At 45.0% G+C, this 72,089-nt stretch overlaps 1 protein-coding gene across 1 annotated transcript; it reads left to right on the forward strand.

Moving 5' to 3' along the window:
- Positions 1-5,645: 5,645 nt before the first annotated feature.
- Positions 5,646-53,604, forward strand: cep126 (centrosomal protein 126). The gene is made up of 12 exons (XM_031791307.1): positions 5,646-6,015; positions 7,099-7,212; positions 15,504-15,649; positions 17,378-17,477; positions 17,904-18,360; positions 20,234-22,520; positions 28,910-29,038; positions 33,808-33,917; positions 36,940-36,997; positions 52,051-52,344; positions 52,486-52,550; positions 52,678-53,604. The coding sequence occupies exons 1-12, from the start codon at positions 5,984-5,986 to the stop codon at positions 52,759-52,761; spliced, it is 3,876 nt and encodes a 1,291-aa protein (XP_031647167.1). The 5' UTR covers positions 5,646-5,983; the 3' UTR covers positions 52,762-53,604.
- Positions 53,605-72,089: the final 18,485 nt, after the last annotated feature.

Below are 72,089 nucleotides of genomic sequence, written 5' to 3' on the forward strand. Positions count from 1 at the left end.
CCATCCTGTACCTGTCCCGCAGGTGTGATGTTCGGATGTACCGATCCTGTGTTGTTACATGTGGTCTGCCACTGCGAGGACGATCAGCTGTCCGTCCTGTCTCCCTGTAGCGCCATCTTAGACGTCTCACAGTACAGACATTGTAATTTATTGCCCTGGACACATCTACAGTCCTCATGCCTCCTTGCAGCATGCCTAAGGCACGTTCACGCAGATGAGCAGGGACCATGGGCATCTTTCTTTTGGTGTTTTTCAGAGTCAGTAGAAAGGCCTTTTTAGTGTCCTAAGTTTTCATAACTGTGACCTTAATTGCCTACCGTCTGTAAGCTGTTAGTGTCTTATTGACCATTCCACAGGTGCATGTTCATTAATTGTTTATGGTTCATTGAACAAGCATGGGAAACAGTGTTTAAACATTTTACAATGAAGATCTGTGATATTATTTGGATTTTTACGAATTATCTTTGAAAGACAGGGTTCTGAAAAAGGGACGTTTCTTTTGTTGCTGAGTTTACATGATTCACTATGTGTTATTTCAGAGTTTTGATGTCTTCACTATTATTCTACTGTCACGACTTCCGCCGAAGTTGGCTCCCCTGCCTGTTCGGGCGGTGCTCGGCGGTCGTCGTCACCGTCCTACTAGCCGCCACCGATCCCTTTTTCGTTTGTCTGTTAGTTTTGTCTTATTAGCTTCACCTGTGTTTTTGTTGTTCGGTTTAATGAGCTTCCCTATTTTTAGTAGGTAGACCCGCCCTTGTTTTGTGCAGGATTGTCTTTATGTTACGTGTGTGTGTTTTAGGTAGAGGTGGATTTATTTTCTGAACTTGGCACCCTGTGTTTTTGGGTTGTCATGTTGTTGTCCGCGCCCTGTACTGTTGGGCTTATCATTTTGTGTGCTGAAGTAAAGAGCACTTTTCCCCAGTGGAACTCTCTGCGTCTTATTCCTTCATCCACCTAGTCCAGTGGAACTCTCTGCGTCTGATTCCTTCACCCACCTAGTCCAGTGGAACTCTCTGCGTCTGATTCCTTCACCCACCTAGTCCAGTGGAACTCTCTGTGTCTGATTCCTTCACCCACCTAGTCCAGTGGAACTCTCTGCGTCTGATTCCTTCACCCACCTAGTCCAGTGGAACTCTGCGTCTGATTCCTTCACCCACCTAGTCCAGTGGAACTCTCTGTGTCTGATTCCTTCACCCACCTAGTCCAGTGGAACTCTCTGCGTCTGATTCCTTCACCCACCTAGTCCAGTGGAACTCTCTGCGTCTGATTCCTTCACCCACCTAGTCCAGTGGAACTCTGCGTCTGATTCCTTCACCCACCTAGTCCAGTGGAACTCTCTGTGTCTGATTCCTTCACCCACCTAGTCCAGTGGAACTCTCTGCGTCTGATTCCTTCACCCACCTAGTCCAGTGGAACTCTCTGCGTCTGATTCCTTCACCCACCTAGTCCAGTGGAACTCTCTGCGTCTGACTCCTTCACCCACCTAGTCTAGTGGAACTCTCTGCGTCTGATTCCTTCACCCACCTAGTCCAGTGGAACTTTCTGCGTCTGATTCCTTCACCCACCTAGTCCAGTGGAACTCTCTGCGTCTGACTCCTTCACCCACCTAGTCCAGTGGAACTCTCTGCGTCTGATTCCTTCACCCACCTAGTCCAGTGGAACTCTCTGCGTCTGATTCCTTCACCCACCTAGTCCAGTGGAACTCTCTGCGTCTGATTCCTTCACCTACCTAGTCCAGTGGAACTCTGCGTCTGATTCCTTCACCCACCTAGTCCAGTGGAACTCTCTGCGTCTGATTCCTTCACCTACCTAGTCCAGTGGAACTCTGCGTCTGATTCCTTCACCCACCTAGTCCAGTGGAACTCTCTGCGTCTGATTCCTTCACCTACCTAGTCCAGTGGAACTCTGCGTCTGATTCGTTCACCCACCTAGTCCAGTGGAACTCTGCGTCTGACTCCTTCACCCACCTAGTCCAGTGGAACTCTGCGTCTGACTCCTTCACCCACCTAGTCCAGTGGAACTCTCTGCGTCTGATTCCTTCACCTACCTAGTCCAGTGGAACTCTGCGTCTGACTCCTTCACCCACCTAGTCCAGTGGAACTCTGCGTCTGATTCGTTCACCCACCTAGTCCAGTGGAACTCTGCGTCTGACTCCTTCACCCACCTAGTCCAGTGGAACTCTGCGTCTGACTCCTTCACCCACCTAGTCCAGTGGAACTCTCTGCGTCTGATTCCTTCACCTACCTAGTCCAGTGGAACTCTGCGTCTGACTCCTTCACCCACCTAGTCCAGTGGAACTCTGCGTCTGACTCCTTCACCCACCTAGTCCAGTGGAACTCTCTGCGTCTGATTCCTTCACCTACCTAGTCCAGTGGAACTCTGCGTCTGACTCCTTCACCCACCTAGTCCAGTGGAACTCTGCGTCTGATTCGTTCACCCACCTAGTCCAGTGGAACTCTGCGTCTGACTCCTTCACCCACCTAGTCCAGTGGAACTCTGCGTCTGACTCCTTCACCCACCTAGTCCAGTGGAACTCTCTGCGTCTGATTCCTTCACCTACCTAGTCCAGTGGAACTCTGCGTCTGACTCCTTCACCTACCTAGTCCAGTGGAACTCTCTGCGTCTGACTCCTTCACCCACCTAGTCCAGTGGAACTCTCTGCGTCTGATTCCTTCACCTACCTAGTCCAGTGGAACTCTGCGTCTGACTCCTTCACCTACCTAGTCCAGTGGAACTCTGCGTCTGACTCCTTCACCCACCTAGTCCAGTGGAACTCTGCGTCTGACTCCTTCACCCACCTAGTCCAGTGGAACTCTGCGTCTGACTCCTTCACCCACCTAGTCCAGTGGAACTCTGCGTCTGACTCCTTCACCCACCTAGTCCAGTGGAACTCTGCGTCTGACTCCTTCACCTACCTAGTCCAGTGTGACATCAGCAATGTAGAAAATAGTCCAAATCAAGAAAAACCCTTCAATGAGTAGGTTGTGTCCAAACTTTTGACTGGTACTGTATACATGAAAACATTTTATTAACATTTTAATTTAATTAATTTCCACAATTGACTAATAATATGCGTAATAAACTAGGCACTTCCTCAAAAGGATTGTATAACCAGGACTGGCAGGATGACATCTACATTTTTGTCAAGCAATTATTATTTTGGCAAACAATTATTGTGATTCATCCTGTACTTAACATCATTACTCCATAGCAACAGATGTAGAATACATTCTATACTGTCACTAACATCATTACCCCATAGCAACAGATGTAGAATACATTCTATACCTAACATCATTACTCCATAGCAACAGATGTAGAATACATTCTATACTGTCCCTAACATCATTACCCCATAGCAACAGATGTAGAATACATTCTATACTGTCACTAACATCATTACCCCATAGCAACAGATGTAGAATACATTCTATACCTAACATCATTACTCCATAGCAACAGATGTAGAATACATTCTATACTGTCCCTAACATCATTACCCCATAGCAACAGATGTAGGATACATCCAATACATCCCATAACATCATTACCCCATAGCAACAGATTTGGAATACATTCTATACTGTCCCTAACATCATTACCCCATAGCAACAGATGTAGAATACATTCTTTACTGTCCCTAACATCATTACCCCATAGCAACAGATGTAGGATACATCCAATACATCCCATAACATCATTACCCCATAGCAACAGATGTGGGATGCATAAATGCTCTCTCTCCAGCCTCCCCCACAAACACATCTACACCTCTCTCTCCAGCCTCCCCCACAAACACATCTACCCCTCTCTCCCTTTCCACCCCCGGCCTGACCTACACCCCCCCCACCCACAAACACATCTACCCCTCTTTCCCCTTCCACCCCTGGCCTGACCTACACCCCCCTCCCCCCACCCACAAACACATCTACCCCTCTCTCCCCTACCACCCCTGACCTGACCTACACCCCCCTCCCTCCACCCCCCTCCCCCCTCCCCCCACCCATAAACACATCTACCCCTCTCTCCCCTTCCCCCCCTGGCCTGACCTACACCCCCTCCCCCCACCCACAAACACATCTACCCCTCTCTCCCCTACCACCCCTGACCTGACCTACACCCCCCCCACCCACAAACACATCTACCCCTCTCTCCCCTTCCACCCCTGGCCTGACCTACACCCCCCCCCCCCCCACCCCCACCCACAAACACATCTACCCCTCTCTCCCCTTCCACCCCTGGCCTGACCTACACCCCCCCCCCCCCACCCCCACCCACAAACACATCTACCCCTCTCTCCCCTTCCACCCCTGGCCTGACCTACACCCCCCCCCCACCCACCCACAAACACATCTACCCCTCTCTCCCCTTCCACCCCCAGCCTGACCTACACCCCCCCTCTCCTCCCCCCACCCACAAACACATCTACCCCTCTCTCCCCTTCCACCCCCAGCCTGACCTACACCCCCCCCCCCTCCCCCCACCCACAAACACATCTACCCCTCTCTCCTCTTCCACCCCTGGCCTGACCTACACCCCGATCCCCCGATCCCCCCACAAACACATCTACCCCTCTCTCCCCTTCCACCCCCAGCCTGACCTACACCCCCCTCTCCCCACCCACAAACACATCTACCCCTCTCTCCATAACACATAGAACAGATCTACAGCTTCTTAGACTGGCGTTCAATGAGAATGATAGATCTATAACACATAGAACAGATCTACAGCTTCTTAGACTGGCTTTCAATGAGAATTATAGATCTATAACACATAGAACAGATCTACAGCTTCTTAGACTGGCTTTCAATGAGAATTATAGATCTATAACACATAGAACAGATCTACAGCTTCTTAGACTGGCTTTCAATGAGAATGACAGATCTATAACACATAGAACAGATCTACAGCTTCTTAGACTGGCTTTCAATGAGAATGACAGATCTATAACACATAGAACAGATCTACAGCATCTTAGACTGGCGTTCAATGAGAATGATAGATCTATAACACATAGAACAGATCTACAGCTTCTTAGACTGGCGTTCAATGAGAATGATAGATCTATAACACATAGAACAGATCTACAGCTTCTTAGACTGGCTTTCAATGAGAATGACAGATCTACATCTCACATGTCTATGTGAATTTGGTCAGGTCGCCCATAAAGTGACATATTGCAGCTTTAAGATCAGAGCAACAAAAAAAAACACACAAAGTAGAATGACTGATCAGGAGCCCATAAAATGGCTGCTATACACGCCAGCTCCATTCTAGCTGATGGGAGGATGGCAATAAAAAAACCAACTTTAGTATTAGCAAACTGCTTTCAATAGCAATATGCATTTGACTATTATGTACACAAAAACTTTAGGTGCCGTTTAGTTGATTAGGTCCACAGGCTAGGTTGGATCAACCATTATATGGGTTCAAACATATCGTGTATCATGTTCATTGGAATATCAGGTTTAGACTGGACTCCTGGAGGCTGCACAGTAAATGTGCAGCAGGTAGCCTGACCACATCTGAAAGGTGTTGAAGAGGGGCCACCTGCTGGCCAGTTCCGGTACTGTGCAGAAACTACAACCTTTTATATTATTCTCCGTTGTCAAGGAAGCGCGTCCTCGGGTTGCCAACATGGCGTGTGTCTGTTGTACACAGACAACTGTAGAAATGGATTTAGCTAGAAAACGCTAACTTGTTTTGTTTTTTTACTTGCTTATTAATAAAGTTTAGCTTTGGATCCTTTTTCCCCCGTGGTGTGTGGCAATGGTTGCCATTGACGATGTGATATTACATGCGACGAAATGAACGGGAAAGCAGTGAGTGTTTAACGTTTCGTTAGCTGGGTCACTGCCCGTTTTCTATCTAGCATTTCTGTCTGGGTTTAGTTTTTTTGTCCTGGGTCTAATCCTGAACTGGGTCGAATGAAGACTGTGGGTGGTATTGGTAACCCTGTCGAGCCCGTCAGCTGTTTCCTAGAATGAAAGCTCTGAAGGACAACTTCTTCTACTCGTATCCTTGCACTACATTGGCATTGCTAATATAGCCTGGCTAACGTTGGCTCAGTGGGAAACATAACCTTAGGTAGTAGTCTGTTTTGTGTCTATTACCTATAGAGAATTATCCAGCTATAGATGGCTAGTTTAGGTCCTAATGTTTATATTTTTGCCTGCCAGACAGACTGGCAGACAGACAGACTGGCAGGCAGACAGACAGGCAGACAGACTGGCAGGCAGACAGACTGGCAGGCAGACAGACAGACTGGCAGGCAGACAGACTGGCAGGCAGGCAGGCAGACAGACAGACTGGCAGGCAGACAGACAGACAGACAGACAGACAGACAGACAGACAGACAGACAGACAGACAGACAGACAGACAGACAGACAGACAGACAGACAGACAGACAGACAGACAGACAGACAGACAGACAGACAGACAGACTGGCAGGCAGGCAGGCAGGCAGACAGACTGGCAGGCAGGCAGACTGGCAGGCAGGCAGGCAGACTGGCAGGCAGGCAGGCAGGCAGGCAGGCAGGCAGACAGACAGACAGACAGACAGACAGACAGACAGACAGACTGACTGACTGACTGACTGACTGACTGACTGACTGACTGACTGACTGACTGGCAGACAGGCAGAACACCGGAATAATTATTATCACAGTGAATTATTGTAATGTTTGTTTATGTGTCAATTAATCCCATAAGGGATGGGGGTTTTGCCAACTAGCAGTTTGACATGAAAAATGAAATGGCATTCATTCTTTCATTCAGTAGATTGATACTGTGTTGTGTTATTATTTGTACTCTATCTAAATAGGCCTAATTGGGTTGGAATTCATTCACATGGTTCTGACTATAAACATTCTACTTTGACATGTATATTCTGCAACTAGGCCCATTGAGTTTAGGCTGAAGCTAGGCTTAACAGAAGAGTTGTAGTAGGTGCTGCAGTTGTTGCCTGCCAAAAAGTAGGGTCGTTAATTTTTTACATATGAAAGTGGGCATGTATATCTTTGTTCTATTGTATGAATTGTACCTACTAATGACACAATCGGCATAAACACCTTAACCGGGCCTGATGTCAAAACCAGCAGGATAGGAGCTGACGGGGTGTTTGAAGATGACCGGCATGTTCTGGTGGAGGAACAGAAGTCATGCAGGGCCCGAGCTCGCTGCTTCTCCCTGGAAACCAACCGAAGAAGGAAGTACGTTTCTTTACCTTTAGCTCAAAGCATAGCCTGGTCCCAGATCTGTTTGTGCTGTCTAACCAACTCCTATGGTCAATGGTGTCAATAAGACTAGCCTGGTCCCAGATCTGTTTGTGCTGTCTAACCAACTCCGATGGTCAATGGTGTCAATAAGACTAGCCTGGTCCCAGATCTGTTTGTGCTGTCTAGCCAACTCCTATGGTCAATGGTGTCAATAAGACTAGCCTGGTCCCAGATCTGTTTGTGCTATCTAGCCAACTCCTATGGTCAATGGTGTCAATAAGACTAGCCCGGTCCCAGATCTGTTTGTGCTGTCTAGCCAACTCCGATGGTCAATGGTGTCAATAAGACTAGCCTGGTCCCAGATCTGTTTGTGCTGTCAAACCACTATGGTCATTGTGATGTGGCAGGTTGCTACCGTGTCTGAAAGCATAGCTTTCTACACTCTAACCACTAGGCTACCCTGCCTCCTCTACACTCTAACCACTAGGCTACCCTGCCACCTCTACACTCTAACCACTAGGCTACATGCCTCCTCTACACTCTAACCACTAGGCTACCCTGCCGCCCCTACACTCTAACCACTAGGCTACCCTGCCGCCTCTACACTCTAACCACTAGGCTACCCTGCCACCTCTACACTCTAACCACTAGGCTACCCTGCCGCCTCTACACTCTAACCACTAGGCTACCCTGCCGCCTCTACACTCTAACCACTAGGCTACCCTGCCACCTCTACACTCTAACCACTAGGCTACCCTGCCGCCTCTACACTCTAACCACTAGGCTACATGCCTCCTCTACACTCTAACCACTAGGCTACATGCCTCCTCTACACTCTAACCACTAGGCTACCCTGCCACCTCTACACTCTAACCACTAGGCTACCCTGCCACCTCTACACTCTAACCACTAGGCTACCCTGCCACCTCTACACTCTAACCACTAGGCTACCCTGCCGCCCCTACACTCTAACCACTACGCTACCCTGCCGCCCCTACACTCTAACCACTAGGCTACCCTGCCGCCTCTACACTCTAACCACTAGGCTACCCTGCCACCTCTACACTCTAACCACTAGGCTACCCTGCCACCTCTACACTCTAACCACTACGCTACCCTGCCGCCCCTACACTCTAACCACTAGGCTACCCTGCCGCCTCTACACTCTAACCACTAGGCTACCCTGCCACCTCTACACTCTAACCACTAGGCTACCCTGCCACCTCCACACTCTAACCACTAGGCTACCCTGCCACCTCTACACTCTAACCACTACGCTACCCTGCCGCCCCTACACTCTAACCACTAGGCTACCCTGCCGCCTCTACACTCTAACCACTAGGCTACCCTGCCACCTCTACACTCTAACCACTAGGCTACCCTGCCACCTCTACACTCTAACCACTAGGCTACCCTGCCGCCTCTACACTCTAATCTCTAACCACTAGGCTACCCTGCCACCTCTACACTCTAACCACTAGGCTACCCTGCCACCTCTACACTCTAACCAATAGGCTACCCTGCCACCTCTACACTCTAACCACTAGGCTACATGCCTCCTCTACACTCTAACCACTAGGCTACCCTGCCACCTCTACACTCTAACCACTAGGCTACCCTGCCGCCTCTACACTCTAACCACTAGGCTACCCTGCCGCCTCTACACTCTAACCACTAGGCTACCCTGCCGCCTCTACACTCTAACCACTAGGCTACCCTGCCACCTCTACACTCTAACCACTAGGCTACCCTGCCGCCCCTACACTCTAACCACTACGCTACCCTGCCGCCCCTACACTCTAACCACTAGGCTACCCTGCCGCCTCTACACTCTAACCACTAGGCTACCCTGCCACCTCTACACTCTAACCACTAGGCTACCCTGCCACCTCTACACTCTAACCACTACGCTACCCTGCCGCCCCTACACTCTAACCACTAGGCTACCCTGCCGCCTCTACACTCTAACCACTAGGCTACCCTGCCACCTCTACACTCTAACCACTAGGCTACCCTGCCACCTCTACACTCTAACCACTAGGCTACCCTGCCGCCTCTACACTCTAACCTCTAACCACTAGGCTACCCTGCCACCTCTACACTCTAACCACTAGGCTACCCTGCCACCTCTACACTCTAACCACTAGGCTACCCTGCCGCCTCTACACTCTAACCTCTAACCACTAGGCTACCCTGCCACCTCTACACTCTAACCAATAGGCTACCCTGCCACCTCTACACTCTAACCACTAGGCTACCCTGCCACCTCTACACTCTAACCACTAGGCTACCCTGCCGCCTCTACACTCTAACCTCTAACCACTAGGCTACCCTGCCACCTCTACACTCTAACCAATAGGCTACCCTGCCACCTCTACACTCTAACCACTAGGCTACATGCCTCCTCTACACTCTAACCACTAGGCTACATGCCTCCTCTACACTCTAACCACTAGGCTACCCTGCCGCCTCTACACTCTAACCACTAGGCTACCCTGCCGCCTCTACACTCTAACCACTAGGCTACCCTGCCGCCTCTACACTCTAACCACTAGGCTACCCTACCTCCTCTACACTCTAACCACTAGGCTACCCTACCTCCTCTACACTCTAACCACTAGGCTACCCTGCCACCTCTACACTCTAACCACTAGGCTACCCTGCCGCCTCTACACTCTAACCACTAGGCTACCCTGCCGCCTCTACACTCTAACCACTAGGCTACCCTGCCGCCTCTACACTCTAACCACTAGGCTACCCTGCCGCCTCTACACTCTAACCACTAGGCTACCCTACCTCCTCTACACTCTAACCACTAGGCTACCCTACCTCCTCTACACTCTAACCACTAGGCTACCCTGCCACCTCTACACTCTAACCACTAGGCTACCCTGCCTCCTCTACACTCTAACCACTAGGCTACCATGCCGCCTCTACACTCTAACCACTAGGCTACCCTGCCTCCTCTACACTCTAACCACTAGGCTACCCTGCCTCCTCTACACTCTAACCACTAGGCTACCCTGCCACCTCTACACTCTAACCACTAGGCTACCCTGCCACCTCTACACTCTAACCACTAGGCTACCCTGCCTCCTCTACACTCTAACCACTAGGCTACCCTGCCGCCTCTACACTCTAACCACTAGGCTACCCTGCCGCCTCTACACTCTAACCACTAGGCTACCCTGCCGCCTCTACACTCTAACCACTAGGCTACCCTGCCACCTCTACACTCTAACCACTAGGCTACCCTGCCACCTCTACACTCTAACCACTAGGCTACCCTGCCGCCTCTACACTCTAACCACTAGGCTACCCTGCCACCTCTACACTCTAACCACTAGGCTACCCTGCCACCTCTACACTCTAACCACTACGCTACCCTGCCGCCTCTACACTCTAACCACTAGGCTACCCTGCCGCCTCTACACTCTAACCACTAGGCTACCCTGCCACCTCTACACTCTAACCACTAGGCTACCCTACCGCCTCTACACTCTAACCACTAGGCTACCCTGCCGCCTCTACACTCTAACCACTAGGCTACCCTGCCACCTCTACACTCTAACCACTAGGCTACCCTGCCGCCTCTACACTCTAACCACTAGGCTACCCTGCCACCTCTACACTCTAACCACTAGGCTACCCTGCCACCTCTACACTCTAACCACTAGGCTACCTGCCTCCTCTACACTCTAACCACTAGGCTACCTGCCACCTCTACACTCTAACCACTAGGCTACCTGCCTCCTCTACACTCTAACCACTAGGCTACCTGCCATCCCTACACTCTAACCACTAGGCTACCCTGCCACCTCTACACTCTAACCACTAGGCTACCCTGCCGCCTCTACACTCTAACCACTAGGCTACCCTGCCACCTCTACACTCTAACCACTAGGCTACCCTGCCACCTCTACACTCTAACCACTAGGCTACCTGCCTCCTCTACACTCTAACCACTAGGCTACCTGCCGCCTCTACACTCTAACCACTAGGCTACCCTGCCACCTCTACACTCTAACCACTAGGCTACCTGCCGCCTCTACACTCTAACCACTAGGCTACCCTGCCGCCTCTACACTCTAACCAATAGGCTACCCTGCTGCCTCCACACTCTAACCACTAGGCTACCTGCACTGTGACTGTAAAGCTATCTAGAGGACACAGCCACTGTGACTGTAAAGCTTTCTAGAGGAGGACACAGCCACTGTGACTGTAAAGCTATCTAGAGGAGGACACAGCCACTGTGACTGTAAAGCTATCTAGAGGAGGACACAGCCACTGTGACTGTAGAGCTATCTAGAGGAGGACACAGCCACTGTGACTGTAAAGCTATCTAGAGGAGGACACAGCCACTGTGACTGTAAAGCTATCTAGAGGAGGACACAGCCACTGTGACTGTAAAGCTATCTAGAGGAGGACACAGCCACTGTGACTGTAAAGCTATCTAGAGGAGGACACAGCCACTGTGACTGTAAAGCTATCTAGAGGAGGACACAGCCACTGTGACTGTAAAGCTATCTAGAGGAGGACACAGCCACTGTGACTGTAAAGCTATCTAGAGGAGGACACAGCCACTGTGACTGTAAAGCTATCTAGAGGAGGACACAGCCACTGTGACTGTAGAGCTATCTAGAGGAGGACACAGCCACTGTGACTGTAAAGCTATCTAGAGGACACAGCCACTGTGACTGTAAAGCTTTCTAGAGGAGGACACAGCCACTGTGACTGTAAAGCTATCTAGAGGAGGACACAGCCACTGTGACTGTAAAGCTATCTAGAGGAGGACACAGCCACTGTGACTGTAGAGCTATCTAGAGGAGGACACAGCCACTGTGACTGTAAAGCTATCTAGAGGAGGACACAGCCACTGTGACTGTAAAGCTATCTAGAGGAGGACACAGCCACTGTGACTGTAAAGCTATCTCGAGGAGGACACAGCCACTGTGACTGTAAAGCTATCTAGAGGAGGACACAGCCACTGTGACTGTAAAGCTATCTAGAGGAGGACACAGCCACTGTGACTGTAAAGCTATCTAGAGGAGGACATATCCACTGTGACTGTAAAGCTATCTAGAGGACTGTCGTCATCGATGTGAAATGGCTAGCTAGTTAGCGGTGGTGCGTTTCAATCGGGTGATGTCACTCGCTCTGAGACCTGAAGTAGTGGTTCCCCTTGCTCTGCAAGGGCTGTGGCTTTTGATGTGTGCAGAAGGTCCCTGGTTCGAACCCGGGTCGGGGCGAGGAGACGGATTAAAGTTCTATTGTTACATCAGCAGGATTTTATCCTGTTATCTTGAAATAGACCTCCTGGTAATGAGCCAACTGCAGGCCAGGGCTAGTCTGACTAGACTACTGGAGGGGAGACCCTGTCAGGTCTGACTAGACTACTGGAGGGGAGACCCTGTCAGGTCTGACTAGACTACTGGAGGGGAGACCCTGTCAGGTCTGACTAGACTACTGGAGGGGAGACCCTGTCAGGTCTGACTAGACTACTGGAGGGGAGACCCTGTCAGGTCTGACTAGACTACTGGAGGGGAGACCCTGTCAGGTCTGACTAGGCTACTGGAGGGGCGACCCTGTCAGGTCTGACTAGACTACTGGAGGGGAGACCCTGTCAGGTCTGACTAGACTACTGGAGGGGAGACCCTGTCAGGTCTGACTAGACTACTGGAGGGGAGACCCTGTCAGGTCTGACTAGACTACTGGAGGGGAGACCCTGTCAGGTCTGACTAGACTACTGGAGGGGAGACCCTGTCAGGTCTGACTAGGCTACTGGAGGGGAGACCCTGTCAGGTCTGACTAGGCTACTGGAGGGGAGACCCTGTCAGGTCTGACTAGGCTACTGGAGGGGTGACCCTGTCAGGTCTGACTAGACTACTGGAGGGGTGACCCTGTCAGGTCTGACTAGACTACTGGAGGGGTGACCCTGTCAGGTCTGACTAGACTACTGGAGGGGTGACCCTGTCAGGTCTGACTAGACTACTGGAGGGGAGACCCTGTCAGGTCTGACTAGGCTACTGGAGGGGTGACCCTGTCAGGTCTGACTAGACTACTGGAGGGGTGATTTATTGTCGAATAAATGTGGAGAGCTCCAGAGACCGCTGACAGGACAGAAGTAGGATTAAGTCAGCGTTAGGGTTTCTAAGGACAACACTACCTAATGAGGTGTGTGTGTGTGTTCATTGTTTGTGTGTGTGTGTGTTCATTGTTTGTGTGTGTGTGTGTGTGTGTGTGTGTGTGTGTGTGTGTGTGTGTGTGTGTGTGTGTGTGTGTGTGTGTGTGTGTGTGTGTGTGTGTGTGTGTGTGTGTGTGTGTGTGTGTGTGTGTGTGTGTGTGTGTGTGTGAGATTAATGAACAGTAGCCAACCTCTTTAATCGTTTCCTTCTATGGAAGGAGCATTTACAGGCCAGCCAAGAGAAGTCTTCCTGGGAGAAATCATCATATTGTTTTTGAAGCCATTTACCAAGGTGTCCTGTGTGGCTCAGTCGGTAGAGCATGGCGCTTGCATTGCCCAAAGGTTATAGGTTCGATTCTCGCTCGTGCCACCCACACATGTGTATCCACACATGACTGTCAGTCACTTTAGATAAAAGTGTCTGTTAAATGGCACATATTCTATAATATTGTGAGTTTTTGATCATAAAAGCCTGATATGTAATTTTCCCTCTCTAAACCAACCAGTTGTCATAGCAGTGCTTCCTTCAACTATTTAATGACTGCTGTGATGCACCTCAAGGAATGGACTCCGTTTCCTGTGGGCTTAAACAAAAGATCACTTCAATCAATCTTGATGGAACTGGGACCAGGTTAAAACCTATGTGAAAATGCTAGTCTGATGGCTAAGGTACAATCTGGGACCAGTCTATATATTCTCGTTGTGACTATGATAATAAGAGAGGAGTCTGGGACCAGTCTGTAATGTGTTCTCTGTGTTCTCCATGCAGGGTTCTGGAGGAGAGGAGTTGGTTAAACAGGTCTGGGACCAGTCTGTAATGTGTTCTCTGTGTTCTCCATGCAGGGTTCTGGAGGAGAGGAGTTGGTTAAACAGGTCTGGGACCAGTCTGTAATGTGTTCTCTGTGTTCTCCATGCAGGGTTCTGGAGGAGAGGAGTTGGTTAAACAGGTCTGGGACCAGTCTGTAATGTGTTCTCTGTGTTCTCCATGCAGGGTTCTGGAGGAGAGGAGTTGGTTAAACAGGTCTGGGACCAGTCTGTAATGTGTTCTCTGTGTTCTCCATGCAGGGTTCTGGAGGAGAGGAGTTGGTTAAACAGGTCTGGGACCAGTCTGTAATGTGTTCTCTGTGTTCTCCATGCAGGGTTCTGGAGGAGAGGAGTTGGTTAAACAGGTCTGGGACCAGTCTGTAATGTGTTCTCTGTGTTCTCCATGCAGGGTTCTGGAGGAGAGGAGTTGGTTAAACAGGTCTGGGACCAGTCTGTAATGTGTTCTCTGTGTTCTCCATGCAGGGTTCTGGAGGAGAGGAGTTGGTTAAACAGGTCTGGGACCAGTCTGTAATGTGTTCTCTGTGTTCTCCATGCAGGGTTCTGGAGGAGAGGAGTTGGTTAAACAGGTCTGGGACCAGTCTGTAATGTGTTCTCTGTGTTCTCCATGCAGGGTTCTGGAGGAGAGGAGTTGGTTAAACAGGTCTGGGACCAGTCTGTAATGTGTTCTCTGTGTTCTCCATGCAGGGTTCTGGAGGAGAGGAGTTGGTTAAACAGGTCTGGGACCAGTCTGTAATGTGTTCTCTGTGTTCTCCATGCAGGGTTCTGGAGGAGAGGAGTTGGTTAAACAGGTCTGGGACCAGTCTGTAATGTGTTCTCTGTGTTCTCCATGCAGGGTTCTGGAGGAGAGGAGTTGGTTAAACAGGTCTGGGACCAGTCTGTAATGTGTTCTCTGTGTTCTCCATGCAGGGTTCTGGAGGAGAGGAGTTGGTTAAACAGGTCTGGGACCAGTCTGTAATGTGTTCTCTGTGTTCTCCATGCAGGGTTCTGGAGGAGAGGAGTTGGTTAAACAGGTCTGGGACCAGTCTGTAATGTGTTCTCTGTGTTCTCCATGCAGGGTTCTGGAGGAGAGGAGTTGGTTAAACAGGTCTGGGACCAGTCTGTAATGTGTTCTCTGTGTTCTCCATGCAGGGTTCTGGAGGAGAGGAGTTGGTTAAACAGGTCTGGGACCAGTCTGTAATGTGTTCTCTGTGTTCTCCATGCAGGGTTCTGGAGGAGAGGAGTTGGTTAAACAGGTCTGGGACCAGTCTGTAATGTGTTCTCTGTGTTCTCCATGCAGGGTTCTGGAGGAGAGGAGGAAGCTGTGGGACGTCCAGGAACAGAGGCTGAGGGAGAACATCCTGCAGCAACGTAAACAGAGAGTCCAGGATGCTACCGAACGCTTCCAGAGGGCACATCTGCCCCCCTCACAGAGACGCAGACAATGTCAGTCGCACAACCCAAAGCTGTGTTTCACACAGAAAAACACAATTACTGGTCTCTACTTTACTCTTTGTGGTTTGTAACTGTAATGTGTTCTTGAGAAAATACGTGAATAGAATGAGTCACACACTGCAAGGCGTTGGGAAAGTATTCAGACCCCTTGACTTTTTACACATTTCGTTAGGTTGCAGCCTTATTTTAAAAATGATATAAATATCTTTTTTACCTCATCAATACCACATAATGACAAAGCGAAAACAGGTTTTTAGAAATGTTTGCTAATTTTTTTTTAAATAATTAAAATTAAAAATAAAAACCTTATTTCCATCAGTATTCACACCCTTTGCTATGAGACTCTAAATTGAGCTCCGGTGCATCCTGTTTCCATTGATCATCATCCATGTTTCTACAACTTGATTGGAGTCCACCTGTGGTCAATTCAGTTGATTTGACATTTGGAAAGGCACACACCTGTCTAAATAAGGTCCCACAGTTGACAGTGTATGTCAGAGCAACAACCAAACCATGAGGTTGAAGGAATTGTCCGTAGAGCACAGAGACAGGATTGTGTCGAGGCACAGATCTGGGGAAGGGGACCAAAATGTCTGCAGCATTGAAGGTCCCCAAGAACACAGTGGCCTCCATCATTCTTAATTGGAAGAAGATTTGAACCACCAAGACCCTTCCTAGAGCTGGCCGCCCGGCCAAACTGCACAATCGGGGGAGAAGGGCCTTGGTCGGGGTGGTGAGCAAGAACCAGATGGTCACTCTGACAGAGCTCCAGAGTTCCTCTGTGGAGAAGGGAGAACCTTCCAGAAGGGCAAATATCTCTGCAGCACTCCACCAATCAGGCCTTCATGGTAGTGTCCCACAGAAGCCACTCCTCAGTAAAAGGCACATGACAGCCCGCTTGGAGTTTGCCAAAAGGCACCTAAAGGACTCTCAGACCATGAGAAACAAGATTCTCTGGTCTGATGAAACCAAGATTGAACTCTTTGGTCTGAATGGCAAACGTCACATCTGGAGGAAACCTGGCACCATCCCTACAGTGAAGCATGGTGGTGGCAGCATCATGCTGTGAGGATGTTTTTCAGCGGGAGGGACTGGGAGACTAGTCAGGATTGAGGGAAAGATGAACAGAGCAATGTACAGAGAGATCCTTCATGAAAACCTACTCCAGAGCACCCATGATCTCAAACTGGGGCAAAGGTTCACCTTCCAACAGGACAACGACTCTAAGCACACAGCCAAGACAATGCAGGAGTGGCTTCAGGACAAGTCTCTTAATATCCTTGAGTGGCCCAGCAAGAGCCCGGACTTGAACCTGATCTAACATCTCTGGAGAGACCTGAAAATAACTTGAGAGGATCTGCAGAGAAGAATGGTAGAAGCTCACCAAATACAGGTGTGCCAAGCTTGTAGCATCATACCCAAGAAGACTCGAGTCTGTAATCGCTGCCAAAGGTGCTTCAACAAAATACTGAGTAAATGGTGTGAATACTTATGTCAATGTGATATTTGCAAACATTTCTACAAACCTGTTTTTACTTTGTCATTGTGGAGTAGTGTGTGTAGATTGCTGAGTATTTTTTTAAATATTTTTGAAATCCATTTTAGAATAAGTAACATAACAAAATGTGGAAAAAGTCAAGGGGTCTGAATACTTTCTGAAGGCACTGTAATTATACCAACAAGTTACATTAACAGACTTTTCTCTCGGTTGTATTGCAGCTTTCAGGAAGAGCACCCTTAATATCGAGGAGGCACTTAATCACATACAAGGCACCTTGACCTTGAGTTCCTATACCAGACAATCTCCCACCCCCGACAGGTCAGAAGGTCTGCTAAACTGTTTACTAGTACTATGTGTACTAGTAAGAAGTGAATATTCCAACATGTGTATATATATACACATGTACGTATAACCGTTACCCTATGAACACACAAACTATTATAATGACTTTATAAACATTTATAATGGCTTATTCATTAACATTATTACACCATCTGCATATTTCTCCAGGCTTTTCATTCATGTAATTTTCTAGCCTGAGTCCCAGTCTGTTTGTGCTATCATACCACAGACTCTTTGTCACTCATTGTCATGTTTGGCTTGACATTGGCAGCAATGGATCTGGCAAGAGTACAAACTGATCTGGGATCAGGTTAGCAACCCTATAGTTTCCTGGCATTTATAATGAACATTATTATACCAACCACATATCACCATCAGCATGTTTTTCTGGTTTAAACACAGGAGCTGCACTACATCCCCTAAGCCTCCCCCGACACCCAGCCCGTCTCTCCACCAGGGGACCCTGTCTGCCCTGGAGGCCTACAGCAAACTGATGCAGGACAGAACCTTCAGCAGCTTCAAGAACAGGCTACTATTCCTCAGCCAGCTCCAGGAGACACAGCTGAGGGACAGGGACGAACTGCAGGACACACAGCTGAGGGAGAGGGACAAGGACAGGGACGAACTGCAGGACACACAGCTGAGGGAGAGGGACGAACTGCAGGAGACACAGCTGAGGGAGAGGGACGAACTGCAGGGGACACAGCCGAGGGACAGGGACGAACTGCAGGAGACACAGCTGAGGGACAGGGACGAACTGCAGGGGACACAGCTGAGGGACAGGGATCGGGACATGGTGTTCCTCAATGAGCTACAGGACACACAGCTGTGGGACAAGGAGACCTGTAGCAGTCCACAGGTAGGCATTGTGGGTCAACTATCTCTAATAAATCATGCAAACTACCCGTATGTCTTCTGAAGCTTTACAGTTCATATCTCTATTACATTTATAGTCTATATCAGTGAGTTGTTTCAATTCGAAAATCCTTGTTGAATTAAACTCTGGAAAAGCTAACCGTTACGTCTCTGTGGATGTGTTGCTGTGGAGGTGAAAGTTAAAAGGTCCCTGTAGTGTAATGTTAGCCTGTAGCTACTACTGCCTGGACCTGCATCAACAGACAGAGGCCCCTCTGCGCACACACAGGAATGTTACCTATGTCTGTGCATGGGCCCAGGGGCACTAGATACTTGACATACACTACATGACCAAAAGTATGTGGACACCTGGTTGTCGAACATCTCCTTCCAAATATCCACTCTTCTGGGAAGGCTTTCCACAAGATGTTGGAACATTGCTGCTATAACAGCCTCCACTCTTCTGGGAAGGCTTTCCACTAGATGTTGGAACATTGCTGCTATAACAGCCTCCACTCTTCTGGGAAGGCTTTCCACTAGATGTTGGAACATTGCTGCTATAACAGCCTCCACTCTTCTGGGAAGGCTTTCCACTAGATGTTGGAACATTGCTGCTATAACAGCCTCCACTCTTCTGGGAAGGCTTTCCACTAGATGTTGGAACATTGCTGCAGGGACTTGTTTCCATTCAACCACAAGAGCATTAATGAGGTCGGGCAGTGATGTTGGGCGATTAGGCCTGGCTCGCAGTCGGCATTCCAATTCATCAATGTTCAAAGGTCTTCGATGGGGTTGAGGTCAGGGCTCTGTGCAGGCCAGTTCAGTTCTTCCACACCAATCTCCGCAAACCATTTCTGTATGGACCTCGCTTTGTGCACGGGGGCATTGTCATGCTGAAACAGGAAAGGGCCTTCCCCAAACTGTTGCCACAAAGTTGGAATCTGTAGCTTTACGATGTCCCTTCACTGGAACTAAGGGGCCTAGCCCCACCATGAAAAACAGCCCCAGACCATTATTCCTCCTCCACCAAACTTTACAGTTGACACTATGCATTCGGACAGGTAGCGTTCTCCTGGCTTCTGCCAAACTCAGATTTGTTCCTTCGGACTGTCGGATGGTGAAGTGTGATTCATCACTCCAGAGAACGCATTTCCACAGCTCCAGAGTCCATTGGCGGCGAGCTTTACACCACTCCAGCCGACACTTTGGCATTGTGCATGGTGATCTTAGGCTTGTGTGCAGCTGCTCGGCCATGGAAACCCATTTCATGAAGCTCCAGACGAACAGTTGTTGTACTAACGTTTCTTCCAGAGTCCATTTGGAACTCGGGGACAGATGATTTTCACACGCTTCAGCACACAGCGGTCCCGCACTTTGAGCTTGTGTGGTCTACCACTTTCCGGCTGAGCCATTGTTGCTCCTAGACATTTCCACTTCACAATAACAGCACTTACAGTTGACCGGGGCAGCTCTAGCAGGGCAGACATTAGACGAACTGACTTGTTGAAAAGGTAGCATCCTAGATTGCATGGCTGTGTGCTCGATTTTATACACCTGTCAGCCATGGGTGTAGCTGAAATAGCCAAATCCACTAGTTTGAAGGGGTGTCCACATACCTTTGTGTATATATAGTGTAGCTATGCACATTATTAAGGATATCTATCATACCGTCATGACATCACTTGTTGAATAATACATCTCTTCTGTTGTTGAATTAATACATCTCAGAGGAACTCATTGAAAATGAGTGTTTTCATGCTTTCATCCTCTGGGGTTCTTGGTACTTTTTTAAATAGTTATATCGTTTTTATCTGCATGCAATGTTTTACCCAAATATCAATGAATCAACCAACACAACGATCTCTTCTGTATTCCAGCATCATAATGTGACTCAGTCAGAGAGCCTGTCCAGTCTGGATAGCTTGGAGATGGAGGACGGCTTAAACCACAACAACACAGTACAGAGAGTCCACAGCTCTTGGTTAGATCACCAGAGACACCCCAATGGTCCATCCTCTGACTTGTCCTTTTGTCCACCAACAAAGAGTTTCCTAAGTGGTAATCTCCTAATCCAACAGGGCAAAGTTGATGCTAGCCCTCAGCCACCCAGACCAAGGCAGACAGAGGAGTCTGTCGGAGATTGTAACAGCAGACTGCACCAGCTCTCTCAGGCCACTGGGTGGCAGAGTTGTACAGACCAATCATCATCACAGAGTAACACTATAACCCAGCCCCCACTCCTCAGTGTCAGTCACCACAGCCTGCTAACTCTGAGTGGGATTATAGATACATCCTCAATACGTTCAGATAACGGTGACCAACACTCTCAGGAGGGGGAAAGTCATCTGAGGGGGGACCACAGAGTCTCGGGGGTCATAGCGTGCTCCAAGGCTTCTACCCCAGACAGAACGCTGCTAGAGTTCACCTCTTGTCTGATCCCAGAGGGAAAGTTAGAATTTAGGCAGCAGGTGAGAGACCCGGAGGACAAGTATTCCAAACAACCGTCGGCGACACAGGTCCTTCTGCCTGGGAAAACTTGCAGCCACAAAGACCTTCTGTGTGAAGCCCCCTCCTCAAACCCTGATCATATCCTCAGTTATAACACTAAAAGTAGCTCAGGGGTCCGAGAGGACACGGCCAACATTCAGCCAACAAAAAGCACACAACACCAGTCACACGGGAGCAAACCCAGTGTAGAAGATGCCATGAACAACCTCAACAAAGGGACCAACTCTGAGCCCAAAACAGGGTCCAACTCTGAGCCCAAAGCAGGGTCCAACTCTGAGCCCAAAGCAAGGCCCAACTCTAAACCCAAAGCAGGGTCCAACTCTGAGCCCAAAGCAAGGACCAACTCTGAGCCCAAAGCAAGGCCCAACTCTGAGCCCAAAGCCGAGAGGTCTAAGAACACAGACCCTCTCAGTCAGACATTGGGTCATTGTAATATCAGGTCTGACTTCCCTAAAGGCCTAAAGAGCCTGCAGGTGGAAATAACACCAACACACCTCCCAGATACACCTCCATCTCCTCCACCTGTAGCTGCTGTCAGCACAACCACGGATCATAAAGGCACTGAAGTCCGATGCATAAAGGGAATTCTTAAAAAACAATCCAAATACGGCGTGTCGGGAGGAAACGCCTGTTCTGGTATGTATAACGCCAGGCATTTAATATTCACCAAACAATTCACCATGTCCATCAGAGATAGTGTGGAACTGACCAGAAGGAAAGGCAAGGATGCAGACAAGATGATCAAAAAGAAGATACGCTGGTTTGACGAGGTAAATCTGGAGGAAGAGGAGGAGATGGAACGGAGTCCTATAACAAACAACAAGTGTGTTTCTGAGTATCCACTACCTCCACATAAACACTCAGCATCATCAGACCACCAACAGGGTCAGGGCCAGACGGTGGCCACCAACACCCCTCTGGCCTCCACCGGCTATCATTTTACCAAGCAGGCCTGGGCAGATGTCAGGGTCCAGGAGAGCAGGCTGCAGGGGCACCAGGGGATCCAGGAGGCCAGGGAGACAAGAGTGGAAGCCAGGGAGGTCAAGGTCCAGCGGGGGAGCAGTGGGAGAACCGTGTGCCCCAGAGTCCCCAGGAGAGTGAGATCTGCCAGGGCAGGGATGGATCCTGTTTCGTCCCGCTCCAGAAAAGGCACGGTCATCAGACCCCAATCTGCTACGGAGGCCAGCAGCCACGTGCCCTGGGTGACCCACGGGAAGGTCATGGTGCCTCGTCCCCCGCCCCGCACTGAAACCATGGAACCAAAAACACACACAAGAGAGACGGATGCTGTAATACGGACTCCTTACAACATGGATCCCACTAATCACACCACCAAGACTCCTTACAACATGGATCAGTCTAACTCTGCTGCTACTAAAACAGGGATTCCTGTAGATGAGGCTTTGTGTAATAATAACACCCTGGACAGCCTCGCCCCGTCCCAGACCCGTACACATGTCATTAGGGCAGATAGCAGCGTTATTTCCAACCCATCCAAGGCCACCCCCATGTCAGGCCAGCAGGACGCCCAGGGAGAGGCTGCCAGATGGGGTCTTCTGTACCATGAGAATGGCCTCTGTCTGGACCGTACTCCCACAGACGAGGAGATCTCTCAGCTCTGGCATGGAGTCCGTAGTGCCTTAGCCACCAAGGACGGTAATGTAATGTACTGTACTGTAGATTGATCAGACTCTCCGGTCCTCACGTCTCTAATACATGTGTTGTTGTCACCAGTTGAGAAGGACGTGTCGTGGAAATGACCACCAGGGACACCTGAAGTCAATATTAAATTAATCATTCTTTATTATCAGCAAGCTGGAGAGGTTCCAAAAACCGTAACGGTCCGGGGCGGCAGGGTAGCCTAGTGGTTAGAGTGTAGAGGCGGCAGTGTAGCCTAGTGGTTAGAGTGTAGAGGAGGTAGGGTAGCCTAGTGGTTAGAGTGTAGAGGAGGCAGGGTAGCCTAGTGGTTAGAGCGTAGAGGTGGCAGGGTAGCCTAGTGGTTAGAGCGTAGAGGTGGCAGGGTAGCCTAGTGGTTAGAGCGTTGGACTAGTAACCGGAAGGTAGCCTAGTGGTTAGAGCGTTGGACTAGTAACCGGAAGGTAGCCTAGTGGTTAGAGCGTTGGACTAGTAACCGGAAGGTAGCCTAGTGGTTAGAGCGTTGGACTAGTAACCGGAAGGTAGCCTAGTGGTTAGAGCGTTGGGACTAGTAACCGGAAGTAACCGGAAGGTAGCCTAGTGGTTAGAGCGTTGGACTAGTAACCGGAAGGTAGCCTAGTGGTTAGAGCGTTGGACTAGTAACCGGAAGTAACCGGAAGGTAGCCTAGTGGTTAGAGCGTTGGACTAGTAACCGGAAGTAACCGGAAGGTAGCCTAGTGGTTAGAGCGTTGGACTAGTAACCGGAAGTAACCGGAAGGTAGCCTAGTGGTTAGAGCGTTGGACGAGTAACCGGAAGTAACCGGAAGGTAGCCTAGTGGTTAGAGCGTTGGACTAGTAACCGGAAGTAACCGGAAGGTAGCCTAGTGGTTAGTGCGTTGGACTAGTAACCGGATGTAACCGGAAGGTAGCCTAGTGGTTAGAGCGTTGGACCAGTAACCGGAAGGTAGCCTAGTGGTTAGAGCGTTGGACCAGTAACCGGAAGTAACCGGAAGGTAGCCTAGTGGTTAGAGCGTTGGACTAGTAACCGGAAGTAACCGGAAGATAGCCTAGTGGTTAGTGCGTTGGACTAGTAACCGGAAGTAACCGGAAGGTAGCCTAGTGGTTAGAGCGTTGGACTAGTAACCGGAAGGTAGCCTAGTGGTTAGAGCGTTGGACTAGTAACCGGAAGTAACCGGAAGGTAGCCTAGTGGTTAGAGCGTTGGACTAGTAACCGGAAGTAACCGGAAGGTAGCCTAGTGGTTAGAGCGTTGGACTAGTAACCGGAAGTAACCGGAAGGTAGCCTAGTGGTTAGAGCGTTGGACTAGTAACCGGAAGTAACCGGAAGGTAGCCTAGTGGTTAGAGTGTTGGACTAGTAACCGGAAGTAACCGGAAGGTAGCCTACTGGTTAGAGCGTTGGACTAGTAACCGGAAGGTAGCCTAGTGGTTAGAGCGTTGGACTAGTAACCGGAAGTAACCGGAAGGTAGCCTAGTGGTTAGAGCGTTGGACTAGTAACCGGAAGTAACCGGAAGGTAGCCTAGTGGTTAGAGCGTTGGACTAGTAACCGGAAGTAACCGGAAGGTAGCCTAGTGGTTAGAGCGTTGGACTAGTAACCGGAAGTAACCGGAAGGTAGCCTAGTGGTTAGAGCATTGGACTAGTAACCGGAAGTAACCGGAAGGTAGCCTAGTGGTTAGAGCGTTGGACTAGTAACCGGAAGTAACCGGAAGGTAGCCTAGTGGTTAGAGCGTTGGACTAGTAACCGGAAGGTAGCCTAGTGGTTAGAGCGTTGGACTAGTAACCGGAAGTAACCGGAAGGTATCCTAGTGGTTAGAGCGTTGGACTAGTAACCGGAAGGTAGCCTAGTGGTTAGAGCATTGGACTAGTAACCGGAAGGTAGCCTAGTGGTTAGAGCGTTGGACTAGTAACCGGAAGGTAGCCTAGTGGTTAGAGCGTTGGACTAGTAACCGGAAGTAACCGGAAGGTAGCCTAGTGGTTAGAGCGTTGGACTAGTAACCGGAAGTAACCGGAAGGTTGCAAGTGGTTAGAGCGTTGGACCAGTAACCGGAAGTAACCGGAAGGTTGCAAGTGGTTAGAGCGTTGGACTAGTAACCGGAAGTAACCAGAATGTTGCAAGTGGTTAGAGCGTTGGACCAGTAACCGGAAGGTTGCAAGTGGTTAGAGCGTTGGACTAGTAACCGGAAGGTTGCAAGTGGTTAGAGCGTTGGACTAGTAACCGGAAGTAACCGGAAGGTAGCCTAGTGGTTAGAGCGTTGGACTAGTAACCGGAAGTAACCGGAAGGTTGCAAGTGGTTAGAGCGTTGGACCAGTAACCGGAAGGTTGCAAGTGGTTAGAGCGTTGGACTAGTAACCGGAAGGTTGCAAGTGGTTAGAGCGTTGGACTAGTAACCGGAAGGTTGCAAGCCGGAACGTTGCAAGTGGTTAGAGAGTTGGACTAGTAAGCGTTGGACTAGTAACCGGAAGTAACCGGAAGGTTGCAAGTGGTTAGAGCGTTGGACTAGTAACCGGAAGTAACCGGAAGGTTGCAAGTGGTTAGAGCATTGGACCAGTAACCGGAAGGTTGCAAGTGGTTAGAGCGTTGGACTAGTAACCGGAAGTAACCGGAAGGTTGCAAGCCGGAAGGTTGCAAGTGGTTAGAGAGTTGGACTAGTAAGAGTTGGACTAGTAACCGGTTACTAGAGTGTTGGACTAGTAACCGGAAGGTTGCAAATTCAAACCCCCGAGCTGACAAGGTACAAATCTGTCGTTCTGCCCCTGAACAGGCAGTTAACCCACTGTTGTTCCTAGGCCGTCATTGAAAATAAGAATTTGTTCTTAACGGACTTGCCTAGTTAAATAAAGGTAAAATAAAAAATGAATAAAATAGTACACGTCGGTCGGGAGCTCTGCCGAGGCAGTCCCGTTAGATCGCTTACACAGACAGGTTATATTTGCATGCTTTAGCTTAATCATTATTCATAATTAATTCATCATTAACATTTGGTTCATGCATGTGACAGACCAATACCTCACAAGGCTTCTTCTCTCCAAGCTGAGACCTTGTTACTGAGACACCCCTTTCGGTTCTCAAAACAATGTTCTGGGCATACTGCCAAATTGCTTCTACTGATTGTGAGGATTCCTCCCAGGCATGATAAATCAGTCACTTGCGTGAACCCAGTGGAATTGGTTATTAGAAAAGCACAAACATTAAATGTTCCTTCACAGACATTAATGTGCATATCAGTCAAATTAGATTAACTTTATCACATTTAGCTGGTTGTGTAGTTTGAGATTTCATGTTTTACGGCATAGTTAGTAGGGATGTGCATCTTTCCTTTCATGAGCAATTCGATACGCGTCTGGTACGATACAGGAACCACACAGCCCAGTTCCAGCCAAGGCAGCAGCTACTCTTCCTGGGGTTTATTATGGATCCCTATTAGTTCCTACCAAGACAGCAGCTACTCTTCTTGGGGTCCAGCTAAATTAAGGCAGTAATACAATTTAAAAACATTACAACAAATTCAGGCCCCTATTCTGCTACCACATATCTACAACATGAAATCCATGTGTACGCGTGAGTATGGTGCGTATGTTATCATATGAATGCATGTGTCAGTGCCTGTGTTTGTGCTGCTTCACCCCGCAGTAGCATAACGTGTATTTTTGTATCTGTTTTTTAAAAATCAAATGTTACTGTTAGCAAAAATTACTTGATGTGGAATAGAGTTCCATGTAGTCATGGCTCTATGCAGTACTGTGCACCTCCCATAGTCTGTTCTGGACTTGGGGACTGTGAAGAGACCCCTGGTGGCATGTCTTATGGGGTATGCATGGGTGTCTGAGCTGTGTGCCAGTAGTTTAGACAGACAGCTCGGTGCATTCAACATGTCAATACCTCTCATAAATACAAGTAGTGATGAAGTCAATCTCTCCTCCACTTTCAGCAAGTAGATATTGACATGCATATTATTAATATTAGCTCTCTGTGTTCATCCAAGGACCAGCCGTGCTGCCCTGTTCTGAGGCAATTGCAATTTTCCTCTTTGTGGCACCTGACCACACCACTGAACAGTAGTCCAGGTGTGACAAAACTAGGGCCTGTAGGACCTGCCTTGTTGATAGCGTTGTTAAGAAGGTAGAGCATCGCTTTATTATAGACAGACTTCTCCCAATGTTAGCTACTGTTGTATCAGTATGTTTTGACCATGACAGTTTACCATCCAGAGTTACTCCAAGCAGTTTAGTCACCTCAACTTGCTCAATTTCCACATCATTCATTACATGATTTAGTTGAGGTTTAGTGAATGATTTGTCATTCATTCATTCATAGCATAGTTTCTTCTTTTTATTCAGTTTAATCACATGATTTCTCAATTTGCAGTACTTTTGCTAATTGGTTCTGCAGCCAGTAACTGGAATAAGCAATTTCATAAATCAAGTGTCAAGTGCAGCGTCAGGTTGCTCCTCATTACACACCACAGACCAGCAGCGTCTGGTTGCTCCTCATTACACACCACAGACCAGCAGCGTCTGGTTGCTCCTCATTACACACCACAGACCAGCAGCGTCTGGTTGCTCCTCATTACACACCACAGACCAGCAGCGTCTGGTTGCTCCTCATTACACACCACAGACCAGCAGCGTCTGGTTGCTCCTCATTACACACCACAGACCAGCAGCGTCTGGTTGCTCCTCATTACACACCACAGACCAGCAGCGTCTGGTTGCTCCTCATTACACACCACAGACCAGCAGCGTCTGGTTGCTCCTCATTACTCACCACAGACCAGCAAATATTCTTTACATCAACAACATAGGAATTACTACAAAACGTATTGTATGACCTCTTATACACTATATTAGGCCCAGCCTGACCTCTTATACACTATATTAGGCCCAGCCTGACCTCTTATACACTATATTAGGCCCAGCCTGACCTCTTATACACTATATTAGGCCCAGCCTGTCCTCTTATACACTATATTAGGCCCAGCCTGACCTCTTATACACTATATTAGGCCCAGCCTGACCTCTTATACACTATATTAGGCCCAGCCTGACCTCTTATACACTATATTAGGCCCAGCCTGACCTCTTATACACTATATTAGGCCCAGCCTGACCTCTTATACACTATATTAGGCCCAGCCTGACCTCTTATACACTATATCAGGCCCAGCCTGACCTCTTATACACTATATTAGGCCCAGCCTGACCTCTTATACACTATATTAGGCCCAGCCTGACCTCTTATACACTATATCAGGCCCAGCCTGACCTCTTATACACTATATTAGGCCCAGCCTGACCTCTTATACACTATATTAGGCCCAGCCTGACCTCTTATACACTATATCAGGCCCAGCCTGACCTCTTATACACTATATCAGGCCCAGCCTGACCTCTTATACACTATATCAGGCCCAGCCTGACCTCTTATACACTATATCAGGCCCAGCCTGACCTCTTATACACTATATCAGGCCCAGCCTGACCTCTTATACACTATATCAGGCCCAGCCTGACCTCTTATACACTATATCAGGCCCAGCCTGACCTCTTATACACTATATCAGGCCCAGCCTGACCTCTTATACACTATATCAGGCCCAGCCTGACCTCTTATACACTATATCAGGCCCAGCCTTTGGAACGTTGGTAGATATGGCTACTATATTGTGATGGCTACATCTGATGGTTCTGGATACTGCTTTTCAAACACATTTCTGCAGCATTAGTAAAGATGTGTTCAATTCAGATGAGGTATAACAAAATGAGTTAAAAACAACAGTGAACCATTGATTCCATTTGAATTCGTTTTCTGACCAATGCATGCTTCATTTGGATCGGTTTAGGCTCTGATGCACTCGCAGTTCATCCATTTGAACCGGGGGCCGATATGTAATGTTGAATCGTTCCATGCATAGTAGTTAGTTATTTTTATTGTATGTAATTTATGACTGATGTCATCCGCTTTTGGAAATATATTTTAAACTGTTCTTTTTTTTTTTTACATGGAAAGTACTGAGGACCCAGTGACCTAAAGCCTCCCCACTGAACTCACTGCACCTTGTGCTGTTGGCTAGTCCAACAGAAACCCTTTTGACGGGACAGTACTCTCTTTGTGTGGCTGCCAGTTTGTAACTTTGTTTGAGATTCTTTAGGTATGAAAACATTTCTTGGGAAAGCTTCTTCTTCAGTTGTATCGATACACTGTGTTTTCATTGGCCCCCCCTGTACCACTCACCACCACATATGGGATCACTACACCGGTGAAAATGTCCTTATTTTTGGGTCATGTTTTTGTTTTTGGGATAGTTTGGAGAGAAACTACAGGTTTTTCATAACAGAATCTGGAGCAGGGAGGGAAACTAGGAACCTCTGACTTGCTGTTTTGTCTCTTTAGGTGACCCTATAACTGTCCTGCCTCAAGCACGTGCCAACCTGTCTCGCGTTACTATCAACGGGGACAGCCTGATCAACGGAGTTAAAGCCATCACCACGATGGGAGACTTCTTCCTCTCCCCAACCAATGGTAAGAAAGGTCAAATAAGATTTGGCCTAGGTTGCGTCCCAAATTGCACCATATTCCCTATTTTGTGCACTACGTTACAGATTTATTCTGAAATGGATTAAATTCATGTTTTTCCTCATCAATCTACACACAATACCTCATAATGACATCACAATACACCGTAATGACATCACAATAACCCTTAATGACATCACAATACCCCATAATGATATCACAATACACCATCATGACAAAGTGAAACCAGGTTTTTAGATATTTTTGCAAATGTATATAAAATAAAGAAACTGAAATACCTTATTCAGGCCCTTCACTATGAGACTTGAAATTGAGGTCAGATTCATCCTGTTTCCATTGATCATCCTTGATGTTTCTACAACTTGATTGGGGGGGATACCTAGTCAGTTGTACAACTGAATGCATTGAACTCAAAATGGGTCTTCCACATTTAACCCAAGCCCTCTGAATCAGAGAGGTGTGAGGAGCTGCCATATTCAACATCCACGTCTTCGGCGCCCGTGGAACAGTGGGTTGATCAGGGGCAGAATGACAGATTTTTACCTTGTCAGCTCGGGGATTCGATCCAGCAACCTTTTGGTTACTGGCCCAACGCTCTAACCACTAGGCTACCTGCCACACGGATTCCACCTGTGGTTAATTCAAATGATTGGACATGATTTGGAAAGGCACACACCTGTCTATAGAAGGCCACACAGTTGATAGTGCATGTCAGAGCAAAAACCAAGCCATGAGGTCGAAGGAATTGTCCGTAGAGCTCCGAGCCAGGATTGTATCGAGGCACAGATCTGGGGAAGGTACCAAAAAATGTCCGTAGCATTGAAGGTCCCCAAGAACACAGTGGCCTCCATCATTCTTAAATGGAAGAAGTTTGGAACCACCGAGACTCTTCCTAGAACTGGCCGCCCGGACAAACTGAGCAATTGGGGGAGAAGAGTCTTGGTCAGGGAGGTGACCAAGAACCTGATGGTCACTCTGACAGCGCTCTAGAGTTTCTCTGTGGAGATGGGAGAAGGACAACCATCTCTGCAGCACTCCAGAAATCAGGCCTTTATGGTAGAGTGACCAGACGGAAGCCACTCCTCAGTAAAAGGCACATGACAGCCTGCTTGGAGTTTGCCAAAAGGCACCTTAAGACTCTCAGACCATGAGAAACAAGATTCTCTGGTCTGATGAAACCAAGATTGAACTCTTTGGCCTGAATACCAAGTGTCAAATCAAATCAAATCAAATGTATTTATATAGCCCTTCTTACATCAGCCGATGGCTCAAAGTGCTGTACAGAAACCCAGCCTAAAACCCCAAACAGCAAGCAATGCAGGCGTAGAAGCACGGTGGCTGGGAAAAACTCCCTAGAAAGGCCAAAACCTAGGAAGAAACCTAGAGAGGAACCAGGCTATGTGGGGTGGCCAGTCCTCTTCTGTCTGTGCTGGGTGGAGATTATAACAGAACATGGCCAAGATGTTCAAATGTTCATAAATGACCAGCAGGGTCAAATAATAATAATCATCATCATCACAGTGGTTTTCGAGGATGCAACAGATGTGACACCAATCAGTCCCCTGAGGACTGGAGGTGCCCCTGATGTAGGGAATAGGGTACCATCTGGCGTGACACCAATTAGTCCCCTAAGGACTGGAGGTGCCCCTGATGTAGGGAATAGGGTACCATCTGGCGTGACACCAATCAGTCCCCTGAGGACTGGAGGTGCCCCTGATGTAGGGAATAGGGTACCATCTGGCGTGACACCAATCAGTCCCCTGAGGACTGGAGGTGCCCCTGGTGTAGGGAATAGGGTACCATCTGGCGTGACACCAACCAGTCCCCTGAGGACTGGAGGCGCCCCTGATGTAGGGAATAGGTACCATCTGGCGTGACACCAACCAGTCCCCTGAGGACTGGAGGTGCCCCTGATGTAGGGAATAGGGTACCATCTGGCGTGACACCAATCAGTCCCCTGAGGACTGGAGGTGCCCCTGATGTGCGGACTGCAATAGCATCGAATAGTCCCCGCGATATGCAACTGTTCAGGGAAGTCAGGAACCAATACACGCAGTCAGTCAGGAAAGCTAAGGCCAGCTTCTTCAGGCAGAAATTTGCATCCTGTAGCTCCAACTTCAAAAAGTTCTGGGACACTGTGAAGTCCATGAAGAACAAGAGCACCTCCTCCCAGCTGCCCACTGCACTGAGGCTAGGTAACACGGTCACCACCGATAAATCCATGATTATCGAAAACTTCAACAAGCATTTCTCAAGGCTGGCCATACCTTCCGCCTGGCTACTCCAACCTCGGCCAACAGCTCCGCCCCCCCGCAGCTACTCGCCCAAGCCTCTCCAGGTTCTCCTTTACCCAAATCCAGATAGCAGATGTTCTGAAAGAGCTGCAAAACCTGGACCCGTACAAATCAGCTGGGCTTGACAATCTGGACCCTCTATTTTCTGAAACTATCCGCCGCCATTGTCGCAACCCCTATTACCAGCCTGTTCAACCTCTCTTTCATATCGTCTGATGATCCCCAAGGATTGGAAAGCTGCCGCAGTCATCCCCCTCTTCAAAGGGGGAGACACCCTGGACCCAAACTGTTACAGACCTATATCCATCCTACCCTGCCTATCTAAAGTCTTTGAAAGCCAAGTCAACAAACAGGTCACTGACCATCTCGAATCCCACCGTACCTTCTCCGCTGTGCAATCTGGTTTCCGAGCCGGTCACAGGTGCACCTCAGCCACGCTCAAGGTACTAAACGATATCATAACCGATAAGAGACAGTACTGTGCAGCCGTCTTCATCGACCTTGCCAAGGCTTTCGACTCTGTCAATCACCATATTCTTATCGGCAGACTCAGTAGCCTCGGTTTTTCTGATGACTGCCGTGCCTGGTTCACCAACTACTTTGCAGACAGAGTTCAGTGTGTCAAATCGGAGGGCATGCTGTCCGGTCCTCTGGCAGTCTCTATGGGGGTGCCACAGGGTTCAATTCTCGGGCCGACTCTTTTCTCTGTATATTTCAATGATGTTGCTCTTGCTGCGGGCGATTCCCTGATCCACCTCTACGCAGACGACACCATTCTATATACTTCCTGCCCGTCCTTGGACACTGTGCTATCTAACCTCCAAACGAGCTTCAATGCCATACAACACTCCTTCCGTGGCCTCCAACTGCTCTTAAACGCTAGTAAAACCAAATGCATGCTTTTCAACCGCTCGCTGCCAGTGACTGGAACGAACTGCAAAAATCGCTGAAGATGGAGAATTATAACTCCCTCACTAACTTTAAACAGCAGCTATCTGAGCAGCTAACCGATCACTGCAGCTGTACATAGTCCATCTGTAATGTTAAAAAAGTTTGAAATATCCAATAAATGTCGTTCCACTTCATGATTGTGTCCCACTTGTTGTTGATTCTTCACAAAAAAATACAGTTTTATATCTTTATGTTTGTGGCCTGAAATGTGGCAAAAGGTCGCAAAGTACAAGGGGGCCGAATACTTTCGCAAGGCACTGTATATATATAAAATGACAATTACAGCAATACTGAATTAATACTTTTATTTAAACTTAATATAATACATCAATAAAATCAAGTTAGTCTCAAATAAATAATGAAACATGTTAAATTTGGTTTAAATAATGTAAAAACAAAGTGTTGGAGAAGAAAGTAAAAGTGCAATATGTGCTATGTAAGAAAGCTAACGTTTAAGTTCCTTGCTCAGAACATGAGAACATATGAAAGCTGGTGGTTCCTTTTAACATGAGTCTTCAATATTCCCAGGTAAGAAGTTTTAGGTTGTAGTTATTATAGGACTATTTCTCTCTATACCATTAGTATTTCATATACCTTTGACTATTGGATGTTCTAATGGGTACTTTAGTGTTGCCAGCCTAATCTCGGGAGTTGATAGGCTTGAAGTCATAAACAGCTCAATGCTTGAAGCATTGTGAAGAGCTCCTGGCAGAACGCATGAAAGTGCTGTTTGAATGAACGCTTACGAGCCTGCTGGTGCCTACCACTGCTCAGTCAGTCAGCTCTATCAAATCATAGACTTAATTATAATATAATAACACACAGAAATACGAGCCTTTGGTCATTAATATGCTCAAATCCGGAAACGATCATTTCGAAAACAAAACGTTTATTCTTTCAGTGAAATACGGAACCGTTCTGTATTTTATCTAACGGGTGGCAACCCTAAGTCTAGATATTGCTGTTACATTGCACAACCTTCAATGTTATCTCATAATTCAATGTTCTCATAATTACGTAAAATTCGGGCAAATTAGTTCACAACGCGCCAGGTGGCCCAAACTGTTGCATATACCCTGACTCTGCGTGCAACGAACGCAAGAGAAGTGACACAATTGACCGAGTTTAATATTGCCTGCTGACATGAATTTCTTTTAACTAAATATGCATGTTTAAAAATATATACTTCTGTGTATTGATTTTAAGAAAGGCATTGATGTTTATGGTTAGGTACACATTGCATTGGTGCAACGATTGTGCTTTTTTCACGATTGTGCCGTTTGGAGAAGTAGGCTGTGATTCAATGATAAATTAACAGGCACCGCATCGATTATATTATTGTACACATTTGACACTGATAACTCAAATTCTATTAAGGTTTTCATCCATTTGATTTGTTTCTCTGACGATGCAATTTCCTTTAAAAAAAACATAATTATGGAACATTTGATTACCTCATTGGTAATAAATGCACATTTATTTAGCATTATTCTATATTATTGTGATCAGCCAGGAGCGTGGTGAGGAGACGACCCCAGGAGAGTCGTGGTAGTGGGGCCAGGAGGAGAGGAACAACTGGCTCAGGGAACAGAAGGCTGCCTCTACCCTCCCAGTCTCAGGTACAGGCTTCCCTTCCTCTACCCTCCCAGTCTCAGGTACAGGCTTCCCTTCCTCTACCCTCCCAGTCTCAGGTACAGGCTTCCCTTCCTCTACCCTCCCAGTCTCAGGTACAGGCTTCCCTTCCTCTACCCTCCCAGTCTCAGGTACAGGCTTCCCTTCCTCTACCCTCCCAGTCTCAGGTACAGGCTTCCCTTCCTTTACCCTCCCAGTGTCAGGTACAGGCTTCCCTTCCTCTACCCTCTCAGTCTCAGGTACAGGTACAGGCTTCCCTTCCTCTACCCTCACAGTCTCAGGTACAGGCTTCCCTTCCTCTACCCTCACAGTCTCAGGTACAGGCTTCCCTTCCTCTACCCTCCCAGTCTCAGGTACAGGCTTCCCTTCCTCTACCCTCCCAGTCTCAGGTACAGGCTTCCCTTCCTCTACCCTCCCAGTCCCAGGTACAGGCTTCCCTTCCTCTACCCTCTCAGGTACAGGCTTCCCTTCCTCTACCCTCCCAGTCTCAGGTACAGGCTTCCCTTCCTCTACCCTCCCAGTCCCAGGTACAGGCTTCCCTTCCTCTACCCTCTCAGGTACAGGCTTCCCTTCCTCTACCCTCCCAGTCCCAGGTACAGGCTTCCCTTCCTCTACCCTCTCAGGTACAGGCTTCCCTTCCTCTACCCTCCCAGTCTCAGGTACAGGCTTCCCTTCCTCTACCCTCTCAGGTACAGGCTTCCCTTCCTCTACCCTCTCAGGTACAGGCTTCCCTTCCTCTACCCTCTCAGGTACAGGCTTCCCTTCCTCTACCCTCTCAGGTACAGGCTTCCCTTCCTCTACCCTCCCAGTCTCAGGTACAGGCTTCCCTTCCTCTACCCTCCCAGTCTCAGGTACAGGCTTCCCTTCCTCTACCCTCCCAGTGTCAGGTACAGGCTTCCCTTCCTCTACCCTCTCAGTCTCAGGTACAGGTACAGGCTTCCCTTCCTCTACCCTCACAGTCTCAGGTACAGGCTTCCCTTCCTCTACCCTCCCAGTCTCAGGTACAGGCTTCCCTTCCTCTACCCTCCCAGTCTCAGGTACAGGCTTCCCTTCCTCTACCCTCCCAGTCCCAGGTACAGGCTTCCCTTCCTCTACCCTCTCAGGTACAGGCTTCCCTTCCTCTACCCTCCCAGTCTCAGGTACAGGCTTCCCTTCCTCTACCCTCCCAGTCCCAGGTACAGGCTTCCCTTCCTCTACCCTCTCAGGTACAGGCTTCCCTTCCTCTACCCTCCCAGTCCCAGGTACAGGCTTCCCTTCCTCTACCCTCTCAGGTACAGGCTTCCCTTCCTCTACCCTCCCAGTCTCAGGTACAGGCTTCCCTTCCTCTACCCTCTCAGGTACAGGCTTCCCTTCCTCTACCCTCTCAGGTACAGGCTTCCCTTCCTCTACCCTCTCAGGTACAGGCTTCCCTTCCTCTACCCTCACAGTCCCAGGTACATGAATACAGGCACATTGCAGCATTGCACAAATCCCCGTCCAATGTCACCCATGTGACCAAGATTAGCGATTTTGTATCTGGCCTTGCTCAAATTGATCCCCTCAAACACTCTAATCTCAGTCTCAGGTGGGCTGGTTGTACCCTCCTAATCTCAGTCTCAGATAGACTGTCAGGTACCCTCCTAATCTCAGTCTCAGGTGGACTGGTTGGTACCCTCCTAATCTCAGTCTCAGATAGACTGGTTGGTACCCTCCTAATCTCAGTCTCAAATAAACTGTCAGTTACCCTCCTAATCTCAGTCTCAGGTTGGCTGGTTGGTACCCTCCTAATCTCAGTCTCAAATAAACCGTCAGGTACCCTCCTAATCTCAGTCTCAGGTTGGCTGGTTGGTACCCTCCTAATCTCAGTCTCAAATAAACCGTCAGGTACCCTCCTAATCTCAGTCTCAGGTTGGCTGGTTGGTACCCTCCTAATCTCAGTCTCAAATAAACCGTCAGGTACCCTCCTAATCTCAGTCTCAGATAGACTACATGCCAGTTGTACATGACAGTTCAGGTAGCTGCATGCATTGGGCACTTCAGTTGCATTGTGGGATAGTTGATATCCTACTGTGAACACAGGGTGTTTTAGAACTTGTTGTGTTTGAGTCCGGGTCAATATGGCAATTCACTGGGAAGGCAGGGACTGTGACTGGGTCTCTTTATTGTCAGGTCGGGCTGTAGTTTTTGATAGGGTGACTAGTGTAGTATGCGTTCTGCTGTATAGTCATGTTTATCTGTTACAACACGTGTAGTTAATGAATTAGTTAAGTGTATACAGTAGTTTATTTAATTAAAACACAGAGTAGTAAATGTGTCATTACGCTGTGTTTTCTTGTATGTAATAGAGTAGAACACAATGACTTCATGATGAAGACTGAATCTGCTGCAGAACATTGTAAAGACTGAATCTGCTGCAGAACATTGTAAAGACTGAATCTGCTGCAGAACATTGTAAAGACTGAATCTGCTGCAGAACATTGTAAAGACTGAATCTGCTGCAGAACATTGTAAAGACTGAATCTGCTGCAGAACATTGTAAAGACTGAATCTGCTGCAGAACATTGTAAAGACTGAATCTGCTGCAGAACATTGTAAAGACTGAATCTGCTGCAGAACATTGTAAAGACTGAATCTACTGCAGAACATTGTAAAGACTGAATCTGCTGCAGAACATTGTAAAGACTGAATCTGCTGCAGAACATTGTAAAGACTGAATCTGCTGCAGAACATTGTAAAGACTGAATCTGCTGCAGAACATTGTAAAGACTGAATCTGCTGCAGAACATTGTAAAGACTGAATCTGCTGCAGAACATTGTAAAGACTGAATCTGCTGCAGAACATTGTAAAGACTGAATCTGCTGCAGAACATTGTAAAGACTGAATCTGCTGCAGAACATTGTAAAGACTGAATCTGCTGCAGAACATTGTAAAGACTGAATCTGCTGCAGAACATTGTAAAGACTGAATCTGCTGCAGAACATTGTAAATACACTTTTTCTTCGTGTCTGTATGTGTTTTGTTTTCCACAGGCCATGGTGCTGATAACACCATTACACAGCAAACATGACCTGACACATCAACATGAAGGTATGGGAGTATCTGTGGTAATGTGTGTATAAGTAGTGTGTATCTATACGTAAGGTGGTATTTCTCTGGATTTTTGCTGGACACCTGGAGTATTTGTTGTGACATTAACATCAGCGCTAAATGTGCTGCTTGAGTCCAGACTAACGTCAATACTGACTGTGTTGACTGTGCTGTTGACTGTAATGTACACCCACCAGCCAGTTTATTAGGTACACCCATATAGTACCGGTTCGTAACCCCTTTGCCTCCAGAACAGCCTGAATGCTTTGGAGCATGGATTCTACCTGTGGAAAACGTTTCACAGGGATGTTGGTCCACGCTGATACGATAACATCACTCAGTTGCTGCAGATTGGACACCCCACTGCCATCAGTGGTACCGTTGACACCGAGCAGGATGGGTCCATGGACTCAGGCGTGCCCAACTGGAGCCGGTTCTTCTTGTTTTTAGCTGATAGGAACCTGGTGTGGTCGTCTGCTGCAATAGTGTCACGGTCGTTGTTAGAATAAATGGACGAAGGCGCAGACTGCGTAGAGTTTCACATGTTTTAATAAATGAAACTCACAAAAACAAAACAGAAACAAACGAAACGTGAAGTCATGAAGTGCTCACTACACAAAAACAAGATCCCACAAACACCCAGTGGGAAAAGGCTGCCTAAATATGATCCCCAATCAGAGACAACGATAGACAGCTGCCTCTGATTGGGAACCATACCAGGCCAACAGTTGCTTGCCTCGATCATACCAAGGTCACTTGCTTGCCTCGATCATACCAAGGTCACTTGAATGCCTCGATCATACCAAGGTCACTTGCTTGCCTCGATCATACCAAGGTCACTTGAATGCCTCGATCATACCAAGGTCACTTGAATGCCTCGATCATACCAAGGTCACTTGAATGCCTCGATCATACCAAGGTCACTTGAATGCCTCGATCATACCAAGGTCACTTGAATGCCTCGATCATACCAAGGTCACTTGAATGCCTCGATCATACCAAGGTCACTTGAATGCCTCGATCATACCAAGGTCACTTGAATGCCTCGATCATACCAAGGTCACTTGAATGCCTCGATCATACCAAGGTCACTTGCTTGCCTGGATCATACCAAGGTCACTTGAATGCCTCGATCATACCAAGGTCACTTGAATGCCTCGATCATACCAAGGTCACTTGAATGCCTCGATCATACCAAGGTCACTTGAATGCCTCGATCATACCAAGGTCACTTGCTTGCCTGGATCATACCAAGGTCACTTGAATGCCTCGATCATACCAAGGTCACTTGAATGCCTCGATCATACCAAGGTCACTTGAATGCCTCGATCATACCAAGGTCACTTGAATGCCTCGATCATACCAAGGTCACTTGAATGCCTCGATCATACCAAGGTCACTTGAATGCCTCGATCATACCAAGGTCACTTGAATGCCTCGATCATACCAAGGTCACTTGCTTGCCTGGATCATACCAAGGTCACTTGAATGCCTCGATCATACCAAGGTCACTTGAATGCCTCGATCATACCAAGGTCACTTGAATGCCTCGATCATACCAAGGTCACTTGAATGCCTCGATCATACCAAGGTCACTTGAATGCCTCGATCATACCAAGGTCACTTGAATGCCTCGATCATACCAAGGTCACTTGAATGCCTCGATCATACCAAGGTCACTTGAATGCCTCGATCATACCAAGGTCACTTGAATGCCTCGATCATACCAAGGTCACTTGAATGCCTCGATCATACCAAGGTCACTTGAATGCCTCGATGCCTGTCTGCCTTCTTTATATAGCAAGCCACGGCCACATGGTTCACTGTCTGTAGGAGCGTTCCATTTTCATGACATGGGTGGGGTACCTAATAAACTGGCCGGTGAGTGTATAGTATATGTTGTCTGTGTTGACTGTGATTTATATGTTGACTCTGCTGACTGATATTTCTATGTTGACTGTATTGTCCATGTTGACTGTGCTGACTGTATTGTCTATGTTGACTGTGAATTCTATGTTGACTGTGATTTCTATGCTGACTGTATTGTCTATGCTGACTGTGATGTCTATGTTGACTGTGAGTTCTATGCTGACTGTATTGTCTATGCTGACTGCGATGTCTATGTTGACTGTGAGTTCTATGTTGACTGTTTTGTCTATGTTGACTGTGGATTCTATGTTGACTGTGTTGACTGTATTGTCCATGTTGACTGTGCTGACTGTATTGCCCATGTTGACTGTATTGTCCATGTTGACTGTGTTGTCCATGCTGACTGTATTGTCCATGTTGACTGTATTGTCCATGTTGACTGTATTGTCCATGTTGACTGTGATGACTGTATTGTCCATGTTGACTGTATTGTCCATGTTGACTGTGTTGTCCATGTTGACCGTATTGTCCATGTTGACTGTATTGTCCATGTTGACTGTATTGTCCATGTTGACTGTGATGACTGTATTGTCCATGTTTACTGTGATGTCTGTATTGTCCATGTTGACCTTATTGTCCATGTTGACTGTGAAGACTGTATTGTCCATGTTGACTGTGTTGACTGTATTGTCCATGTTGACTGTGTTGACTGTATTGTCCATGTTGACTGTGTTGACTGTATTGTCCATGTTGACTGTGTTGACTGTATTGTCCATGTTGACTGTGTTGACTGTATTGTCCATGTTGACTGTGATGACTGTATTGTCCATGTTGACTGTGTTGACTGTATTGTCCATGTTGACTGTAATGACTGTGTTGACTGTATTGTCCATGTTGACTGTGTAGACTGTATTGTCCATGTTGACTCTGATGTCTGTATTGTCCATGTTGACTGTATTGTCCATGTTGACTGTATTGTCCATGTTGACTGTGTTGACTGTATTGTCCATGTTGACTGTGTTGACTGTATTGTCCATGTTGACTGTGTTGACTGTATTGTCCATGTTGACTGTGCTGACTGTATTGTCCATGTTGACTCTGATGTCTGTATTGTCCATGTTGACTGTATTGTCCATGTTGACTGTGCTGACTGTATTATCCATGTTGACTGTGTTGACTGTGTTGACTGTATTGTCCAGGTTGACTGTGTTGACTGTATTGTCCAAGTTGACTGTGCTGACTGTATTGTCCATGTTGACTGTGATTGACTGTATTGTCCATGTTGACTGTATTGTCCATGTTGACTGTGCTGACTGTATTGTCCATGTTGACTGTATTGTCCGTGTTGACTGTGCTGACTGTATTGTCCATGTTGACTGTGCTGACTGTATTGTCCATGTTGACTGTGATGACTGTATTGTCCATGTTGACTGTATTGTCCATGTTGACTGTGTTGACTGTATTGTCCATGTTGACTGTGTTGACTGTATTGTCCATGTTGACTGTGCTGACTGTACTGTCCATGTTGACTGTGTTGACTGTATTGTCCATGTTGACTGTATTGTCCATGTCGACTGTGTTGACTGTATTGTCCATGTTGACTGTGCTGACTGTATTGTCCATGTTGACTGTGTTGACTGTGTTGACTGTATTGTCCATGTTGACTGTGTTGACTGTGTTGACTGTATTGTCCATGTTGACTGTGTTGACTGTATTGTCCATGTTGACTGTGATGTCTGTATTGTCCATGTTGACTGTGATGACTGTATTGTCCATGTTGACTGTATTGTCCATGTTGACTGTGCTGACTGTATTGTCCATGTTGACTGTGTTGACTGTGTAATGTCCATGTTGACTGTGATGACTGTATTGTCCATGTTGACTGTGTTGACTGTATTGTCCATGTTGACTGTGTTGACTGTGTTGACTGTATTGTCCATGTTGACTGTGTTGACTGTATTGTCCATGTTGACTGTATTGTCCATGTTGACTGTGAAGACTGTATTGTCCATGTTGACTGTGATGACTGTATTGTCCATGTTGACTGTGTTGACTGTGTTGACTGTATTGTCCATGTTGACTGTATTGTCCATGTTGACTGTGCTGACTGTATTGTCCATGTTGACTGTGTTGACTGTGTTGACTGTATTGTCCATGTTGACTGTGATGACTGTATTGTCCATGTTGACTGTATTGTCCATGTTGACTGTGTTGACTGTATTGTCCATGTTGACTGTGATGACTGTATTGTCCATGTTGACTGTGTTGACTGTATTGTCCATGTTGACTGTACTGACTGTATTGTCCATGTTGACTGTGCTGACTGTATTGTCCATGTTGACTGCATTGTCCATGTTGACTGTGTTGACTGTATTGTCCATGTTGACTGTGTTGACTGTATTGTCCATGTTGACTGTGCTGACTGTACTGTCCATGTTGACTGTGTTGACTGTATTGTCCATGTTGACTGTGCTGACTGTATTGTCCATGTTGACTGTATTGTCCATGTTGACTGTGCTGACTGTATTGTCCATGTTGACTGTACTGACTGTATTGTCCATATTGACTGTATTGTCCATGTCAACTGTGTTGACTGTATTGTCCATGTTGACTGTGATGACTGTAATGTCCATGTTGACTGTGCTGACTGTATTGTCCATGTTGACTGTAGTGACTGTATTGTCCACGTTGACTGTGTTGACTGTGCTGTCCATGTTGACTGTGATGACTGTGCTGTCCATGTTGACTGTGATGACTGTATTGTCTATGTTGACTGATTTCTATGTTGACTGTATTTGTCTATGTTGACTGTATTGTCCATGTTGACTGTACTGTCCATGTTGACTGTGTTGACTGTATTGTCCATGTTGACTGTGATGACTGTATTGTCCATGTTGACTGTACTGACTGTATTGTCCATGTTGACTGTACTGACTGTATTGTCTATGTTGACTGATTTCTATGTTGACTGTATTGTCCATGTTGACTGTGTTGACTGTGGTGACTGTATTGTCCATGTTGACTGTGCTGACTGTATTGTCCATGTTGACTGTGTTGACTGTGATGACTGTATTGTCCATGTTGACTGTGTTGACTGTGATGACTGTATTGTCCATGTTGACTGTGCTGACTGTATTGTCCATGTTGACTGTGTTTGTGTTATTGGGATCCCCGTTAGCTTTTGCGGAAGCAGCAGATACTCTTCCTGGGGTCCTCAGAAAGCACAAAACATGGAACAAAACACTAAAGCACAAAACATGACAAGTAACACAGCACTGATAGCTGAGGAAATTCTATGATCTACAGCAACTTCACAAAGTAGTCTCACCCCTTGACTTTTCCCACATTCTGATGTGTTACAGCCTGAATTTAACATGGATTCAATGTAGATGTGTTTGTCACTGGCCGACACACAATACCACATAATGTCAAAGTGGAATTGTGTTTTTTACATTTTTACAAATGAATTCAAATGTAAAAGCTGAAATGTGATGAGTCAATAACCCTTTTTTTATGGCAAGCTTGTCGTTAATAAATGTTGTTCAATGAGTTGTTTTTTAATCTGTTTTAAAGGTAATGTTACTGTTTGCTTGAGTAACTGGAGATGGTAGTGAGTTCCATGCAATCACGGCTCTGTATAAAACTGTCTGTTGCCGTGAGTTCGTTTTGGACTTGGGGACTGAAGAGATCCCTGGTGGCATGTCTAGTTGGTATAATACTGTGTGTTGCCGTGAGTTCGTTTTGGACTTGGGGACTGTGATGAGACCCCTGGTGGCATGTCTAGTGGGGTATGTATGGGTGTCTGAAGAGACCCCTGGTGGCATGTCTAGTGGGGTATGTATGGGTGTCTGAAGAGACCCCTGGTGGCATGTCTAGTGGGGTATGTATGGGTGTCTGCAGAGACCCCTGGTGGTAAGTCTAGTGGGGTATGTATGGGTGTCTGAAGAGACCCCTGGTGGCATGTCTAGTGGGGTATGTATGGGTGTCTGCAGAGACCCCTGGTGGTAAGTCTAGTGGGGTATGTATGGGTGTCTGAAGAGACCTCTGGTGGTAAGTCTAGTGGGGTATGTATGGGTGTCTGAGCTGAATGTTATTTGATAATGCAGACAATATGACATTTTCATCAGAGTATTATTTCTCATAAAAACAATAAAGAGAAGCAGTTAATCTCTCGTCAACCCTCAACCAGGAAAGACTTTCATTCATGTTGTTGATGTTACTTCTGTGTGTACAGTTAAGGGCAAGGTGTGGTGCTTTGTTTTCAGCCAGCTGAAGCTTTGCTGGGTCTTTCCTTGCTGCACTTGGCCATATTTCTGGACTGTAATAAAGATGGGGAGTATACCAGAGCCTGAACCTAGATTTTTCTTTTTACAGACGTCTCTCCCCATCTTCAAAACAACTTTGCCAATATGACTATGATAATTGACCATCCAATGTTACTCCTAGGAGTTTAGCTTCCTCAACTTGTTCAATGGTCACTCCCTTTTACGTACAACACCGGTTGAGGTTTAGGTCTTAGAGAATGCTTTGAACCAAGTCAATGCGTTTAGTCTGAGATGTATTTATTCATTATTAATTGACTGTAACTCCTTATTTAGAATCCCAGGTAGCTCGTTGGCTTTGGGTGCTGACGTGTAGAGTGTGTAAACATCCTCATACATCCGTCATTCTAGCTGCCTGTAAGAGTGTGTAAACATCCTCATACATCCGTCATTCTAGCTGCCTGTAAGAGTGTGGAAACATCTTCATACATCCGTCATTCTAGCTGCCTGTAAGAGTGTGTAAACATCCTCATACATCCGTCATTCTAGCTGCCTGTAAGAGTGTGGAAACATCCTCATACATCCGTCGTTCAAGCTGCCTATAAGAGTGTGGAAACATCCTCATACATCCGTCATTCTAGCTGCCTGTAAGAGTGTGGAAACATCCTCATACATCCGTCATTCTAGCTGCCTGTAAGAGTGTGGAAACATCCTCATACATCCGTCATTCTAGCTGCCTGTAAGAGTGTGTAAACATCCTCATACATCCGTCATTCTAGCTGCCTGTAAGAGTGTGGAAACATCTTCATACATCCGTCATTCTAGCTGCCTGTAAGAGTGTGGAAACATCTTCATACATCCGTCATTCTAGCTGCCTGTAAGAGTGTGTAAACATCCTCATACATCCGTCATTCTAGCTGCCTGTAAGAGTGTGGAAACATCCTCATACATCCGTCATTCTAGCTGCCTGTAAGAGTGTGGAAACATCCTCATACATCCGTCATTCTAGCTGCCTGTAAGAAGGTGGAAACATCCTCATACATCCGTCATTCTAGCTGCCTGTAAGAAGGTGGAAACATCCTCATACATCCGTCATTCTAGCTGCCTGTAAGAAGGTGGAAACATCCTCATACATCCGTCATTCTAGCTGCCTGTAAGAAGGTGGAAACATCCTCATACATCCGTCATTCTAGCTGCCTGTAAGAGTGTGGAAACATCCTCATACATCCGTCATTCTAGCTGCCTGTAAGAGTGTGGAAACATCCTCATACATCCGTCATTCTAGCTGCCTGTAAGCCCAGCGGCAAATCATTTGTAAATCTGTAGAAGAGTAACGGCTCAAGGAAATGACCCTGAGGGACACCGCACTGTACATATCTGATGTTAGAGAAGCTTCTATTAAAGAACACTCTCTGGGTTCTATTGATAAATAACCAACCATGTGATGACAGGTGGTGTAAAGCCATAGAAAAGTGGATTTTTTTTTGTAACAATTTATGATCAATAACATCAAAGGCTGCACTGAAATCTAACAATAACAGCCCCAACTATCATCTTATTATCCATTTCTTTTAACCAATCAGCAGTCATCTGAGTCAGTGCAGTGCAAGTGGAGTGTTCTCCTCTATAAGCTGAAAGTTAGCGGGTAGCATTGTGTCGTCTCCATCTGTTTACTAAGAACAGGCAGCAAACTGATTGGGTGGCTGTTGGGGCCAGCAAAGGGTGCTTTACTATTTTTAGGCAGTGGAAATCCTTTAGGTCCTTCCATGCCTGTGGACAGACACTCCTTTAGGCTTTGGTTAAAGATATGGTCAATAGGGATGGCAATATAGTCTCCTACCATTATCTACAGTTTACCATCTAGGTTGTCTATATCTGGTGGTAATACAGTCTGCTACCATTCTCTATAGTTTACCATCTAGGTTGTCTATACAGTCTGCTACCATTCTCTACAGTTTACCATCTAGGTTGTCTATACCTGGTGGTAATACAGTCTGCTACCATTCTCTATAGTTTACCATCTATGTTGTCTATATCTGGTGGTAATACAGTCTGCTACCATTCTCTATAGTTTACCATCTAGGCTGTCTATATCTGGTGGTAATACAGTCTGCTACCATTCTCTATAGTTTACCGTCTAGGTTGTCTATATCTGGTGGTAATACAGTCTGCTACCATTCTCTATAGTTTACCATCTAGGTTGTCTATAGTTGACCATCTAGGTTGTCTATAGTTTACCATCTAGGTTGTCTATAGTTTACCATCTAGGTTGTCTATACAGTCTGCTACCATTCTCTATAGTTTACCATCTAGGTTGTCTATAGTTTACCATCTAGGTTGTCTATAGTTTACCATCTAGGTTATCTATAGTTTACCATCTAGGATGTCTATAGTTTACCATCTAGGTTGTCTATAGTTTACCATCTAGGTTGTCTATAGTTTACCATCTAGGTTGTCTATACCTGGTGGCTCATCATTATTGATAGATAACAATAGGTTACCATCTAGGTTGTCTATAGTTTACCATCTAGGATGTCTATAGTTTACCATCTAGGTTGTCTATAGTTTACCATCTAGGTTGTCTATAGTTTACCATCTAGGTTGTCTATAGTTTACCATCTAGGTTGTCTATACCTGGTGGCTCATCATTATTGATAGATAACAATAGTTTACCATCTAGGTTGTCTATAGTTTACCATCTAGGTTGTCTATAGTTTACCATCTAAGTTGTCTATACCTGGTGGCTCATCATTATTGATAGATAACAATAGTTTACCATCTAGGTTGTCTATAGTTTACCATCTAGGATGTCTATAGTTTACCATCTAGGTTGTCTATAGTTTACCATCTAGGTTGTCTATACCTGGTGGCTCATCATTATTGATAGGTAACAATAGTTGACCATCTAGGTTGTCTATAGTTGACCATCTAGGTTGTCTATAGTTTACCATCTAGGTTGTCTATACCTGGTGGCTCATCATTATTGATAGGTAACAATAGTTGACCATCTAGGTTGTCTATAGTTTACCATCTAGGTTGTCTATAGTTGACCATCTAGGTTGTCTATAGTTTACCATCTAGGTTGTCTATACCTGGTGGTAATACAGTCTGCTACCATTCTCTATAGTTTACCATCTAGGTTGTCTATAGTTGACCATCTAGGTTGTCTATAGTTTACCATCTAGGTTGTCTATAGTTTACCATCTAGGTTGTCTATACCTGGTGGCTCATCATTATTGATGGATAACAATAGTTTACCATCTAGGTTGTCTATAGTTTACCATCTAGGATGTCTATAGTTTACCATCTAGGTTGTCTATAGTTTACCATCTAGGTTGTCTATAGTTTACCATCTAGGTTGTCTATAGTTTACCATCTAGGTTGTCTATAGTTTACCATCTAGGTTGTCTATACCTGGTGGCTCATCATTATTGATAGATAACAATAGTTTACCATCTAGGTTGTCTATACCTGGTGGCTCATCATTATTGATAGATAACAATAGTTTACCATCTAGGTTGTCTATAGTTGACCATCTAGGTTGTCTATAGTTTACCATCTAGGTTGTCTATAGTTTACCATCTAGGTTGTCTATAGTTTACCATCTAGGTTGTCTATACCTGGTGGCTCATCATTATTGATAGATAACAATAGTTTACCATCTAGGTTGTCTATAGTTTACCATCTAGGTTGTCTATAGTTTACCATCTAGGTTGTCTATACCTGGTGGCTCATCATTATTGATAGATAACAATAGTTTACCATCTAGGTTGTCTATAGTTTACCATCTAGGTTATCTATACCTGGTGGCTCCTCATTATTGATGGATAACAATAGGTTTTCCACCTCTTCCACACAAACGTGACCAAATTCAGAACAGCGATCCTTCTCTTTCATTATTAGATATTTTATACAAAACTATGATGCTGTTCAGTGTTGTCATTTCACTTCTCAGTTTGTCCCCTTTCCCAGGGAAATAGTGATTGAAATGATTGGCCATAGCCAAAGGTTTGTGTTGTCATGATTTACGGTACTCCAAAGGTTTGTGTTGAAATGATTTACGGTACTGCAAAGGTTTGTGTTGTAATGATTTACGGTACTCCAAAGGTTTGTGTTGTCATGATTTACGGTACTCCAAAGGTTTGTGTTCTCATGATTTACGGTACTCCAAAGGTTTGTGTTGTCCTGATTTACGGTACTCCAAAGGTTTGTGTTGTCATGATTTACGGTACTCCAAAGGTTTGTGTTGTCATGATTTACGGTACTCCAAAGGTTTGTGTTGTCATGATTTACGGTACTCCAAAGGTTTGTGTTGTCATGATTTACGGTACTCCAAAGGTTTGTGTTGTCATGATTTACGGTACTCCAAAGGTTTGTGTTGTAATGATTTACGGTACTCCAAAGGTTTGTGTTGTCATGATTTACGGTACTCCAAAGGTTTGTGTTGTCATGATTTACGTTACTCCAAAGGTTTGTGTTGTCATGATTTACGGTACTCCAAAGGTTTGTGTTGTAATGATTTACGGTACTCCAAAGGTTTGTGTTGTCATGATTTACGGTACTCCAAAGGTTTGTGTTGTCATGATTTACGGTACTCCAAAGGTTTGTGTTGTCATGATTTACGGTACTCCAAAGGTTTGTGTTGTAATGATTTACGGTACTCCAAAGGTTTGTGTTGTAATGATTTACGGTACTCCAAAGGTTTGTGTTGTCATGATTTACGGTACTCCAAAGGTTTGTGTTGTAATGATTTACGGTACTCCAAAGGTTTGTGTTGTAATGATTTACGGTACTCCAAAGGTTTGTGTTGTCATGATTTACGGTACTCCAAAGGTTTGTGTTGTAATGATTTACGGTACTCCAAAAGGTTTGTGTTGTAATGATTTACGGTACTCCAAAGGTTTGTGTTGTAATGATTTACGGTACTCCAAAGGTTTGTGTTGTCATGATTTACGGTACTCCAAAGGTTTGTGTTGTAATGATTTACGGTACTCCAAAGGTTTGTGTTGTCATGATTTACGGTACTCCAAAGGTTTGTGTTGTAATGATTTACGGTACTCCAAAGGTTTGTGTTGTCATGATTTACGGTACTCCAAAGGTTTGTGTTGTCATGATTTACGGTACTCCAAAGGTTTGTGTTGTAATGATTTACGGTACTCCAAAGGTTTGTGTTGTCATGATTTACGGTACTCCAAAGGTTTGTGTTGTAATGATTTACGGTACTCCAAAGGTTTGTGTTGTCATGATTTACGGTACTCCAAAGGTTTGTGTTGTCATGATTTACGGTACTCCAAAGGTTTGTGTTGTCATGATTTACGGTACTCCAAAGGTTTGTGTTGTCATGATTTACGGTACTCCAAAGGTTTGTGTTGTCATGATTTACGGTACTCCAAAGGTTTGTGTTGTCATGATTTACGGTACTCCAAAGGTTTGTGTTGTCATGATTTACGGTACTCCAAAGGTTTGTGTTGTCATGATTTACGGTACTCCAAAGGTTTGTGTTGCCATGATTTACGGTACTCCAAAGGTTTGTGTTGTCATGATTTACGGTACTCCAAAGGTTTGTGTTGTAATGATTTACGGTACTCCAAAGGTTTGTGTTGTCATGATTTACGGTACTCCAAAGGTTTGTGTTGTCATGATTTACGGTACTCCAAAGGTTTGTGTTGTCATGATTTACGGTACTCCAAAGGTTTGTGTTGTCATGATTTACGGTACTCCAAAGGTTTGTGTTGTCATGATTTACGGTACTCCAAAGGTTTGTGTTGTTATGATTTACGGTACTCCAAAGGTTTGTGTTGTTATGATTTACGGTACTCCAAAGTTTTGTGTTGTCATGATTTACGGTACTCCAAAGGTTTGTGTTGTCATGATTTACGGTACTCCAAAGGTTTGTGTTGTCATGATTTACGGTACTCCAAAGGTTTGTGTTGTCATGATTTACGGTACTCCAAAGGTTTGTGTTGTAATGATTTACGGTACTCCAAAGGTTTGTGTTGTCATGATTTACGGTACTCCAAAGGTTTGTGTTGTAATGATTTACGGTACTCCAAAGGTTTGTGTTGTCATGATTTACGGTACTCCAAAGGTTTGTGTTGTCATGATTTACGGTACTCCAAAGGTTTGTGTTGTCATGATTTACGGTACTCCAAAGGTTTGTGTTGTCATGATTTACGGTACTCCAAAGGTTTGTGTTGTCATGATTTACGGTACTCCAAAGGTTTGTGTTGTCATGATTTACGGTACTCCAAAGGTTTGTGTTGTTATGATTTACGGTACTCCAAAGGTTTGTGTTGTTATGATTTACGGTACTCCAAAGGTTTGTGTTGTCATGATTTACGGTACTCCAAAGGTTTGTGTTGTCATGATTTACGGTACTCCAAAGGTTTGTGTTGTAATGATTTACGGTACTCCAAAGGTTTGTGTTGTCATGATTTACGGTACTCCAAAGGTTTGTGTTGTCATGATTTACGGTACTCCAAAGGTTTGTGTTGTCATGATTTACGGTACTCCAAAGGTTTGTGTTGTCATGATTTACGGTACTCCAAAGGTTTGTGTTGTCATGATTTACGGTACTCCAAAGGTTTGTGTTGTCATGATTTACGGTACTCCAAAGGTTTGTGTTGTCATGATTTTACGGTACTCCAAAGGTTTGTGTTGTCATGATTTACGGTACTCCAAAGGTTTGTGTTGTCATGATTTACGGTACTCCAAAGGTTTGTGTTGTTATGATTTACGGTACTCCAAAGGTTTGTGTTGTCATGATTTACGGTACTCCAAAGGTTTGTGTTGTCATGATTTACGGTACTCCAAAGGTTTGTGTTGTCATGATTTACGGTACTCCAAAGGTTTGTGTTGTCATGATTTACGGTACTCCAAAGGTTTGTGTTGTCATGATTTACGGTACTCCAAAGGTTTGTGTTGTCATGATTTACGGTACTCCAAAGGTTTGTGTTGTCATGATTTACGGTACTCCAAAGGTTTGTGTTGTCATGATTTACGGTACTCCAAAGGTTTGTGTTGTCATGATTTACGGTACTCCAAAGGTTTGTGTTGTCATGATTTACGGTACTCCAAAGGTTTGTGTTGTCATGATTTACGGTACTCCAAAGGTTTGTGTTGTCATGATTTACGGTACTCCAAAGGTTTGTGTTGTCATGATTTACGGTACTCCAAAGGTTTGTGTTGTCATGATTTACGGTACTCCAAAGGTTTGTGTTGTCATGATTTACGGTACTCCAAAGGTTTGTGTTGCCATGATTTACGGTACTCCAAAGGTTTGTGTTGTCATGATTTACGGTACTCCAAAGGTTTGTGTTGTCATGATTTACGGTACTCCAAAGGTTTGTGTTGTCATGATTTACGGTACTCCAAAGGTTTGTGTTGTCATGATTTACGGTACTCCAAAGGTTTGTGTTGTCATGATTTACGGTACTCCAAAGGTTTGTGTTGTCATGATTTACGGTACTCCAAAGGTTTGTCCCCTTGTGTTTTACATCATTTATCCTTATTTGGTCATATCATTTTTTGTTCTTTTTGTGATTTTTTTTGTTTACATTTCTCAATTTACTCAATGTCAACCAATCAGCTGAGCAGCTTAACTTGTTTGCCATCTCTTTTGCATAATTCATTTGAACAATTGTTTTTATTTTTTACAAGCTTCCTCTTGAGAGGACAGCTAGTTGCTAATCGGTCAATGTTCTGATCGGCGATAGACACATGGAGACACAATACGTGTGTGTTGAATGTCTTTACTGTGTTGACTGTCTTTACTGTGTTGACTGTCTTTACTGTGTTGACTGTCTTTACTGTGTTGATGGTATTTACTGTGTTGACTGTCTTTACTGTGTTGACTGTCTTTACTGTGTTGACTGTGATTACTGTGTTGACTGTCTTTACTGTGTTGACTGTCTTTGCCGTGTTGACTATACTGACGGTGTTGTCTGTGTTGACTATACTGACGTGTTGTCTGTGTTGACTATACTGACGGTGTTGTCTGTGTTGACTATACTGACGGTGTTGTCTGTGTTGACTATACTGACGTGTTGTCTGTGTTGACTATACTGATGGTGTTGTCTATATTGACTATACTGACTGTGTTGTCTGTGTTGACTATACTGACGGTGTTGTCTATATTGACTATACTGACGGTGTTGTCTGTGTTGACTATACTGACGGTGTTGTCTGTTTTGACTCTACTGACGGTGTTGTCTGTATTGACTATACTGACGGTGTCTGTGTTGACTATACTGACTGTGTTGTCTGTGATGACTATACTGACGGTGTTGTCTGTATTGACTATACTGACTGTGTTGTCTGTGTTGACTATGCTGACGGTGTTGTCTGTGTTGACTATACTGACGGTGTTGTCTGTGTTGACTATACTGACGGTGTTGTCTGTATTGACTATACTGACGGTGTTGTCTGTATTGACTTTACTGACGGTGTCTGTGTTGACTATACTGACAGTGTTGTCTGTGTTGACTATACTGACGGTGTTGTCTGTGTTGACTATACTGACGGTGTCTGTGTTGACTATACTGACGGTGTTGTCTGTATTGACTATACTGACGGTGTCTGTGTTGACTATACTGACGGTGTTGTCTGTATTGACTATACTGTCTGTGTTGACTATACTGACTGTGTTGTCTGTGTTGACTATACTGACGGTGTTGTCTGTATTGACTATACTGACGGTGTCTGTGTTGACTATACTGATGGTGTTGTCTGTATTGACTATACTGACGGTGTCTGTGTTGACTATACTGACGGTGTTGTCTGTATTGACTATACTGTCTGTGTTGACTGTACTGTCTGTGTTGACTATACTGACGGTGTTGTCTGTATTGACTATACTGTCTGTGTTGACTATACTGACTGTGTGGTCTGTGCTGCCTGGATTGACTGTGCTTTTTGGTTCAGAGTATGCAGAAGTGGAGGCCCACAGTGAAGGCCTGCTGGCAGACAGTGATATAGTGTTTGCCAAGGAGACGGTGCCATCCCAGAGGCTAGAGCCAGGTGGAGGTCACAGCCAGCACCAGGGCCAATCGATCACTACAAGCCACAGCCAGGGGCACCAAGCCCGGGGGCACCAGGGGCACCAAGTCCGGGGGCACCAAGCCCAAGAGCAGGGCCAGGTCTCCACCATCACCAACATCTCCCTGGAGGAGCAGAAAGTGCTGCTGTCCCTGAATCGACTCAATCGTCGGCTGCAATGTGAGTACAACCCTGCAACGACAACTTTGATCAGCCTGTTACTGCCCGTGTCTAGGGACCCTAACTAGAGCCCAGAGTTTTCCAGTGGTCTCGTCTCCACCCCCTACTCCCTCTCTGACATGATATTGTGATACATTGCAGATGTGCAGGCCTCAGCTGGAGGCAGCCCTGCAGATCAAGCTTTCCTACGTGGCGAAGTGCCCTTTGTGAGTATCTCAGTGGTTTTGAAAGAATAAATGTTTGTACCAACACTTGTGATTGATTTGAATTCATTTGTAGATGATGGTTGACTCTGAGTGTTGTTAAACATGACCGTTTCCTGTCTCCTCTCAGACAGAGGAAGGGACGGGTGCTGCACACCGTAAACACCGCACGGTCTCCACCGACAACCGCCCGAGAACCCAGAGGAGATTCTGACACAACGGTCCAATATGGCCGCCTGAATGTCACTCTTTCAGCTTGTGCTTCACTCCAACCTTATACACTGCTGTTTAACAAAAATAACTTGATATTAACCCTCCCGAGTTTCAGCACCACCACTAACTCTCTCTGCTGGGATGAAGACTTCACAACCCGGGACTGTGAATAAGTCCATTATCAAATGACAGTACTTATATTGACTTATTTACACATTATAGTTTCAGTCTTATATACAGCCAGGCTTTGCTATTTGGTTTTGGCCTTTAATTGATAGAGATTATTTTTGTATGAGATAAATATATTTATTTTCCCGAAAAATTGTGCGGTGTGTGTATGTGTGTGTGTGTGTGTGTGTGTGTATGTGTGTGTGTGTGTATGTGTGTGTGTGTGTGTGTGTGTGTGTATATTGTACACAATGATTGTACACAATGTATAGTGTATCGTATTGGTATCATTGTGTTGTACACAATGATACCAATAGGATTATATACTGATGTGTGTGTGTGTGTATGTGTGTGTATGTGTGTGTGTGTGTATGTTGTACACAATGATACCAATAGGATTATATACTGATGTGTGTGTGTGTGTGTGTGTGTGTGTGTATGTTGTACACAATGATACCAATAGGATTATATACTGATGTGTGTGTGTGTGTGTGTGTGTGTGTATGTGTACACAATGATACCAATAGGATTATATACTGATGTGTGTGTGTGTGTATGTGTGTGTATGTTGTACACAATGATACCAATAGGATTATATACTGATGTGTGTGTGTGTGTGTGTATGATACCAATAGGATTATATACTGATGTGTGTGTGTGTGTGTATGATACCAATAGGATTATATACTGATGTGTGTGTGTGTGTGTGTATGATACCAATAGGATTATATACTGATGTGTGTGTGTGTGTGTGTGTGTGTGTGTGTGTGTGTGTGTGTGTGTATGATACCAATAGGATTATATACTGATGTGTGTGTGTGTGTGTATGATACCAATAGGATTATATACTGATGTGTGTCAGTGTGTGTGTATGATACCAATAGGATTATATACTGATGTGTGTGTGTGTGTGTGTATGATACCAATAGGATTATATACTGATGTGTGTGTGTGTATGATACCAATAGGATTATATACTGATGTGTGTGTGTGTGTGTGTGTATGATACCAATAGGATTATATACTGATGTGTGTGTGTGTGTGTGTGTATGATACCAATAGGATTATATACTGATGTGTGTCAGTGTGTGTGTGTATGATACCAATAGGATTATATACTGATGTGTGTGTGTGTATGATACCAATAGGATTATATACTGATGTGTGTGTGTGTGTGTGTGTATGATACCAATAGGATTATATACTGATGTGTGTGTGTGTGTGTGTGTATGATACCAATAGGATTATATACTGATGTGTGTCAGTGTGTACACTAATCTTGCTAATAAAGTCATTCTGTCCTCACGTTTAGTTTAGTTCCGTTTCTGAAAGGTGACGTCGTTTTGTTGTGGATTGTCCTCTAGGGGGGGTCACAGGTTACCTCTTGTCTAAAGGATAAGATGTGAAACCCGTTGGTGTGATGCAACGTCAACAGTCTTTTCAATACCATTCAATTCAACTTGATCAGAGGTGTGTGTTGATTGTTGTTGGGTGCCAGTTGATCAGAGGTGTGTGTTGATTGTTGTTGGGTGCCAGTTGATCAGAGGTGTGTGTTGATTGTTGTTGGGTGCCAGTTGATCAGAGGTGTGTGTGTTGATTGTTGTTGGGGGCCAGTTGATCAGAGGTGTGTGTTGATTGTTGTTGGGTGCCAGTTGATCAGAGGTGTGTGTGTTGATTGTTGTTGGGGGCCAGTTGATCAGAGGTGTGTGTGTTGATTGTTGTTGGGTGCCAGTTGATCAGAGGTGTGTGTGTTGATTGTTGTTGGGGGCCAGTTGATCAGAGGTGTGTGTGTTGATTGTTGTTGGGGGCCAGTTGATCAGAGGTGTGTGTTGATTGTTGTTGGGGGCCAGTTGATCAGAGGTGTGTGTTGATTGTTGTTGGGTGCCAGTTGATCAGAGGTGTGTGTGTTGATTGTTGTTGGGGGCCAGTTGATCAGAGGTGTGTGTGTTGATTGTTGTTGGGGGCCAGATGATCAGAGGTGTGTGTTGATTGTTGTTGGGTGCCAGTTGATCAGAGGTGTGTGTTGATTGTTGTTGGGTGCCAGTTGATCAGAGGTGTGTGTGTTGATTGTTGTTGGGGGCCAGTTGATCAGAGGTGTGTGTGTTGATTGTTGTTGGGTGCCAGTTGATCAGAGGTGTGTGTGTTGATTGTTGTTGGGGGCCAGTTGATCAGAGGTGTGTGTGTTGATTGTTGTTGGGGGCCAGTTGATCAGAGGTGTGTGTTGATTGTTGTTGGGTGCCAGTTGATCAGAGGTGTGTGTGTTGATTGTTGTTGGGGGCCAGTTGATCAGAGGTGTGTGTGTTGATTGTTGTTGGGGGCCAGATGATCAGAGGTGTGTGTTGATTGTTGTTGGGTGCCAGTTGATCAGAGGTGTGTGTTGATTGTTGTTGGGGGCCAGTTGATCAGAGGTGTGTGTGTGTTGATTGTTGTAGGGTGCCAGTTGATCAGAGGTGTGTGTTGATTGTTGTTGGGGGCCAGTTGATCAGAGGTGTGTGTGTTGATTGTTGTTGGGTGCCAGTTGATCAGAGGTGTGTGTGTTGATTGTTGTTGGGTGCCAGTTGATCAGAGGTGTGTGTGTTGATTGTTGTTGGGGGCCAGTTGATCAGAGGTGTGTGTGTTGATTGTTGTTGGGGGCCAGTTGATCAGAGGTGTGTGTTGATTGTTGTTGGGTGCCAGTTGATCAGAGGTGTGTGTGTTGATTGTTGTTGGGGGCCAGTTGATCAGAGGTGTGTGTGTTGATTGTTGTTGGGGGCCAGATGATCAGAGGTGTGTGTTGATTGTTGTTGGGTGCCAGTTGATCAGAGGTGTGTGTTGATTGTTGTTGGGGGCCAGTTGATCAGAGGTGTGTGTGTGTTGATTGTTGTAGGGTGCCAGTTGATCAGAGGTGTGTGTTGATTGTTGTTGGGGGCCAGTTGATCAGAGGTGTGTGTGTTGATTGTTGTTGGGTGCCAGTTGATCAGAGGTGTGTGTGTTGATTGTTGTTGGGTGCCAGTTGATCAGAGGTGTGTGTGTTGATTGTTGTTGGGGGCCAGTTGATCAGAGGTGTGTGTGTTGATTGTTGTTGGGGGCCAGATGATCAGAGGTGTGTGTTGATTGTTGTTGGGTGCCAGTTGATCAGAGGTGTGTGTTGATTGTTGTTGGGTGACAGTTGATCAGAGGTGTGTGTGTTGATTGTTGTTGGGTGCCAGTTGATCAGAGGTGTGTGTGTTGATTGTTGTTGGGGGCCAGTTGCTCAGAGGTGTGTGTTGATTGTTGTTGGGTGCCAGTTGATCAGAGGTGTGTGATGATTGTTGTTGGGGGCCAGTTGATCAGAGGTGTGTGTTGATTGTTGTTGGGGGCCAGTTGATCAGAGGTGTGTGTTGATTGTTGTTGGGTGCCAGTTGAGTGAGATCCAGTGACGTGTACAGCAGACTCACTCCACTGGCCCAACAAGGTCAACAACCGTACAGAAACAAAGGATCCTATTTTTACTCAACACTCAGCTCTTTTTCTATAAAATGTCAATTCTGTTTTCTAAACTATTACTCCTACTGTAAAATGTCAATTCTGTTTTCTAAACTATTACTCCTACTGTAAAATGTCAATTCTGTTTTCTAAACTATTACTCCTACTGTAAAATGTCAATTCTGTTTTCTAAACTATTACTCCTACTGTAAAATGTCAATTCTGTTTTCTAAACTATTACTCCTACTGTAAAATGTCAATTCTGTTTTCTAAACTATTACTCCTACTGTAAAATGTCAATTCTGTTTTCTAAACTATTACTCCTACTGTAAAATGTCAATTCTGTTTTCTAAACTATTACTCCTACTGTAAAATGTCAATTCTGTTTTCTAAACTATTACTCCTACTGTAAAATGTCAATTCTGTTTTCTAAACTATTACTCCTACTGTAAAATGTCAATTCTGTTTTCTAAACTATTACTCCTACTGTAAAATGTCAATTCTGTTTTCTAAACTATTACTCCTACTGTAAAATGTCAATTCTGTTTTCTAAACTATTACTCCTACTGTAAAATGTCAATTCTGTTTTCTAAACTATTACTCCTACTGTAAAATGTCAATTCTGTTTTCTAAACTATTACTCCTACTGTAAAATGTCAATTCTGTTTTCTAAACTATTACTCCTACTGTAAAATGTCAATTCTGTTTTCTAAACTATTACTCCTACTGTAAAATGTCAATTCTGTTTTCTAAACTATTACTCCTACTGTAAAATGTCAATTCTGTTTTCTAAACTATTACTCCTACTGTAAAATGTCAATTCTGTTTTCTAAACTATTACTCCTACTGTAAAATGTCAATTCTGTTTTCTAAACTATTACTCCTACTGTAAAATGTCAATTCTGTTTTCTAAACTATTACTCCTACTGTAAAATGTCAATTCTGTTTTCTAAACTATTACTCCTACTGTAAAATGTCAATTCTGTTTTCTAAACTATTACTCCTACTGTAAAATGTCAATTCTGTTTTCTAAACTATTACTCCTACTGTAAAATGTCAATTCTGTTTTCTAAACTATTACTCCTACTGTAAAATGTCAATTCTGTTTTCTAAACTATTACTCCTACTGTAAAATGTCAATTCTGTTTTCTAAACTATTACTCCTACTGTAAAATGTCAATTCTGTTTTCTAAACTATTACTCCTACTGTAAAATGTCAATTCTGTTTTCTAAACTATTACTCCTACTGTAAAATGTTAATTCTGTTTTCTAAACTATTACTCCTACTGTAAAATGTCAATTCTGTTTTCTAAACTATTACTCCTACTGTAAAATGTCAATTCTGTTTTCTAAACTATTACTGTAAAATGTTTCAACAGTTTCAAACATTGGTTTATTACTGTTTTATTAACAATATCTGAACACATGTCTAGAAATGTCCTAATGTGAAGCATTACCAAACATTCTGTATTAAGGGGAACAGCAATCAGTTATTTAAGTGTGTCTCCAGTCAGCTTGCTGTGAACACTTCTCCCTCTGTCTCCAGTCAGCTTGCTGTGAACACTTCTCCCTCTGTCTCCAGTCAGCTTGCTGTGAACACTTCTACCTCTGTCTCCAGTCAGCTTGCTGTGAACACTTCTCCCTCTGTCTCCAGTCAGCTTGCTGTGAACACTTCTCCCTCTGTCTCCAGTCAGCTTGCTGTGAACACTTCTCCCTCTGTCTCCAGTCAGCTTGCTGTGAACACTTCTCCCTCTGTCTCCAGTCAGCTTGCTGTGAACACTTCTCCCTCTGACTCCAGTCAGCTTGCTGTGAACACTTCTCCCTCTGTCTCCAGTCAGCTTGCTGTGAACACTTCTCCCTCTGTCTCCAGTCAGCTTGCTGTGAACACTTCTCCCTCTGTCTCCAGTCAGCTTGCTGTGAACACTTCTCCCTCTGTCTCCAGTCAGCTTGCTGTGAACACTTCTCCCTCTGTCTCCAGTCAGCTTGCTGTGAACACTTCTCCCTCTGTCTCCAGTCAGCTTGCTGTGAACACTTCTCCCTCTGTCTCCAGTCAGCTTGCTGTGAACACTTCTCCCTCTGTCTCCAGTCAGCTTGCTGTGAACACTTCTCCCTCTGTCTCCAGTCAGCTTGCTGTGAACACTTCTCCCTCTGTCTCCAGTCAGCTTGCTGTGAACACTTCTCCCTCTGTCTCCAGTCAGCTTGCTGTGAACACTTCTCCCTCTGTCTCCAGTCAGCTTGCTGTGAACACTTCTCCCTCTGTCTCCAGTCAGCTTGCTGTGAACACTTCTCCCTCTGTCTCCAGTCAGCTTGCTGTGAACACTTCTCCCTCTGTCTCCAGTCAGCTTGCTGTGAACACTTCTCCCTCTGTCTCCAGTCAGCTTGCTGTGAACACTTCTCCCTCTGTCTCCAGTCAGCTTGCTGTGAACACTTCTCCCTCTGTCTCCAGTCAGCTTGCTGTGAACACTTCTCCCTCTGTCTCCAGTCAGCTTGCTGTGAACACTTCTCCCTCTGTCTCCAGTCAGCTTGCTGTGAACACTTCTCCCTCTGTCTCCAGTCAGCTTGCTGTGAACACTTCTCCCTCTGTCTCCAGTCAGCTTGCTGTGAACACTTCTCCCTCTGTCTCCAGTCAGCTTGCTGTGAACACTTCTCCCTCTGTCTCCAGTCAGCTTGCTGTGAACACTTCTCCCTCTGTCTCCAGTCAGCTTGCTGTGAACACTTCTCCCTCTGTCTCCAGTCAGCTTGCTGTGAACACTTCTCCCTCTGTCTCCAGTCAGCTTGCTGTGAACACTTCTCCCTCTGTCTCCAGTCAGCTTGCTGTGAACACTTCTCCCTCTGTCTCCAGTCAGCTTGCTGTGAACACTTCTCCCTCTGTCTCCAGTCAGCTTGCTGTGAACACTTCTCCCTCTGTCTCCAGTCAGCTTGCTGTGAACACTTCTCCCTCTGTCTCCAGTCAGCTTGCTGTGAACACTTCTCCCTCTGTCTCCAGTCAGCTTGCTGTGAACACTTCTCCCTCTGTCTCCAGTCAGCTTGCTGTGAACACTTCTCCCTCTGTCTCCAGTCAGCTTGCTGTGAACACTTCTCCCTCTGTCTCCAGTCAGCTTGCTGTGAACACTTCTCCCTCTGTCTCCAGTCAGCTTGCTGTGAACACTTCTCCCTCTGTCTCCAGTCAGCTTGCTGTGAACACTTCTCCCTCTGTCTCCAGTCAGCTTGCTGTGAACACTTCTCCCTCTGTCTCCAGTCAGCTTGCTGTGAACACTTCTCCCTCTGTCTCCAGTCAGCTTGCTGTGAACACTTCTCCCTCTGTCTCCAGTCAGCTTGCTGTGAACACTTCTCCCTCTGTCTCCAGTCAGCTTGCTGTGAACACTTCTACCTCTGTCTCCAGTCAGCTTGCTGTGACTTGTCTGAGGCGGAGACACAAGCAGTACATATCAGGCAAGAATTTTTCTATTTCAGATGTGACGAAATGGTTTGGGCAGCACACCCACCAAACAGGTTTCTAGAACTTTGTAGCCTGGCCTTCTACAAGTGTTTCTCCCTTAACATCTTCTCTGAGAGGACTGATTAAGATGCTTTTAAGTATTATATATTTAACAAATGCAAGTAAATCACAGAATACATATTTATATATTTATTGGGTTTCTTTAGTTTGTTTTGCAGTTCTCTAATGAGTCCTCTACATGGCCTTTCCAGTATTCTCACCCTTTGACCTCCTAATGAGTCCTCTACATGGCCTTTCCAGTATTCTCACCCTTTGACCTCCTAATGAGTCCTCTACATGGCCTTTCCAGTATTCTCACCCTTTGACCTCCTAATGAGTCCTCTACATGGCCTTTCCAGTATTCTCACCCTTTGACCTCCTAATGAGTCCTCTACATGGCCTTTCCAGTATTCTCACCCTTTGACCTCCTAATGAGTCCTCTACATGGCCTTTCCAGTATTCTCACCCTTTGACCTCCTAATGAGTCCTCTACATGGCCTTTCCAGTATTCTCACCCTTTGACCTCCTAATGAGTCCTCTACATGGCCTTTCCAGTATTCTCACCCTTTGACCTCCTAATGAGTCCTCTACATGGCCTTTCCAGTATTCTCACCCTTTGACCTCCTAATGAGTCCTCTACATGGCCTTTCCAGTATTCTCACCCTTTGACCTCCTAATGAGTCCTCTACATGGCCTTTCCAGTATTCTCACCCTTTGACCTCCTAATGAGTCCTCTACATGGCCTTTCCAGTATTCTCACCCTTTGACCTCCTAATGAGTCCTCTACATGGCCTTTCCAGTATTCTCACCCTTTGACCTCCTAATGAGAGTTTCTTTAAGGTATTAATATGTCGTCGTGTCTGTTGTGGTGGAGTAGAGTCTGATCGATCTCCGACCAATCAGCTGCTGCACATCAACAATGTGAACAGATCATTGAAAGTTCTGGTCCTCCGGGGTTACTAGAGGAAGAGAAGGTAGTACACATGGCGCTTCTGGTTGTTTTTCAACCACAAACAACAAACTATAGTTTTGGCAAGTCGGTTAGGACATCTACTTTGTGCATGACACAAGTAATTTTTCCAACAATTGTTTTACAGACAGATTATTTCACTGTATCACAATTCCAGTGGGTCAGAAGTTTACATACACTAAGTTGACTGTGCCTTTAAACAGCATGGAAAATTCCAGAAAATGATGTCATGGCTTTAGAAGCTTCTGATAGGCTAATTAACATAATTTGAGTCAATTGGAAGTGTATCTGTGGATGTATTTCAAGGCCTACCTTCAAACTCAGTGCCTCTTTGCTTGACATCATGGGAAAATCAAAAGAAATCAGCCAAGATCTCAGTAAAGAATTGTGGACCTCCACAAGTCTGGTTCATCCTTGGGAACAATTTCCAAATGCCTGAAGGTACCACGTTCATCTGTACAACCAATAGTATGCAAGTATAAACACCATGGGACCACGCAGCCGTCATACTGCTCAGGAAGGGGACACGTTCTGTCTCCTAGAGATGAATGTACTTTGGTGCGAAAAGTGCAAATCAATCCCAGAACAACAGCAAAGGACCTTGTGAAGATGCTGGAGGAAACAGGTACAAAAGTATCTATATCCACAGTAAAAGGATTCCTGTATCAACATAACCTGAAAGGCTGCTCAGCAAGGAAGAATCCACTGCTTCAAAACCGCCATAAAAAAGCCAGACTACGGTTTACAACTGCCCATGGGGACAAAGATCATATTTTTGGGAGAAATGTCCTCTGGTCTGATGAAACAAAAATAGAACTGTTTGGCCATAATGACCATTGTTATGTTTGGAGGGAAAAGGGGGAGGCTTGCAAGCCGAAGAACACCATCCCAACCGTGAAGCACGGGGTGGCAGCATCATGTTGTGTGGGTGCTTTGCTGCAGGAGGGACTGGTGCACTTAACAAAATAGATAGCATCATGAGGCAGGAAAATGATGTGGATATATTGAAGCAACATCTCAAGACATCTGTCCGGAATTTAAAGCTTGGTCGCAAATGGGTCTTCCAAATGGACAATGACCCCAAGCATACTTCCAAAGTTGTGGCAAAATGGCTTAAGGACAACAAAGTCAAGGTATTGGAGTGGCCATCACAAAGCCCTGACCTCAATCCTATAGAAAATGTTTGGGCAGAACTGAAAAACCGTCTGCGAGCAAGGAGGCCTACAAACCTGACTCAGTTACACCAGCTCTGTCAGGAGGAATGGGCCAAAATTCACCCAACTTATAGTGGGAAGCTTGTGAAAGGTTACCTAAAATGTTTGTTAAACAATGTAAAGGCAATGCTACCAAATACTAATTGAGTGTATGTACATTTCTGACCCACTGGGAATGTGATGTGAGAAATAAAAGCTGAAATAAATCATTCTCTCTACTATTATTCTGACATTTCACATTCTTAAAATAAAGTGGTGATCCTAACTGACCTAAGACAGGGAATTTTTACTAGGATTAAATGTCAGGAATAGTGAAAAACTGAGTTTAAATGTATTTGGCTAAGGTGTATGTAAACTTCTGACTTCAACCGTGTACACACTATATACACACTCACTAGACTATATATACACACTATATACACACTCACTATACTATATATACACACTATATACACACTCACTAGACTATATATACACACTATATACACACTCACTAGACTATATATACACACTATATACACACTCACTAGACTATATATACACAATATATACACACTCACTAGACTATATATACACAATATATACACACTCACTAGACTATATATACACACTATATATACACACTCACTAGACTATATATACACACTATATACACACTCACTAGACTATATATACACAATATATACACACTCACTAGACTATATATACACACTATATATACACACTCACTAGACTATATATACACACTATATACACACTCACTAGACTATATATACACACTATATACACACTCACTAGACTATATATACACACTATATACACACTCACTAGACTATATATACACACTATATACACACTCACTAGACTATATACACAATATATACACACTCACTAGACTATATATACACACTATATATACACACTCACTAGACTATATATACACACTATATATACACTCACTAGACTATATATACACACTATATACACACTCACTAGACTATATATACACACTATATACACACTCACTAGACTATATATACCCAATATATACACACTCACTAGACTATATATACACACTATATACACACCCACTAGACTATATATACACACTATATACACACTCACTAGACTATATATACACACTCACTAGACTATATATACCCACTATATACACACTCACTAGACTATATATACACAATATATACACACTCACTAGACTATATATACCCAATATATACACACTCACTAGACTATATATACCCAATATATACACACTCACTAGACTATATATACCCAATATATACACACTCACTAGACTATATATACCCAATATATTCACACTCACTAGACTATATATACCCAATATATACACACTCACTAGACTATATATACCCAATATATACACACTCACTAGACTATATATACCCAATATATACACACTCACTAGACTATATATACCCAATATATACACACTCACTAGACTATATATACCCAATATATACACACTCACTAGACTATATATACCCAATATATACACACTCACTAGACTATATATACCCAATATATACACACTCACTAGACTATATATACCCAATATATACACACTCACTAGACTATATATACCCAATATATTCACACTCACTAGACTATATATACCCAATATATACACACTCACTAGACTATATATACCCAATATATACACACTCACTAGACTATATATACCCAATATATACACACTCACTAGACTATATATACCCAATATATACACACTCACTAGACTATATATACCCAATATATACACACTCACTAGACTATATATACCCAATATATACACACTCACTAGACTATATATACCCAATATATACACACTCACTAGACTATATATACCCAATATATACACACTCACTAGACTATATATACCCAATATATACACACTCGCTAGACTATATATACCCAATATATACACACTCGCTAGACTATATATACCCAATATATACACACTCGCTAGACTATATATACCCAATATATACACACTCGCTAGACTATATATACCCAATATATACACACTCGCTAGACTATATATACCCAATATATACACACTCGCTAGACTATATATACCCAATATATACACACTCGCTAGACTATATATACCCAATATATACACACTCACTAGACTATATATACCCAATATATACACACTCACTAGACTATATATACCCAATATATACACACTCACTAGACTATATATACCCAATATATACACACTCACTAGACTATATATACCCAATATATACACACTCACTAGACTATATATACCCAATATATACACACTCACTAGACTATATATACCCAATATATACACACTCACTAGACTATATATACCCAATATATACACACTCGCTAGACTATATATACCCAATATATACACACTCGCTAGACTATATATACCCAATATATACACACTCGCTAGACTATATATACCCAATATATACACACTCGCTAGACTATATATACCCAATATATTCACACTCACTAGACTATATATACCCAATATATACACACTCACTAGACTATATATACCCAATATATTCACACTCACTAGACTATATATACCCAATATATACACACTCACTAGACTATATATACCCAATATATACACACTCACTAGACTATATATACCCAATATATACAGTACACCACCGTTCGGGGTCACTTAGAAATTGTCCTTGTTTTTGAAAGAAAAGCACCTTTTTTTGTCCATTAAAATAACATCAAATTAATCAGAAATACAGTGTAGACATTGTTAATGTTGTAAATGACTATTGTAGCTGGAAACGGCTGATTAAAGAGGCCCATTATCAGCAACCATATTATTGTGTTCCAATGGCACGTTGTGTTAGCTAATCCACATTTATCACTTTAAATAAACACAACATATACACAACATCAACACAACATCAACACAACATATACACAACATCTTTGGCTGGCCCTCGCTTCATACTCGTCGCCAAACCCACTGGCTCCATGTCATCTACAAGACCCTGCTAGGTAAAGTCCCCCCTTATCTCAGCTCGCTGGTCACCATAGCATCTCCCACCTGTAGCACACGCTCCAGCAGGTATATCTCTCTAGTCACCCCCAAAACCAATTCTTTCTTTGGCCGCCTCTCCTTCCAGTTCTCTGCTGCCAATGACTGGAACGAACTACAAAAATCTCTGAAACTGGAAACACTTATCTCCCTCACTAGCTTTAAGCACCAACTGTCAGAGCAGCTCACAGATTACTGCACCTGTACATAGCCCACATATAATTTAGCCCAAACAACTACCTCTTTCCCAACTGTATTTAATTTTTATTTATTTATTTATTTTGCTCCTTTGCACCCCATTATTTTTTTATTTCTACTTTGCACATTCTTCCATTGCAAAACTACCATTCCAGTATTTTACTTGCTATATTGTATTTACTTTGCCATCTTGGCCTTTTTTGCCTTTACCTCCCTTCTCACCTCATTTGCTCACATTGTATATAGACTTGTTTATACTGCATTATTGACTGTATGTTTGTTTTTACTCCATGTGTAACTCTGTGTCGTTTTATCTGTCGAACTGCTTTGCTTTATCTTGGCCAGGTCGCAATTGTAAATGAGAACTTGTTCTCAACTTGCCTACCTGGTTAAATAAAGGTAAATAAATAAATAATAAATAAATAACACAACATATACACAACATAAACACAACATCAACACAACATAAACACAACACAAACACAACATAAACACAACATAAACACAACATCAACACAACATAAACACAACATAAACACAACACAAACACAACATAAACACAACATAAACACAACATAAACACAACATATACACAACATCAACACAACATCAACACAACATATACACAACATAAACACAACATATACACAACATAAACACAACATAAACACAACATCAACACAACATCAACACAACATAAACACAACATAAACACAACATAAACACAACACAAACACAACATATACACAACATAAACACAACATAAACACAACATATACACAACATCAACACAACATATACACAACATATACACAACATATACACAACATAAACACAACATATACACAACATCAACACAACATATACACAACATATACACAACATATACACAACATAAACACAACATATACACAACATAAACACAACTTATACACAACATATATACAACATCAACACAACATATACACAACTTATACAGTTGAAGCTCGGCTATGAAAAGCCATCTGACATTTATTCTTACATCTGACCTCTTTGTATATTATTTGACCCTGCTGGTCATCTATGAACATTTGAACAATCTGGCCTTAATGGCCATGAACTCTTATAATCTCCACCCGGCACAGCCAGAAGAGGACTGGCCACCGCTCATAGCCTGGTTCCTCTCTAGGTTCCTGCCTTTCTAGGGAGTTTTTCCAACATGCTTCTACATCTGCTTGCTGTTTGTGGTCTTTGGGGTTTTAGGCATTTTGTGACATCTGCTGATGTAAAAGGGACTTTATAAATAAATGTGTTTGATTGGTCCCAGATCTGTTTTTGTTTTCTGTGACAATGGCCATAGGCGTTGGCAAGACGGTACGAACATATCTGGGATCAGGTTAGGACTTTGAGGCTTGAATGCAACACGTTGGCTATTACTATTATTAATTATCAAGTAACAAAATCAAATCAAGTCAAATTTTATTGGTCACATACATATGGTTAGCAGATGTTATTGCGAGTGTAGCGAAATGCTTGTGCTTCTAGTTTCGACAGTGCAGCAATATCAACAAGTAATCTAACAATTGCACAACAACTACCTAATACAAATCTGAAGGGATGGAATAAGAATATGTACATATGGATGAGCGATGAGTATATTACAGTATATACATATGAGCTGAGTAATGCAAGAAATTAAAACATACTTATTAAAGTGGCCAGTGATTTCAGGTCTGTATGTCAATGTAGGCAGCATCCTCTCTGTGTTAGTGATGGCTGCTTAACAGTCTGATGGCCTTGAGATAGAAGCTATTTTTCAGTCTCTTGGTCCCAGCTTTGATGCACCTGTACTGACCTCGCTTTCTGGATGGTAGTGGGGTGAACAGGCAGTGGCTCGGGTGGTTGTTGTCCTTGATGATCTTCTTGGCCTTCCTGTGACATCGGGTGGTGTAGGTGTTCTGGAGGGCAGGTAGTTTGCCCCCCGGTGATGCATTGTGCAGACCTCACCACCCTCTGGAGAGGGCAGTGCAGTTGCCGTACCAGGCGGTGATACAGCCCAACAGGATGCTCTCAATTGTGCATCTGTAAAAGTTTGTGAGGTTTTTAGGTGACAAGCCAAATTTCTTCAGCCTCCTGAGGTTAAAGAGGCGCTGTGGATAGGGAGGTGCTCGATGTGGATAGGGGGGTGCTCCCTCTGCTGTTTCCTGAAATCCACAATCATCTCCTTTGTTTTGTTGACGTTGAGTGAGAGGTTGTTTTCCTGACACCACACTCCGAGGGCCCTCATCTCCTCCCTGTAGGCTGTCTTGCCATTGTTGGTAATCAAGCGGCAAGGTAGCCTAGTGGTTAGAGCGTTGGACTAGTAACCGGAAGGTTGCAAGTTCAAACCCCCGAGCTGACAAGGTACAAATCTGTCGTTCTGCCCCTGAACAGGCAGTTAACCCACTGTTTGTTCTTAGGCCGTCATTGAAAATAAGAATTTGTTCTTAACTGACTTGCCTAGTTAAATAAAGGTAAAAAAATATATACACTTTTTTTTTTTTAAGCACACTACTGTTGTGTCATCTGCAAACGTGATGATTGAGTTGGAGGCGTGCATGGCCACACAGTCATTGGTGAACAGGGAGTACAGGAGGGGGCTGTGAACGCACCCTTGTGGTGCCTCAGTGTTGAGGATCAGCGAAGTGAAGATGTTGTTTCCTACCTTCACCACCTGGGGGCGTCCCGTCAGAAAGTCCAGGACCCAATTGCACAGGGCGGGGTTGAATCCCAGGGCCTCAAGCTTAATGATGAGCTTGGAGGGTACTATGATGCTAAATGCTGAGCTGTAGTCAATGAACAGCATTCTTACATAGGTATTCCACTTGTCCAGATGGGTTAGGGCAGTGGGCAGTGTGATGGCAATTGCATCATCTGTGGGGCGGTATGCAAATTGCAGTGGGTCTAGTGTGACAGGTAAAGTGGAGGTGATATGATCCTTGACTAGTCTCTCAAAGCACTTTATCAAATCAAAACAAACTTTATTTGCCACATGCGCCGAATACAACAAGTGCTCCATTACCGTTAGCGGTAGCAGAGAAAACTGTTTATATCTTGGTGACTAGAGTCTCTGACAATTTTCTGTGCTTTCCTCTGACACCACTTATTATATAGGTCCTGGATGACAGGAAGCACTACCCTCTGTAGCGCCTTACGGCCAGATGCCGAGCAATTGCCATTCCGGGCAGTGATGCAACCGGTCAGGATGCTCTCGATGGTGCAGCTGTAGAACCTTTTGAGGATCTGGGGACACATGACAAATCTTTTCAGTCTCCTGAAGGGAAAAGGTTTTGTCGTGCCCTCTTCACAACTGTCTTGGTATGTTTGGACCATGATAGTTCATTGGGGATGTGGACACCAAGGATCTGGATCTGTTGGGGCGGTATGCGAATTGGAGTGGGGCTAGGGTGTCCGGGAGGATGCTGTTGATATGAGCCATGACCAGCCTTTCAAAGCATTTCTTGGCTACCAATGTGAGTGCCATAATCATTTATGATGACAGAAGTGAGTGCTACGGGGTGATAGTCATTCGGGTTCAGTTACCTTTGCCTTCTTGGGTACAGGAACAATGGTGGCCATCTTGAAGCATGTGGGGACAGGAGACTGGGATAGGGAGAGATTGAAGAAGTTCGTAAACACACCAGCCAGCTGGTCTGTGCATGCTCTGAGGATGCGGCTAGGGATGTTGTCTGGGCCGGCAGCCTTGTGAGGGTTAACACTTTTAAATGTCTTACTCACATCGGCCACGGAGAAGTGGTGGCGGGCCACTTCGGTGGCACTCTTATCCTCAAAGCGGGCAAAGAAGGTGTTTAGTTTGTCTGGAAGCAAGACGTCGGTGTCCGTGATTGTCTGTAGACCCTACCACATACGTCTCATGTCTGAGCCGTTGAATTGAGACTCCACTTTGTCCCTATACTGACAATTTGCTTGTTTGATTGCCTTGCAGAGGGAATAACTACACTGTTTGTTTTCGGCCATATTCCCGGTCATCTTTCCATGGTTATATGCAGTGGTTCGCACTTTCAGTTTTGTGCGAAAGCCGCCATCTTTCCTTGGTTTCTGGTTAAGGTAGGTTTTAATAGTCACAGAGGGTACAACATCTCCAATGCACTTCCTTACAAACTCACTCACCGAATCAGCGTATAAGTCTATATAATTCGAGGCTACCCGGAACATGTCCCAGTGTGATAAAACTATCTTGAAGTGTGGATTATGATTGGTCAGACCAGCGTTGAATGGTCCTTGTTACGGGTACATCCTGTTTGAATTTCTGCCTATAGTTGTGGTCAGATTTGCCTAACGGAGGGCAGGGGAAGGCCTTGTATGCATCGCGGAAGTTAGAATAGCAGTGATCCAGTATATTTCCAGCCTGGGTACTACAATCAATATGCTGATAATATTTACAGTGGCTTGCGAAAGTATTCACCCCCTTGGCATTTTTCCTATTTTGTTGCCTTACGACCTGGAATTAAAATAGATTTTTGGGGGGTTTGTATAATTTGATTTACACAACATGCCTACCACTTTGAAGATGCTAAATATTTTGTGGGGTGAAACAAACAAGAAACAAGACAAAAAAAATTGAAAACGTGCGTGCATAACTATTCACCCCCCCCCCCCCCCCCCAAAGTCAATACTTCATTGAGCCACCTTTTGCAGCAATTACAGCTGCAAGTCTCTAGAATGTATGTCTCTATAAGCTTGGCACATCTAGTCATTGGGATTCTTTCCCATTCTTCAAGGCAAAACTGCTCCAGCTCCTCCAAGTTGGATGGGCTCCGCTGGTGTACAGCAATCTTTAAGTCATACCACAGATTCTCAATTGGATTAAGGTCTGGGCTTTGACTAGGCCATTCCAAGACATAAATGTTTCCACTTAAACCACTTGAGTGTTGCTTTAGCAGTATGCTTAGGGTCATTGTCCTGCTGGAAGGTGAACCTCGGTCTCAGTCTTAAATCTCTTGAAGATTGAAACGGGTGTCCCTCAAGAATTTCCCTGTATTTAGCGCCATCCATCATTCCTTCAATTCTGACCAGTTTCCCCGTCCCTGCTGAAGAAAAAATATATATTTTCGGGGTGATGAGAGGTGTTGGGTTTGTGCCAGACATAATGTTTTCCTTGATGGCCCAAAACATTTTAGTCTCCTCTAACCACAGGATATTCTTCCATATGTTTGGGGAATCTCCCACATGCCTTTTGGCGAACACCAAACGCATTTGCTTATTTTTTCTTTAAACAATGGCTTTTTTCTGGCCACTCTTCCATAAAGCCCAACTCTGTGGAGTGTACGGCTTAAAGTGGTCCTATGGACAGATACTCCAATCTTCACTGTGGAGCTTTGCAGCTCCTTCAGGGTTATCTTTGGTCGCTTTGTTGCCTCTCTGGTTAATGCCCTCCATGCCTGGTCTGTGAGATTTGGTGGGCGACCCTCTCTTGGCAGGTTTGTTGTGGTGCCATATTCTTTCCATTTTTTAATAATGGATTTAATGGTGCTTCGTGGAGTGTTCAAAGTTTCTGATATTTTTTTATAACCCAACCCTGATCTGTACTTCTCCACAACTTTGTCCCTGACCTGTTTGAAGAGCTCCTTGGTGCCACTTCCTTGCTTGGTGGTGTCCCTTGCTTAGTGGTGTTGCAGACTCTGGGGCCTTTCAGAACAGGTGTATATCTACTGAGATCATGTGACAGATCATGTGACACTTAGATTGCACACAGATGACCAGCAGGGTCAAATAATATTCACAATGGTTAAAGAGGGACAGGTCAGATGGCAGAATAAATGTCAGATGGCTTTTCATAGCCAAGCAGGTGTATATGTTGTGTATATTGTGGCATAACTTCTTCAAGGTTATGAGCGTTTGTCACAAATTAAGTGGGAAACTGTCTCCAAATCACCCCGGAATGAGAGTTCTTTCGAACAGGACAGTACCTGTGTGTTTGTTTCTCCGTCCTGGTCCACCCAGGCCATAGGCAAGGTCAAGGACAGCAGGGTTCGGTACATGCATCAGGTTCTCGGTAGGTCCAGGTCCAAACACCAACAGGTCCAAAACAATCCAGCTCATACACGGTAAATCCAGCCAATCTCTATAGTCTCTTTCTCTATTGTTCATAGATCCTTCCAGCCCTCTCTCTCTCTCTCTCTTCCTGGTTTTTATTGACCCTTTATCTGTGGGTCGGCTCCACCTTCTGAGGGTTTCCCTTGCTTCTGGGACTTGTGGATTTGGCAGGTCGGCCATTTTGTGATCTGTAGTTCTGATCAGGGTGGCCATTTTAGTGATCGGGCAGGGCCCTTTTATTAATTCTGCTCTCACATATCTATCATTTATCACTCAACCCCCTTCTTTGCCACAATATGTTGTGCATTTGGAAGATCCATTTGCGACCAAGCTTTAACTTCCTGACTGATGTCTTGAGATGTTGCTTCAATATATCTACATAATTTTCCTTCCTCATGATGCCATGTATTTTGTGAAGTGCACCAGTCCCTCCTGCAGCAAAGCACCCCCACAACATGATGCTGCCACCCCCGTGCTTCAAGGTTGGGACAGTGTTCTTCGGCTTGCAAGCCTCCCCTTTAACCTCCAAACATAATGATGGTCATTATGGCCAAGCAGTTCTATTTTTGTTTCATCAGACCAGAGGACATTTCTCCAAAAAGTACGATCTTTGTCCCCATGTGCAGTTGCAAACTGTAGTCTGGCTTTATTATGGAGGTTTTGGAGCAGTGGATTCTTCCTTGCTGAGCGG

This window comes from Oncorhynchus kisutch, linkage group LG15 (assembly GCF_002021735.2).
Source record: "Oncorhynchus kisutch isolate 150728-3 linkage group LG15, Okis_V2, whole genome shotgun sequence".
NCBI classification, from domain to species: Eukaryota; Metazoa; Chordata; class Actinopteri; order Salmoniformes; family Salmonidae; genus Oncorhynchus; species Oncorhynchus kisutch.

Coding starts and splice junctions, on each gene's coding strand:
- cep126 (XM_031791307.1), top strand. CDS start 5,984: ATGAAAGCTCTGAAGGACAACTTCTTCTACTC. Junction 15,650..17,377: donor CTCACAGAGACGCAGACAAT/GTCAGTCGCACA, acceptor GTTGTATTGCAG/CTTTCAGGAAGAGCACCCTT. Junction 29,039..33,807: donor CTTCCTCTCCCCAACCAATG/GTAAGAAAGGTC, acceptor TATTGTGATCAG/CCAGGAGCGTGGTGAGGAGA.